The following is a 72,089-nucleotide window of genomic DNA, read 5'->3' on the forward strand; positions in this document are numbered from 1 at the left end:
AGGTAATGCAATGTTCTTCCTATGGTGTTTTCGAGTCGATCGGAATAACGCTCGCGGAGATATTCGCGCATGTTTTTTAAGTGCTGTTTTGCTGCGCAGGGCTAACCGTAAGGCGAAATCTGGCATGTTTGGTATCGTTGGACTCGGCGACTATTCAGGACTCCTAAAAATCAAGTCCCGTCAAAATACGTTGATCACAGCCAAAGTTATAGGTGTAAAAAACATCTGTCTGGCCACTAGGTGGCGCTGCGACGAAACTGTGCATGCACACTCAGTTCCTGACTGGCATCACAAGTACCAAGTGTCGTGTCAATAGGCCTAAGTTTGACGAAGATACAGCCTAAAATCTGTTTTTTTGCGCTCTATGTAAAATTCGTTGACGCGCTATACGAGAACGGATTGGTTTATCGAAATTCTTTTAATAACTTTTTGCCTTGAGTGTCTCTAGATGCTGCATACCGATTTTCGTGGCAATCGGGTAAAAACTCTAGGACGAGTTCGCAAAAGTAGGTTTTACGAATAATTCAAAATGGCGGAAAAATTTTCATGACGGAAAATAACGTCATAGGGTCTAATCGAATCGTCTTGAGCCAAGAATTCAGAGGAGACAAGAATTTGGTTTCTAGGACTTACGGATCAGAAGTTATAAGCAAAAACATAAGTCCAACTTTGGACTGTTGGTGGCGCTAGCGGGCTTGAGATAGAAACTCCAAATTTGCTGTGGATATTATTTGGACTGTCCTCTGTCAGTGTGCCAAATTTCATAACTTTCCTACGTACGGTTCTATGGGCTGCCATAGACCGCAATGGCGGAGGAATAATAATAATTATTATAATAATAAAAAGAAAACTAACGGATACAATAGGGGTCTTCGCCCATTCTGGGCTTGACCCCTAAATATAGCTGCAAGCAGCAATACCGGGGTCAAGCCGAAAAGGGCACAGAAGGATGTAAAGTTGCGTTTGGATAAGCAGACTGAAGAACCTAGGTAAACCTAATGATTTCAGATGAAAAAATGCAAAGGTAATCAACAAAAATAATCTATATTCTTGTCTACTGCAACTGTCCTTCGGTTATTGACAATCATGGAACATTAGAGCACTGAAGGACATGTATGTGATGCTTACAGTGGGCAAACATGGGTCACAACATGTTACAACAAGTTAAAAGAGTCAAAAGAGACCATCCCCATGTCTCTGTGATGTTCTGATACAGAGAAAAAGCTCTTGCAAAAACAGTTGATAACGTATTCTCATTGGTTGCTAGAGAGTAAATGGACATCCTCTAGTGATTATAGTCAAAGCCATGAAAGGAATAATCCATGATGACTCATGGTTTTAGATGTGTTGTTGCAGTAGTATTAGGCAAAAAATGCCATATTCTATCTCAAAACCAGTAGGTGGCGCAATGACAAAATTCGTGCATGCAACCTCAGGTCATAAATGTGTTACATCTAGCTAGTTTTATGACTATACACTTTAGTTTAGTGAAGAAACAGTTGTATGACCATAGGGTGGCTTGATTTCAAAGGTTTTGTTCAATTATAAGGCCAACTAGTGGTGCAAGCATACAATTTTTTTTGTGTAGCCTCAGACTGTGGTCGTACATCAGCGTATCAAATATGGTGAAAAAATCTCTTTGCGTTACAAAGTTATAACCATTTATGTGTAAAAACACAAAATGTAAAGGTAATTTTTCGTTTTTTGCAATTTTCGGCCATTTCTGATGAAAATTTTAATATAGTGCCAATAGAACTTTTTGTTCAGAAGGTAATGCAATATTCTTCCTATGATGTTTTCGAGTCGATCAGAATTACGCTCGCGGAGATATTCGCGCGTGTTTTTTAAGTGCTGTTTTGCTGCGCAGAGCTAACCGTAAGGCGAAATCTGGCATGTTTGGTATCGTTGGACTCGGCGACTATTCAGGACTCCTAAAAATCAAGTCCCGTCAAAATACGTTGATCACAGCCAAAGTTATAGGTGTAAAAAACATCTGTCTGGCCACTAGGTGGCGCTGCGACGAAACTGTGCATGCACACTCAGTTCCTGACTGGCATCACAAGTACCAAGTGTTGTGTCAATAGGCCTAAGTTTGACGAAGATACAGCCTAAAATCTGTTTTTTTGCCCTCTACGAAAATTTTGTTGACGCGCTATACGACAACGGATTGGTTTATCGAAATTCTTTTGATAACTTTTTGCCGTGAGGGTCTCTAGATGCTACATACCAATTTTCGCGGCAATCGGGTAAAAACTCTAGGACGAGTTCGCAAAAGTAGGTTTTACGAAGAATTCAAAATGGCGGAAAAAATTTCATGACGGAAAATGACGTCATAGGGTCTAATCGAATCCGCTTGAGCCAAGGAATCAGAGGAAACAAGAATTTCATTTCTGGGACTTACGGATCAGAAGTTATAAGCAAAAACGTAAGTGCAACTTTGGACTGTTGGTGGCGCTAGGGGGTTAGAGATAGAGACTCCAAATTTGCTGTGGGGACACATTTGACTGTCCTTTATCAGTGTGCCAAATTTCATAACTTTCCTACGTACGATTCTATGGGCTGCCATAGACCGCAATGGCGGAAGAAGAATAACTAATAATAAAAAGAAAACTAACAGATACAATAGGGGTCTTCGCCCATTCTGGGCTTGACCCCTAATTATTATAATAAGAAAACTAACAAATACAATAGGGGTCTCGCCCCTTCGGGGCTTGACCCCTAATAATAATAATAAAAAGAAAACTAACGGATACAATAGGGGTCTTCGCCCCTTCGGGGCTTGACCCCTAATTATTATAAAAAGAAAACTAACGGATACAATAGGGGTCTTCGCCCCTTCGGGGCTTGACCCCTAAATATAGCTGCAAGCAGCAATACCGGGGTCAAGCCGAAAAGGGCACAGAAGGGTGGAAAGTTGAGTTTGGATAAGCAGACTGAAGAACCTAGGTTAACCTAATGATTTCAGATGAAAAAATGCAAAGGTAATCAACAAAAATAATCTATATTCTTGTCTACTGCAACTGTCCTTCGGTTATTGACAATCATGGAACATTAGAGCACTGAAGGACATGTATGTGATGCTTACAGTGGGCAAACATGGGTCACAACATGTTACAACAAGTTAAAAGAGTCAAAAGAGACCATCCCCATGTCTCTGTGATGTTCTGGTACAGAGAAAAAGCTCTTGCAAAAACAGTTGATAACGTATTCTCATTGGTTGCTAGAGAGTAAATGGACATCCTCTAGTGATTATAGTCAAAGCCATGAAAGGAATAATCCATGATGACTCATGGTTTTAGATGTGTTGTTGCAGTAGTTTTAGGCAAAAAATGCCATATTCTATCTCAAAACCAGTAGGTGGCGCAATGACAAAATTCGTGCATGCAACCTCAGGTCATAAATGTGTTACATCTAGCTAGTTTTTATGACTATACACTTTAGTTTAGTGAAGAAACAGTTGTATGACCATAGGGTGGCTTGATTTCAAAGGTTTTGTTCAATTATAAGGCCAACTAGTGGTGCAACCATACAATTTTTTTTGTGTAGCCTCAGACTGTAGTCGTACATCAGCGTATCAAATATGGTGAAAAAATCTCTTTGCGTTACGAAGTTATAACCATTTATGTGTAAAAACACAAAATGTAAAGGTAATTTTTCGTTTTTTGCCATTTTCGGCCATTTCTGATGAAAATTTTAATATAGTGCCAATAGAACTTTTTGTTCAGAAGGTAATGCAATATTCTTCCTATGATGTTTTCGAGTCGATCAGAATTACGCTCGCGGAGATATTCGCGCGTGTTTTTTAAGTGCTGTTTTGCTGCTCAGGGCTAATCGTAAGGCGAAATCTGGCATGTTTGGTATCGCTGGACTCGGCGACTATTCAGGACTCCTAAAAATCAAGTCCCGTCAAAATACGTTGATCACAGCCAAAGTTATAGGTGTAAAAAACATCTGTCTGGCCACTAGGTGGCGCTGCGACGAAACTGTGCATGCACACTCAGTTCCTGACTGGCATCACAAGTACCAAGTGTCGTGTCAATAGGCCTAAGTTTGACGAAGATACAGCCTAAAATCTGTTTTTTTGCACTCTACGAAAATTTTGTTGACGCGCTATACGACAACGGATTGGTTTATCGAAATTCTTTTGATAACTTTTTGCCGTGAGGGTCTCTAGATGCTACATACCAATTTTCGCGGCAATCGGGTAAAAACTCTAGGACGAGTTCGCAAAAGTAGGTTTTACGAATAATTCAAAATGGCGGAAAAAATTTCATGACGGAAAATGACGTCATATGATCCAATCGAATCGGATTGAGCCAAGGAATCAGAGGAAGCAAGAATTTTGTTTGTGGGACTTACGGATCAGAAGTTATAAGCAAACATAAGTGCAACTTTGGACTGTTGGTGGCGCTAGCGGGTTAGACATAGAGACTCCAAATTTGCTGTGGGGACACATTGGACTGTCCTTTATCAGTGTGCCAAATTTCATAACTTTCCTACGTACGGTTCTATGGGCTGCCATAGACCGCAATGGCGGAAGAAGAATAACTAATAATAATAATAATTATTATAAAAAGAAAACTAACGGATACAATAGGGGTCTTCGCCCCTTCGGGGCTTGACCCCTAAATATAGCTGCAAGCAGCAATGCCGGGGTCAAGCCAAAAAGGGCACATAAGAAAGTAAAGTTGAATTCGGATGAGCAGTTTAAAGAACCTGGGAAAATCTCTTGATTTCAGACTAAATAATATAACAGTTATCAGCTAAAAAGCTGTGTTTTCATTCAGTGTCATCTCTCCCTCTCTTTCGTCGAGCATTGATAACTAGAACACTGACGTAAAAATGAGTGGTGCTTCTAGTGGCAATACTCAGCTCACAAAATGTTACAGTGGTGTTAATGAGTCAAAAGAGCCCACCCCCATGTCTCTGCGATGTTCTGATGCAGAGAAAAAGCTCTTGCAAAAACAGTTGATAACGTATTCTCATTGGTTGCTAGAGAGTAAATGGACATCCACTAGTGATTATAGTCAAAGCCATGAAAGGAATAATCCATGATGACTCATGGTTTTAGATGTGTTGTTGCAGTAGTTTTAGGCAAAAAAATGCGTTATTCTATCTCAAAACCAGTAGGTGGCGCAATGACAAAATTGTGCATGCAACCTCAGGTCATAACTGTGTTACATCTAGCTAGTTTTATGACTATACACTTTAGATTAGTGAAGAAACAGTTGTATGACCATAGGGTGGCTTGATTTCAAAGGTTTTGTTAAATTATAAGGCCAACTAGTGGTGCAACCATACAATTTTTTTTGTGTAGCCTCAGACTGTGGTCGTACATCAGCGTATCAAATATGGTGAAAAAATCTCTTTGCGTTACGAAGTTATAGCCATTTATGTGTAAAAACACAAAATTTAAAGGTAATTTTTCGTTTTTTGCAATTTTCAGCCATTTCTGATGAAAATTTTAATACAATGCCAATAGAACTTTTTGTTCAGAAGGTAATGCAATATTCTTCCTATGATGTTTTCGAGTCGATCAGAATTACGCTCGCGGAGATATTCGCGCGTGTTTTTTAAGTGCTATTTTGCCGCGCAGGGTTAACCGTAAGGCCAATTCTGGCATGTTTGGTATCGTTGGACTCGGCAACTATTCAGGACTCCAAGGAAACAAGTCCCATGAAAATACGTCGATCACAGCCAAAGTTATAGGTGTGTAAAACATTCGTCTTACCACTAGGTGGCGCTGCGACGAAACTGGGCATGCACCCTCAGTTCCTGACTGGCATCACAAGTACCAAGTTTCGTTTCAATAGGCTTAAGTTTGGCGAAGATACAGCCTCAAATCCGTTTTTTTGCACTCTACGTAAAATTTGTTGACGCGGTTTACGCAAACAGATTGGCGAATCGACATGAATTCCATAACTTTTTGCCGTGAGGGTCTGTAGATGCTACATACCAATTTTTGCGGCAATCGGGTAAAAACTCTAGGACGAGTTCGCAAAAGTAGGTTTTACGAATAATTCAAAATGGCGGAAAAATTTTCATGACGGAAAATGACGTCATAGGGTCCAATCGAATTGTCTTGAGCCAAGGAATCAGAGGAAGCAAGAATTTTGTTTCTAGGACTTACGGATCAGAAGTTATAAGCAAGAACATAAGTGCAACTTTGGACTGTTGGTGGCGCTAGCGGGTTAGACATAGAGACTCCAAATTTGCTATGGGGACACATTGGAGTGTCCTTTATCAGTGTGCCAAATTTCATAACTTTCCTACGTACGGTTCTATGGGCTGCCATAGACCGCAATGGCGGAGGAATAATAATTATTATAAAAAGAAAACTAACGGATACAATAGGGGTCTTCGCCCATTCTGGGCTTGACCCCTAATAATAATAATAAGAAAACTAACAATCCCAATAGGGGTCTCGCCCATTCTGGGCTTGACCCCTAATTATTAAAATATAACATTGCAATCAGTTATTTAAAATTACTAATTAGTAAATGAAAGACTTATTATTTCATTGTGTTGATTCATCATGTTCAGACTTCTAATATGACAAAATTATTTGTAGACTCTCTGTATCATCTATATTGTTAGATCACACAGTTTCACAGATCCATTATAAACCCAAAACCCAGGATAGAGAGGTTTAGTGAATGTGGTGTTGACTCTGTGGATGAGGGTCATTGTGTCAGAGACGCTGTAGAAGGACAGAGATCCTGAACTGTGATCCACATAAACTCCTATTCTAGAAGATCTGAGCACTACAGGCAGTTCAGTTTCAATCTTATTGTGCCAGAATGAACAACTGCAGTCAGAGCAGAACAAACTCCAGGATTGATCATTATATCCAAACAAACACTTAAGACCTCTCTTCCTGCTGATGCTCTTATATGACACTGAGATATAAACCAAACCACTCCACTCAACCTCCCAGTAACAGCGTCCACTCAAACTCTCACTACACAACACCTGAAGATAACAACCATCAAATCTGTCTTGATGATCAGGATACGGCTCTGTCTCTAAGCCAACGTCAGTAATCACTGTGTTCCCCTCAGAAAGACGGAGATCATTATGTGCTGTGTTTGGATCTGCAGTGAAGTGATGATAATCTGATGGAGACAAATCAAAAACATCATTAAAATGTAAAATTGTACATTTCAATAATTAAAATAAAACTTCAAGTCTTATTTATTTTAGTTTTTGAGGACTGTCAATGAGTTAAAAAGTTAACAGAGATCATTTACAGTATAGACAGAATCTAATCTGATTGTTTTTCTGTTATATTCATCATAATCCTGTGTGTGTAAAAGGTTTGTGAATGTGTGAACATTGTCAAAGTCCCTCTGTTCTGTAGATGTACACTTTAAAATATATTTTGTTATCATTTTATTTAAGTGTGCATCATTTTTGTTTATTGAAAAACTAAATACCTTATGAAGTTTAAATATGAGAAACGTCTCGGTTACGTATGTAACCCTCGTTCCATGCCAGATGCGTATATAAGCCGCAGGTGCACAATACCAAATCAGCTATATTATTGCTGAGAAGCCGAGCAACAGTGACGGGACGTGACGTCTCCGTTCCCTTCCTTCAGGGAACGAGGGTTACATACGTAACCGAGACGTTCCCTGAAGGAAGGGAACGGAGACGTCACGTTGTGACCGACGAATTGGGAATCCCTACCAAAACGCCACTGCAGCTGAACCCTTCCAGTGCCTGCAAAAGCCCTCCGCCCTCCACATAAGGGGCGGAACCTAAGGCGAAATGCAGAAGGCCGGTCACTACCTGTTCCCTAACCCACGATAGTGAACCAGCAAACTGGGGAAGCGTCTAAACTGAGCGGAGCTAGAACACTGCGGAAGCCATCCCCTAAGAAGGTTGAATGGATGACATAAAAAATATGAAACAACCGACAGGTTGCTCAAAGAAGTCTCTGAACAATACATGGTATGCAGAGAGATGCAGAGCAGGCTTTGCTAAGGAAAAATGTGGAGGATTAAACCCCACGGACTATACACACAAATGAACCCCATGTAGGGGACAAATGTGGGCGCCTAGCCTACACAGGTTTACAAAGAATACATCAGTGATAGGCTGACAGCGGATGCTCTGCAACATCGGCTATCAGGGCGGTGGAGAAGAGCCAAAAACAGTTTTTGTGACGTTTTTGCCTCGACGGCCTTCCATAATAGAGGCTCCAAGCCGACACACGAGCCAACCCTCTGCGTTCTTAACTAGTTAACAGAAAGAACCTGAGTGGATACCGGCTCGACACGAACACTATAGAATCTTGTGAAACGTATTAGGTGTCGCCCAGCCTGCAGCTCTACAAATATCCGTTAGCGATGTATCTTGAATGAATTCAGGCAAGTCAGAATTGACTGTACACGCGCTTCTGTTAGACGAGCTGTCAAATCGACCAAGTCCAGTTCCATCCCGAGAAAAGAGATTCTCTGCACGGGGCAAAGATTGCTCTTTTCCCAGTTGACCGGAAGACCCAGACGAGCGAGGTCTTTTAGAGTTAAATCTCTGTGATCGCACAGCGTCTGACGTGTTTGAGCTATTATGAGCCAATCGTCTAGATACGCGAGAATGCGCACACCTTTCTCTCTCAGGGGTTTTAAAGCCCCCTCCACTACTTTGGTGAATACACGAGGTGACAGAGAGAGCCCAAATGGGAGGACTTTGTACTGGTATGCTCGCCCCTCGAACGCAAAGCGGAGAAACGGCCTGTGCCGGGGGAGAATCGATACGTGGAAGTACGCGTCCTTCAAGTCGATAGAAGCGAACCAATCGTTTGGACGAATGCATGGAAATATGCGCTTGGATGTCAGCATCTTGAACGGCATTCTGTGAAGTGCACGGTTCAGCAAACGCAGGTCCAGGATCGGTCGCAAGCCGCCGCTTTTCTTGGGTACAATAAAGTAAGGGCTGTAAAACCCCGACCTCATCTCGGCTGGAGGGACCGGCTCAATCGCGTCCTTCGCCAATAGGACAGCGATCTCCGCATGGAGGACGTGCGCATCGGCAGCTCTCATTGCAGTGAGAATTTGGGGGGACTCCGGGCAAATTGGATCGCATAGCCGAGACGAATCATGCGTAAAAGCCAACGCGACGGGCTGGGAAGCTGTTCCCACGCCCCCAGATACCGTGCGAGAGGGACTAAAGACACGATCGATGTACCCGCGGCGGGCGCAATGGAGGTGATCGCCGGTGTGTGCGTATTGGCCGCACCGACAGCAGTGTTGTGTATGGTAACACTCACCTGAGTCCGCTGCTGGGTGGGTGAGTAATGGCGGGCGTACACGGTGCGATTTTTGCTGTCGTAGGGGCTTGCATGCGATTTTTTTTCCTCGGGAGCAAATCGTTCATGCTCGTATGGTCACGGCTCGCACCGTGTGAGAGGAATTACGAGCCGAGCCGAGCAGGTTATGAGCACCTTACGACCTTACGATAATTTTTAAACATGTCAAAAAAGTTCGGGAGCTGTGTGTATAAATTCGTAGTGTTGGTGCGGGTGTACGAGACGATCTGGCAAAGCACTTGAAGTTGACCAATCAGAATGTACAAAACGCAGAAGAAGAAAGACAAATGTAGCACTGCTACCTCAAATCTTGATGATTACTCTATAGCTGGCTATGTTTCGCGCACACACACACTCCGGTGACCGGACATCATGACAAATATGTACAGTAGAGGTCTACACGGAAGACCCGAGACTCGAAGACCCGGGACCCGTACGGGTTCGGGTCTATATTTTAAATGATCAGCCGGGTCCGGGTCGGGTCTCAATCTATTACTTCGGGTCCCGGGTCTGTTTAACATTGTGGTAATACCCGAGGTCAATCGGACTCGGAGAACACACACTCACATTTAAATAAAATATTTCAAAATCAGCAACAAAAACTTAGATGAACTGTCGCATAATTTTTTTCTATGACGCTAAAATTGCGTTAAAAAGTTTATATTTGGTTGCTCCAACCAGGCAGCTAACGCGCATGTGCTCTTTTAATGTGTCTCTGGCTACCAGTCAGGAGCTTCTGCAGTGAGACGCAATGACTTTACCTTTGACAATTGGCTCTTTTATTTAGAAGGCGGGACCTATTCCGCCGTACCGCGCATTTTGCACTGACTTCTCTAATTTTTATAATAATATTATAAATTGACCGTCTTGCTGTTATATCTAAAGTTTTTGCGACTCAAAGAGCACAGAGATGATAGCAAAGAAGCAAAGCTAACGAAAGCAGCCATGGCACTGAACGAGCAATCGTTATTATAATCCAAATGGGCAAACATTATTAAGCAAGTTGACCCGATGTAAAACTGCGTTATTAATCACCATGACTGTAAAGTGGACTTTAAAAGCTGAAATAAGCATTAAACATTTCAATCGTCAAGAGAGGAATAACATGGATGGAACTTTCTTGGAAATAAGGATTGTGCATCACACAGACAGGTACAAGGAGGGAGAAGACTAACTTCTATGGGTAAGACAAAAAGTTTAATTTTCGCTACTTGTTTATTGACTTATTAATAACATTTAGCTAAGAATATTTGCCGGTCGGGTCTGTGTCTTCCCGGACGGGTTCGGGTCCAGATTTTAAATAATAGACGGGTCTTCGTCGGATCCGGGTCCAGCTTTTAAATAATAGACGGGTCCGGGTCGGGTCCGGGTCCAGCTTTCAAAACAACAGACGGGTCCAGGTCGGTTCAGTGTAGCACATTTGCGGGTCTGATCGGGTTCGGGTAGGAATTTTTGGACCCGTGTAGACCTCTAATGTACAGGTCCTTTCAGTGACGACCTCTTGATCAGCTTATTTGCCTGAAAAAACCTGTCATACGTGTTTTTTTGATGTCGGGTCACAGCTTTGGATGTGTGCGGAAACAGGAGAGAGTGTAGTTGTTGTTTTAGGCTATACCGCTGTTCTGATAAGTGCTACCACAATGCATTAAACGAGGCTTTTTGATTTTAAAACTTTTTTGTTTTACTTGTTGATTTTTCTTTACTTGTTAATATGTTTTATCATTAATTACAATCTAAACATAAAATAAGCCAACTAAATTATGTAATTAGTAAATATAAAAATTCTGACTCCGTGCAGAGACCACTGGTTTAAACAGTACAGGATGTACAAAGAATGTCGCAATTTTTGTGTAATCCAAGCTGTGCCAAAGTTGCTGTAGTTTCATAAATGATTGGATATTAAAAGGGCTGTCGCGACAGAAAAAAGCTACGGAATGTCCATGTTTAATAGGCTAAGATATGCATTTATTGAGAGAGTACATAAACATGATGATCATACACTCTAAAAAACGTTGGGTTGTTTTTTCAACCCAACTGCTGGGTTGAGCCAGTTGGGTTATTTTGTTGGGTTGTTTTATCAGTGTTGGGTAGTTTTTGTGTAACCCAACTTGTTGGGTTATATGTTGGGTAATTTTGAAGCAGAGCCAACTTAATAGATACATATAGCTGTTTCTCAATATTACTTTCTCTAGTCCACAAAATGTATTTTAAACATAAGTTCAGGCGAGAATATATATGTATTATGTTCAAATTTGCAGTCGGTTTGTAAAGTGAACGCCAATTTTAAAGTTTAATTTCAAAAAGTCGGAATGTTACCGGCGCGACCACCGGGTGTCAGTGTTGTTCTTCCCCAGAGAGAACTTCTCCCTTCCCCCACACAGACACGTCAGACTCCTCCTGCCACAGCACGCTACCTGACGCGGGAATTTAAGATCACTTCAGGATTCATAAACGGTTTTTCATCGACTTATCTTTGATTTATTTGAAGGAAAAGGTTTGTGTCATTGTTTTTAATCATTTAAACTATTTCTGAATGCAAAAGTATGCAAAATGATGGTTCACAAGACATAACTCTTATTAAAAGTTTTATTAGCATCCGTTGGCTAGTCTGTAATGCTCAGTAAATCTATATGCTTGCTTTTAAATGATGTAAATATTTCGTTTGATCAAACGTTTTATGAAATATGTCTAAAATGGCTTGTTTTAATAATTTTAGAAACGTTAGAATGTAACGTATTCTAATGGTTTAGAAATTCAGTTTAAAACAGATAACGTTAATATGAGGAAGAAACGTGTACGTTTTAAATAAATAATCGTTTGTTGTAAAAGTTGAAATCAAACTGATGCTTTTAATATCATGTTTAGATCATGAAACTTTAGCCTTGAGTTCACAGACAGGGTGTGAACTCTCATTTGGTCTGTAAGTTACAGACATTTTTATCTTTTTCAAATGTTTTTGATGATGCCCACTTAAATCACAGTTTTGACTCTTTTCCTCAGACCCTGATGGATAAAAGATGGATATTTTTTTCCTGGAGAAGCTAAAACAATGTCACTTTGAGGTTCTGATACCAGCTTTTACAAAGTTATTTACAGGTAACATGAAAATGCACTTGTTTTTTATTATTTAAAGTGATATGTTTATAATACAATGAGGCATATCAAAGCATTTCTTTATTAAGAGTCCCTGCTTATTTTGCTGTGAGTATGTCATTTTCAAAAGTAGTAAGGTTGCACGATTAAAGGAATAGTTCACCCAAAAGTTATATTAAACTCATGATTTACTCACCCCCAAGCCATTCGAGATGCATATGTCCATCATTTTTTAGACAAACACATTTTGAGATATTTTAGAAAATGTCTTAGATCTTTCAGTTAATCAATTGTAATGCTACAGGGTCCACTCCTTCACGTCCAAAAATGTGCATCCATCCTTCACAAAAGAAATCCAAATGGCTCCACGATGATAAACAAAGGTCTTCTGAGGGTAATCCGTGCCGTTTTTTTGTAGAAATATCTATATTTAAACTTTATAAACAAAAATAACTAGCTTCCAGTAATACCGCCATCTTAGACTCCTCTGTATTCAGGACAGCTTTCATCTTAAATGCGGACGCGACCAAGATGGCGGCATTAGCAGAAGCTAGTTATTTTTGTTATGTTTCTACAACAACACTGCATGGATTACCCTCAAAAGGTATTTGTTTATTATCGTGGAGCCATATGGATTTATTTTGTGAAGGATGGATGCAAATATTTTTGGACTTGAAGGAGTGGATCCCATAACTTTACATTTGATTAACTGAAAGATCTAAAACATTTTCTAAAATAACTGAAAATGTGTTAGTCTGAAAAATGATGGACGTATGCATCTTGGATGGCTTGGAGGTGAGTAATCATGGGTTTAATATCATTTTTGGCCCAACTATCTCTTTAATTGTATACAATTGTCAAGCCCATCTCATCGGTAAAGCCGGTTCTGTGATTAGAAGTAAATTGCCATCATCTGAAAACAGGTGAAGCACCATTTACTACACGCAGCCGTAGTTCACTGACAAGCTAGCCCATATAGCATTCATTATCGCATAAATTTACATTAAAGTTTTATTGAAAATGAATGCATGATTTGTCATTTTCAGAGTTCACAAGACTTCTCTGTGTTATTCCCTGACCATGCCGAAAAGCTATTTGAAACTTGGGCACTGCATTTTACAGACAGAATCCTGCAACTTCCCAGCCAAGAACCAGGAGCATCAACAAATCACCTACAGGTACACTTGGGAATACAATTGTTGTTTGCTGAGTATTATGACAGTAAAGTTACTAATTTAACCTAAACATTTTTCTCTACAGAACCCCATGATGATATTCCAACTCCTGTCTACAAAAGTGGGAAGAAATTCTTAAGTTTATGTAAGTAATGGAAGTATTGCACACTTTGCTTTGCAAGCAACCTAAAACATTTAATATTTTGTTTGTGAACTAGCAAGAAGACATGTTTACAAGTAGGAATAGAGTTAAAACTCGGCCAAGAAAAATGTTCTTTTACTCGCAACTCTAAAACATTAACTTTAGGGACAAACGTTAAAGGAATAGTCTACTCATTTTCAATATTAAAATGTTATTACCTTAACTAAGAATTGTTGATACATCCCTCTATCATCTGTGTGCGTGCATGTAAGCACTGGAGCGCGCTGCGGCGCTTCGATGGCATTTAGCTTAGCCCCATTCATTCAATGGTACCACTCAGAGATAAAGTTAGAAGTGACCAAACACATCAACGTTTTTCCTATTTAAGACGAGTAGTTATACGAGCAAGTTTGGTGGTACAAAATAAAACGTAGCACTTTTCTAAGCGGATTTAAATGAGTAACTATATTTTATGGCGTAATATCACTTTTGGGAGTACTTCGACTCGGCGCAGTAACACCCTCCCTCTCCCATTATGAGAGGGAGAAGGGGAGCGGACTTTTCAGGCGAGTCGAAGTACTCCCAAAAGCGCTATTACGCCATAAAATATAGTTCCTCTTTTAAATCCGCTTAGAAAAGCGCTACGTTTTATTTTGTACCACCAAACTTGCTCGTATAGCTACTCATCTTAAATAGGAAAAACGTTGATGTGTTTGGTCACTTCTAACTTTATCTCTGAGTGGTACCATTGAATGAATGGGGCTAAGCTAAATGCTATCGAAGTGTCGCAGCGCGCTCCAGCGCTTATGTGCATGCACACAGATGATAGAGGGTATCAACTTTTCTTAGTTAAGGTAATAACATAGTTTAATATTGAAAATGAGTAGACTATTCCTTTAATGTCCAGCCCTGTATTCATTACATAATATATGCTAATAAAGTGTTGGCTATATTAAGTAATAAGGGCAAGTATGCAGGTTGTTGCAAAATCTAAAAAATCGGGCTTACTGCCAGGTAAAGTGACGTGGCAGAATCTGAAATTACTGTGAATCTGAGTTATTGGCATGAGTTATTGGCATGAACAAAGGTTATTGAAATAAAACAGAAATGTATACATTTCATTACAATTAAACTAGATACTACATTTGTGTGTATGAAATATGAATTGTTTGGTTTTGTATAATAATGCTGCATCATGCATTTAGCGTCTTTGCCTGCATTCTAACAAGTGTTTGTCTGTTTTCAACAGGTTGGGACCAACATGGTTGCATTCTTCTGAGAGGCTGAGGTGACAAAACCATTCCCATTTGTCCTTGGATTGGAAGATGACGATCTCTGCCATCAAGCCTTCGTTGTTTTTGACAGACAGTCACTCCAGCAATACACCCTCCTTGGTGATGTTGACATGTTTTAAACTTTTTTTTATGTTTTGGACATTAATTTTACTAAGCAGTGCACATCAATGTGGGTGTTTTTGAAGACTGTTGTTTACAAACTCCCAAGAACGGAATCCCTTTCTATAAGAAGTCTGTGTAGTTATTTGTCATGCTAAGGTGATAACTCATGTTGATCATATATTGACTGTTTGTGCAACTTAGTGTTGATCTTATGTGTTACATTAACCATTTCTTATTACACGGTTCTCTAAAATGCTAGTTTCTGATTGGCCAGTCGTGACATTCTACTACTGCTCAAAACTAAAAACTCCAATGCTGCAAATCATTTTGACAGGTACAGTTTTATATTACACAAAAATTAAATATCAATGTCTATTAATAACATATCCGACATTAAATTTACAAATGATTAAACCAATGTGTTTGTGACATTTGTCCTGAAGAAACTGTTGGGGCTTTTTTCTGTGATGACATGCTGCCAATACATTATCCCTTACTTGTACAACTTTTTACTTGATCTAATTGTAATGTTAACCGGGTATCTGTCATTTTAGATTGTGAGATATAATACTAATATATTTTTTTATTAGAAAGTTGATTGTTTGTGTAGGGCTATGTACTCTTTTATTGTTCATGTGCAATAAATATGCTTTTTCAATTAAATCTATGCTTTGTTATTTATAGACACCACAATGAAAGGTATGAAAGCAATTTAAACCACAAAATTTCAGCTTTAAACACATTAACCAAACGTTGGGTTGTTTCAACCCAACAAAAAGTTATTTCTACCCAACAGATGGGTTAAAAAATCAACCCAACTGGTTGGGTTGATTGTACAACCCAACTTGTTGGGTTAAAATAACCCAGTGTTGGGTTGGTCCATATTTAACCCAACGTTGGGTTGCAAAACAACCCAAGTTGGGTTAATTTTAACCCAACGTTTTTTAGAGTGTATGCGGAGACGATGTTTCCCATCTTATTATGGAGCTTCTGCTTTAACAAGTGAGCTTGTTCGGTATTTTTACCCACATATATATTTTTTTACATATTTTCGACCAAAGGAACAAATGATATAGCCCAGTGTAAGTTATATGGTAGCCTTAGCTTGTTTTGAAATGATGAGAACATTTAACTTTATTTAAATAATGATTAATTTGTTTTCATACTATATTTGTATTGCTATGTATTAATTTACATAGGCCTACTGTGAAAATGCCCTATATTAATATGCAATGCCTTCTGTATGGCATTTATTTTGTGCAGTTACAGGAGCATAAATGCTGCAGTCTCACTTTTACTTCAAGACATCGCATTGACCGAACATTTGCACATAACAAGCCTAGACAATGTGCTTTATATTAAATTAAATTATTTTCGTTTTACAAATTAATATTTGGCTATAGATGTGTTGTCTTAATAATTTAATTATAAAGGGAAAGACGTGTAATGTTAGCTTGCGTTTTACCTCATTGCTCCTCATTCTGCATTTACAAATAAATAAATAGGCCCACTGAATGTGTTTTTTGAACGGTCATATTTATAAAAAGCAACAATATATGTAACATTAATAATAGCAATATAGATATTTACTTGGCACTACAAACATGATATATTAAGACGGTAAAACTGCATATGCGCTAGCACGAACAATCACTGCCAGAGAAATTCCTTCACCGCCATAGCACTAGACCTATATTGCAATTTCGGAATGCATAAACAGAAATACAAAAGAACAGAAATTCCAGGCTGTTTCATATACTAAGCCAATATCTTTACCCTATTCTTTTTGTTTTATTTTTTGTACATTCTGCCACAACGAAAGGTAGCCTACTTCATCCTCACAGGTGTGAAAATGCTTACGTCAGAATTCGTCAAGTCGTACAGTAAAATCTTGTCGTGTGTGACTGCGTCCGAATTATTTTCGTATAAACTCACTCGTGTCGTGTGCGAGAGCTCACGACGTTCCGACCATCAGAATTCGCACCGTGTACGCCCAGCTTAAGGGAGGCCCTGCTGAAGACACCTCACGCTAGAGGTCTACACGGAAGACCCGAGACCCGAAGACCCGGGACCCGACCCGGGACCCGTACGGGTTCGGGTCTATATTTTAAATGATCAGCCGGGTCCGGGTCGGGTCTCAATCTATTACTTCGGGTCCCGGGTCTGTTTAACATTGTGGGTAATACCCGAGGTCAATCGGACTCGGAGAACACACACTCACATTTAAATAAAATATTTCAAAGTCAGCAACAAAAACTTAGATGAACTGTCGCATAAATTTTTTCTATGACGCTAAAATTGCGTTAAAAAGTTTATATTTGGTTGCTCCAACCAGGCAGCTAATGCGCATGTGCTCTTTTAATGTGTCTCTGGCTACCAGTCAGGAGCTTCTGCAGTGAGACGCAATGACTTTACCTTTGACAATTGGCTCTTTTATTTAGAAGGCGGGACCTATTCCGCCGTACCGCGCATTTTGCACTGACTTCTCTTATAATAATATTATAAATTGACCGTCTTGCTGTTATATCTAAAGTTTTCGCGACTCAAAGTGCACAGAGATGATAGCAAAGAAGCAACGAAAGCAGCCATGGCACTGAACGATCAATCGTTATTATAATCCAAATGGGCAAACATTATTAAGCAAGTTGACCCGATGTAAAACTGCGTCGTTTAATACATCACCATGACTGTAAAGTGGACTTTAAAAGCTGGAATACGCATTAAACATTTCAATCGTCAAGAGAGGAATAACATGGATGGAACTTTCTTGGAAATAAGGATTGTGCATCGCACAGACAGGTACAAGGAGGGAGAAGACTAACTTCTATAGGTAAGACAAAAAGTTTAATTTTCGCTACTTGTTTATTGACTTATTAATAACATTTAGCTAAGAATATTTGCCGGTCGGGTCTGTGTCTTCCCGGACGGGTTCGGGTCCAGATTTTAAATAATAGACGGGTCTTCGTCGGATCCGGGTCCAGCTTTTAAATAATAGACGGGTCCGGGTCGGGTCCGGGTCCAGCTTTCCAAACAACAGACGGGTCCGGGTCGGTTCAGTGTAGCACATTTGCGGGTCTGATCGGGTTCGGGTAGGAATTTTTGGACCCGTGTAGACCTCTACCTCACGCCACACGATGCACCCTCTGGCGAAGGAGGAGGAAGACGATGGGTTATGAGCCCGTAATTGTCTCCTACCACCAGAGAAGTTGTAGGGCGCGGAGGGGTTATGAGCCCGTGCGTCGCTCTCATACTCCTCTGATGAGTCGGAGAACGAGGGGGGGTTATGAGCCCGCTCGTGCCTCCGACACTCATCTGAAGACCTAGAGATGAAAGTGGAATTCGCTCTTTCTGTGTCTGTGTGGGTGCCGACCAGTGATGCGCGGGTCAATGTATAAACAACCCGCACCCGACCGACGTTTTCATCTAACCCGCCCGCAACTCGGGCCGCAAAGAAAAAAAAATCTTATACCCGACCCGCTTCCTGGCCCGCATTTCTTAAATAGTAATTTGTTTAATAATTGCAGGGTCCGGGACTTCTCAGGTTTTGACTGTTTCAGTACCTATTTGCGCGGATCCCCCACCTCACGTATAAAAACAACAAACCATAATATACTATATAGCAGGGGTTCTCAAAGTCCGGACTCCGGTCCGGATCCGGACCCGACGGGAACTTAATCCGGACCCGCGTCCACTTCATATTACAAGTGCATTAATTTATATGTGATTGATTAAATCTGTGCATTTGCTACTTTACAAATGCATATTAAACTTGTAAATCTTTCGTTTAGTTTTTTTTTTCTTTTTAGATTTTAGAATATTCCTGTTCCGAAAATAAAAAGAGTTATTTAAAAATTTCGCTGTAGCCATCACACCCATATTAAGCACAGCTACTTCATGTACTACGGCTTTTGATCAGTAAGTCCTTATCAATCTGAAATCACTGTTGGTTTGAGTCGTTTAAAACATGCATTTAAAAAAGCAACACTCGTCAAACATAATCTTTATACATATTCTTTATTATCATGAAAGTACCTGAAGAGGTTTGAAGAACAGCAATATAAATATATCCTTAAGACATTTCCTGGAGCTGCGTGTGTCTGGTTCTTCGTCTGCCGCGCATATTGAGTTTCTGCCCGAGAGCGCCCCCTGGCTTTTGGATGTAGTTGCATTTCACCGTAATTCATTGAGAAGCATAGCAAGAATCATAAGCCAATTTAGAGGTGCACCCCTAATTTTGGTCAGTGTCTCTGCCTACCAACCACACTTTTTTGCCATGGTTTATGCATCTGATGGAGAGCAAATTGTGCCATTTCTCTAATTAGGTTGCTCTGTATTTTGCACCTGGTTACTTTTGGCATATTTCTTGTGTCTATGTTTTAAAAAAAAATTTTACTTTAAATGCAAAATACACTTATGTTTTTCCCAAACTATTTGTGTTGATTTGTTATATAAACAAATGATTTACATAAAGTTTTTCCGGACCTATGAAAATTATGAGAATTCAGATTTGGACCTTTGAATGTAAACTTTGAGAACCCCTGCTATATAGCCTATATTAAAATTAAAATATATAAAAAATATTTTATGCACATCTTTAAGTTGCACATCGTTTATAGTTTTCTTAAGTGGGATTTGGATGTGAAAAGCGCTGCATAATGTACGCGCCTTTAGTCGTACAATTAAAACTTAACTAAATTAAAAAAATAAGAGGTGATATATAGCTTTAGCCTACATAAATGCTTATTGCTTTAATGTTGCGAGTTTCTCTTCAGCTTTTCTTGCTGTTATGTTTATAATAGTTCATTGTTCAGAGATCATACTGATGATCTATAGTCCATTTAAAAATTTTCTTACTAATTTACTCTATTCGTCAGAAAAACACCATTTAACTTTTTCCTTTACCTGCCGTTGCTGTTCTCTGTGCGTGTCCTCCGTCAAAGTAGCCTATTAAAATTAATATGAAGTTGATTTTTAAAAGTCGTAAGCAAGCCGCAAATCAAACGTGCTGCTACATTATGCTATAAATGTGCATGTAAATTTAATTTCTGGGGACTGCCAGGCTGATTTTTTGAAAAGTAAGTGATATAGGCTACTCACTGCATGTTTTGGCATTCGGTAGCATATGCATCATTGAGATGCATGGTGTTGCTTTTAATGTTCTTTTTAATTTATATTCACAAAACCTAACAACAAAACATTGATTATAATTACGAGACAAATTATTTGAAACGAAATTCGTTTTAAAGTAGCAAACAAAACTTAAATTAAACTCGTAATAAGCTATTTAAATTGAAACAAAACAACATTACAACAATATTTAAACCCAACAATACTCAAACATTAACATAAAACAGACATTAGGATACATGTTAAAATAATCTGTAGTTTGTTTAGATGTTTATTGGGCAAAACCTCCGTTGCAAACCTCCATTTACCAGAATAAATCATTTTTACTTTGAAATTGATGCGTTGTCACATTAAAATCAGCTGTTCGTTTAGGTTCCGTCTACGTTTATTTACACTGCAGCACAACCCCGGAGTTCTCAAACTAAAACAGGGTCTGCAGCGTTTAAGAATGACTCCGTTTATAAGGGTCGAAAACGGTGGAGTAATCTAACTGAAAGCCGCAAAAGTGGCAAAAGTAATGCGTAAAGGTAAATGCATAAATGTAAACATAGCATACTCCGTGTAAATCTTTGGCCGTTTTCAGCACCGTTTTTTGAGCATTCCGAGACCTAACACCTCTTGCTCTAATGGGCCTTTTGCGTTCTGGCACCTTTTGTTTTAAAAATTAAGCACTGGTTAATTGGCATCTTTATTTCAAACGACCTGACCGACCGCAACCCGAATATCATAAAAAATATTTTGGGATGATTCATAACTGCGGGTAACCGCGGGTGACTGCAGGCACCAGCTCATTTTGGATCAACCCGTGCATCACTGGTGCCCACTGAAAAGTCGGCGGAACAGAAAATTGAAACAAAGGATTCCCCAACCGGCCCTCCTCTGGTGGGGGGAGTGGTGCCTTCACCATCTCCCGAAGAGCGATCCCCTCCATCTCTAGGTCGCCCGTCTCAGGGCTGCTTCAATCTTCTTTTTCCACCCTTTGAAGCGGGCGGGGCGGGCTGCTGACAACCGGTTCCTCGCTTCTTAGAAGAGCCCCGGGGAGGAACGGGGGCGGCCGCCGCAGGACCCCTCGGCAAGGAGCAGGCTGAGGTGCCGATGTGGACGGGGCAGGTGCAGGACGCTTCCGACGTGGCATGATCTGAGCGATGGCCTCAGTCTGCTTCTTGGCCGCAGAGAATTGCTGCGCAAACTCCTCGACCGTCTCGCCGAACAGGCCGGCCTGGGAAACCAGAGCATTCAGGAGCCGGGTCTTATCAGCCTCCTTCATGTCTGCCAGGCACAGCCAGAGATGGCGTTCCTGGACTACCAGGGTAGACATCGCACACCTGACGGCCCGTGCGGTGACTTTGGTCACATGAAGCACCAGATCACTAGCCACACGAAGATCAGAGAACTCCTCCGAGTCGTGACCTCCCGCATGGCTGCCATCTCGGGATCGAACGCAGGTCCTGCAACCCTACCCGAAAGCGGGAGCAGGTCTGGATGGACGTCTGAGGCTGACAACCCCCCCTCCGACGTTACGGGAGACATCGTGTCCAGTGGAGGTTCGACAGAGCGCGAGGACACCGTAGAACACGGACAACTCGTCTCCATCGGCACCTCAGCTGGCAACGGATCAGGGTGCTGGGAGCTACTGGACGAACCAGCAGACCGACCCAGCACCGTTATACGGAGGTCATCCTTCGCAAGTCTAGTAGCTGCGCCCTTAGCAGCACCAGACTTGGAAGGCGGGGGCCGTTGCCGGAGGAACGACACCCATCTTCGCAAATCCGCCATATTCATGCCCTCGCAGACAGAGCATGAACTATCATGCAAAGCTGCCTCTGCGTGCTGGAGCCCCAGACACGAAAGACAACGCTCGTGGCCATCCCGGGGGGCGATGAACACACCGCATACAGAAACGGAGCACGAACGGAAATCCATCTTTAAAAAGACGACCCCGACTGTGACACGAATGAGTGGCTGTCTTTAAAAAGACACAAAGCTCAAACGTGTTGCTCTTTCAGGGAAATCACTCTTTTGTGCAAGCTGGTGAAACACACAGGGAGAGGCAACGCACTCACTCAAACTCAAGTCCTAAATTAAAGAGACAGACAGAGAGAAAAAGGGTGGAGAAAACACTGCGAGCCTCCGCTGAGGTGTCTTCGCCCAACCAACTTCAGCAAGCTGAGATATTTTCCCACAGTAAAGGATCTACAAAGATCAGTTTGCAGCTTCTCGTGAGCAGATGTCTGCCGGCTTCGAAGCAATAAAAGCTGATTTGGTATTGTGCACCTGCGGCTTATATACGCACCTGGCGGGGTTTATTTTCTGTTTATTCTGCACATTCAGTTTGATTCATGAGTATCATTATAGAGGAGTTTAAAATTACTGAAATGCAGATTATCACTGTTCATGTCTTTATCAGCATCAGTGTGTTTATTTGTTGTTTATTGAGACTCACATTTTAGGAACTGCTCCCTGGTCTCAGGTTCAGGTGCTTTACTTTTATCAAATATCTTCTCTATCTCTTCTCTACAGAAATCCTCCAGTTTCTCTCTCAGATGAGACACAGATTTTCCTACATCATCAAAAGAGATGAGAGAGCTGACAGTGATGCTGAGTGAGTCTGTAGATCCAGGAGGAACAGAGAGAGACTGGAAACTCTACGCAAACACAAACATAAACTCATGACACTGAAACATTTCATAGAAAATATCATCTGAGTAAAACATGCTCTTCACTTTCTAAAGATCACTGATCTCTGTTACCTGGAGGAAATGGATGTGATCATCTGTGTGTAAAAGCTGCTCCAGCTCAGCGTCTCTCCTCCTCAGATCATCAATCTCCTGCTCCAGTCTTTTCAAGAGTCCTTCAGCTCGACTTACTGCAGCCTTTTCCTGATCTCTGATCAGTTGTATCACCTCAGATTGTCTTCTCTCAATGGATCGGATCAGTTGAGTAAAGATCCTCTCAGTGTCATACACTGCTATCTGTGCAGAGCACTGTTAGGACACACAGAGAGAGGAGCATTAATTCAATTCAATTTTATTTATATAGCGCTTTTCACAATTGTTAATTGTTTCAAAGCAGCTTTACATGAGTAGAAGTAGAGGAGAACACAGAAAATCAATAGATAATATAAGAAGAAGAATACAGCGGCTAAGAATAAACCGTACAAGCAAGCGTAGTAATAATGTAATGCATACAGGAAAGTGCTAAGTTAAGCCAATGTTGGCTGACTCTCCTGGGGATGAAAAAAACCCTAGGATAAAAACCCTGTGGGAAAACTCCTAGAAGGACAAAAACCCTTGAGAGAGATACATATATATATTTATATATATAAACACGGTAGGGATATGAAACGGGTAAGCGGATTTAACTGGTTCAGCCGGTGGTCGTTGGTTGCGTATCGGCTGGGCATCACGTTGAAGGACAGCCAGTAGATCATTGGTGTGATGACCCTCACAGCAACAGGAACTGGGTCTGTTTGTCTCATTGCCCTCGGAGTCGAGGATGAGACAGGGAGAGAAAAACAGAGTTCTATTAGCGTAGGGGCCGTTCGCATGTAATGCAAGTGTAATACAGTATTGTGGTTTAAAATTCGCTCGGTTCCAGACAGGCTACCTATTGTGGCATAAGTATCTTACCCAGATAAGTTATTTGAAATCTTTGTTCTGGACAAACTAGCTATTGCGGGATAAGTACATTTACTGGACATTTTATGTGAATGCCTTGTTAAAGAAGAATGTCTTAAGTTTAGACTTAAAGTGTTCAAATTGTGTCTGATTCTCGACATTATTTGGTAAATAATTCCAGAGCTTAGGGGCTAAGCAGGAAAAGGATCTACCACCTTTAGACACTTTTGATATTCTAGGGATAATTAAGTGGCCAGAATTTTGTGATCACAGTGTACGTGATGGATTGTATTCTCATAGTAATTCTTTAATATATGAGGGTGCTAGGCCATTTAAGGCTTTGTAGGTGTTTAGTAATATTTTAAATTGTATGCGATATTTAACTGGTAGCCAACGTACCGATGCCAAAATTGGACTTATGTGGTCATACTTTTTAGGGCGAGAAAGCACTCTTGCGGCGGCGTTTTGAACCAGCTGTACCTTGTTTACCTGATTTGCGTGACATCTCCCGAGTAACGAGTTACAATTGTCTATTCTAGAGTTCATAGAAGCATGGATAAGCTTTTCTGCATCTGATGCAGACAGCATATGGCATTTTTTTGAGATATTTCTAAGATGGAAGAATGCTGTGCGGCAGACGTTGGAGATATGACTATCGAAAGATAGATTGCTGTCGAACATCACGCCTACGTTCTTAACTGTGGAGGATGGCACCACAGTGCAGCCATCTATGGGCAACTTCTAATCTGACATATTATTTTTGGAGCGATTCGGTTCAATAATAAGTATCTCTGTCTTATTGGAGTGTAGCATAAGGAAGTTATGTGCCATCCAGTCCCTAATATCATTAATGCAGTCTGTTAGCTTTGAAAACTGGTGAGTTTCGCTAGGATGTGACGAGATGTAAAGCTGGGTATCATCCGCATAGCAGTGAAAACTTATGTTATGTTTCCTGATAATGTCTCATAGTGGTAACATGGTGAACGTGATTTCACCAAGTAAGATGTGATCCTGGATCAACACCATTGTTGGTCCTGGATAAACATTTTCATTAACCAATCAGATTGCAGGATTAGGGTTAGTGTGTATGTTAGATTTAGGTTTAGGATTGGGTTAGGGGCTTTTAAGAAATACTCCTCAAACTGTATTATTTCACACTAATTTGAGAGTTTAAAAATGGTTAGGGTTTGAGTTAAGGGTAGGTTGGGGTATCTTTGATTAAAATGTTGATCCAGGATCAACAAAAGATGTTGATCCAGGATCACATCTTACTTGGTGAAATAAGCGACCGTGGTAACATATATAACGAGAACAGGATAGGACCTAAAACTGATCCCTGCGGTACACCATATTTAACCAGGGAGTGATATGACTCTTCCTCATTTACATAAACAAATTGATAGCGATTGGTTAGATATCTAAACCAGGCTAACGCCTGACCATTGATACCAACATAGTTTTCTAGTCTATTGAGTAAGATTGTGTGATCTAATGTGTCAAAGGCTGCACTAAGGTCTAGTAATATAAGAATTGAAATTTCACCACGATCGGATGGAGGAGGTCATTTGTAACTCTAAGTAGTGCTGTCTCTGTGCTACGGTGGTGCCTGAATCATGATTGGAACTTTTCATACGTACTATTATTCACTAAGAATGTGTATACCTGGCTTGTCACTACCTTTTCTAATATCTTAAAAAGAAAAGGGAGATTTGAGATTGGTCTAAAGTTATTAAGATCTCCCTTGTCAAGGTGTGGTTTTTTAATGAGCGGTCTAATAACTGCTAGTTTGAAAGCTGTTGGAACGTATCCTAATTCTACCAATGAGTTAACCCCCAGGGGTCCAAAAACGCTGCGCTGCGTTTTGACGTGTTTTCTCCTTATCATAGCAGAATCAACTTAAAATACTCCATCATTAATAATCATACACTTAAGTGTTTGACATCAAAACTGTGAAGGGTCCTCTTTAATTTATGTACATTCACAATAACAAGAGATCTTTGTGTTTTTGTTAAATAAAGAAAATAAGCAGGGTGTGCATTCTGACATTTGTGTCTCCGCCAGCTGTCTCTTAAAACACGTTACAAAAATCAGTTGAAACTCCGCGAATACTCGTCACACAAACATGATACAAATATCCAAAGAAAGCCTGAAATGTCTACTTTTAAACAAGCTAATTATAATTGAATATAATCTGTTTATATAATCTGCATTGAAGCAAAGAGAGTACTGTTTTTCCTGGGTGACTTCATTATCTTTAATGCGGACATGCCCACAAGGCGGTACTGCTGCTGACATGGTAATGAAGACACGAGCTGTTCAAACCATAACAAGCAAAGGGTAAAGTTTTATCAGAATTAAAGACTTTACCGCATGTTTGGATGATAAACTTTACACACATGTGGGGAATATCTTCATTTATGTCTGGACATTGAGGAAGAGAAGCGTTTATCTTTAACGTTACCTAAGAAGAAAGATCAATGGAAGACGCAATGGAGGAGGATATATTCCTGAAGAAACTGTAAGTAATTTATCTTCATTTATATTTGCTATATGGCTTGTGCAGTTCAGCCTACACAAGCGACCTCAGCAGACTGCACGCTTCTGATTGAAAACTTTCGCATTGTGTACAAACGAGGTGATCGTCAATCAGTAAAGAAGAATATGTGATCGTCACGTAATGGCGGATCTGCATGCTGTGTTAGACACAGTTATTCACTTTTGTTTTCTTCATGGAAACTTTCAGTGAGCCTGCAATGCAAGATCTTTAAAGTGTGTGCTGTAATATGATTCCATATATTGTTTACAATTCCATCCATTGCGCTTTACACGCGACACCGTTTTCATGAACGCCGCGTCGCGGCACATGGACGCCATATGCGATGTGTTTTTAAACTTCATACACGCTTACAGAAACGCGTCATAAACAGAAGCTAGGCGATCGATGGGCATCTGTCATCTGAAAACAGGTTTTTATAAAACTAATCACTGCAGATGTTTATCTGAGATGTTCTGAATTTAGTCCAAATGTACATGATAATTTATCTGAATGTAGTGCTATCAGTGAAATGTACCCATCAGCAGGGCCGGATTAACCATACGGGCAACTGGGCAATTGCCCAGGGGCCCAAGACCTCCAAAGGGCCCAGGGCAGCAAGGGCACGAGCAAAATACTGTATCTGGTAATCTCCCGCTGGCCGCTTTATATTAAACAAACTGACAACACGGGCTTTGCGCTCAATGCGCTGCAAAGAGAGACGCTGCGCTGCCTAACTTGAGTTGAGAGCGGTTGAGTCTCATGCGGACTGACCAATGAAGAGAGGGCCTCAGGTTAAGACCCTCTCCTCATTGGTCAGTCCGCATGAGGTGGGTCAAAGGTTCGCCGAGCATTACGTGACGCAAGGCATTGGTACAACAGAAAAAAAAGGAGACACGGAGAAGTTAAGTGGGAGCGCGAAGCGGAAATTAAAAAAGGAAAATGACATCAGAAACGCAGAAAATGTAAAGTATAAACAGTGGTGTAGTCTACGTGATACGCGGGTATCTGCGAAATCCGATCGTCGTATGAAATCAAATAACTATAGCGGCGCGAAAGTGACTGGGGAGCAGAGAACCCACGGGCGAGTGACAGCTAAGTAGCGCGAGAGCGATTCCAGTTATCATATGGAGAAATCTGCTTTGAATCGCTCTCGCGGTACTTTGACATCACCAAGCAACCCAGTCTCACCCCATTTCGTCAATATTTGACGACACTTGACCATTCGTCAATATGTGACGCGGAGGGTATACCTTTCGCGTCATTTTTTGACGAACTAGGGACTTCAATACTATTACGTCCGTTGCATTCTCTTCTCCTATTTTCTTACCAATTTCGCGTCGGTTTAGGGTTAGATTTACATAATGACATCCCTACCCAAACCTAACTCTAACCCCAACGCCAGGTGACAACTGTTTCTAACCCCAACGCCAGGTGACAACTGTTTAATTTCGCGTACACTGTTTAATTTCGCGTACACGGTTTAATTTTGCGTAATCTAACCCTAAACCGACGCGAAAACGTAAAACCTATTGGAAACTATTTTTCGTTATTATATAATTATTATTCGTTATTTTACTTTATTACTTCCACTTTAGAAGAGTTCTGCACTTTTTATTTCAATATTTCTCTTTATATAAATACTATTTTGTACTTAAATCTATAATTTCATTATTTTACTAACCCAACTAACTCATCTGGGCTTTCCGATAGGTTGCACGTAAGGGGAAAAGTATAGCTTTCTTCCCCTTGAGAAGAGTTCTGCACTTTTAAACTTAAAAAAATATCTCTTTACAAAAAAACTTTCCTAATCTTCTATTTAAAAGCTGTAATTTCGTTATTTTACTAACCCAACTAATGACTCCTCCACTTTCCAATAGATTGCATCTGTGTATATGTGCCATCACGCGTCTTCAGCACCGCGGGGAGCAGCCAGCACTCAAATGTGCAGCTTATTAATACCAGACAAAGTTGGTATTTCTGTCCAGAAACATTGAAATTTATACATGGTCCGTGTAACGTAATTTAAATCCCGCGTCTTGGCCTTATTGTTTTTTTCTTGTTCTTGACGTTCGCTGAATTCTGGGTTTATATTTTAAACTGCTGCTCCAGTGCAGTATAGCCACAAAGCTATTTAACAATGAGCACAATCTCCAGAGACACTACAACATGCTACTAATAATTCATTAATAAGAGCTGTTTTCTTGTACACAATTAAATATTTTAAGTTAAATGTACAGTGTTAAAACATGTAAAAAAGACAAGATTTTAACAATGTCAAGATCAAATGTCTGAGTAACAGGGTATTGTGTGTATGTGTTCGTGTGTTTGTGTGTGTTTCCAAAATATTTTCAAAATACAGGCAACATAAAAGTAACGTAAAAGTAACGAGTAACGTAAAAAGTTACTTTCCAAAGGCGGTAACTAAGTAAAGTAATGGATTACTTTTTTAAAAAGTAACGAGTAACAAGCAAACACTACTTTTTTAAAGTAACTTCCCCAACACTGATAATACAGTAGTATATTCTGTATATGACCTTATTATGGTGATCCTGGGGTCGTGATGATGGGGCCCTTGAATATTGTTGCCCAGGGTATAACAAAGTGTTAATCTGGCCCTGCCCATCAGTTATGTGTATGTAAGGGTATTTCTGTGGACAATTTATGCTAACAGCTGTTTATAACTCTCTTACAGGTCTGCATCCCTCTCATCAGTACAAAACTATGAAGTGGAAAAACATATTCACACTTTTTGGACATAAAGTTATATGGTAACATGAGCCACATGAAGTTTACTGCTCTGTTGTGTATCAGTTTCTTAGTTTATACAAGTTTTTGAATAGGGTTTGTTTCCAAATAAACTGAAAATGTCCTACTGACTATCGTTTCTATTTTGATTATATTGTTAACTTCTTAATAAACCTGTGATGACTGGAGGTGAAAATCAGGAAGCAAATGCAGATTAAAGTGAACACAGTTTATTAACTCTTTCACCGCCAGCGTTTTTAAAAAAAGTTGCCAGCCAGCGCCAGCGTTTTTCATGATTTTCACCAAAGTTTAATGCCTTCCAGAAAATGTTCTTCTTTAAATATATAAACATACAATATACCAAATGAAAGAACAGACCCTCTGCTTTCAAACAAAAAAAAACCGTTTCATCCTACCTTTAGTGGTTCTTTTGCAATCAGCTTTTGAATATGGGTAGGTTTTTGCAAAAACACCATATTTTGAGCAAAAAGCAGAAATAATTCCATTTTTATGACGGACTTTTCATAGAGATCCCATCCAGAGCGATCTTTAAAACAGACACGGACATGCAGCAGCTTGGCATAGGGAAATACTTCCGGTTTTAAAAAGTTGCGGAAGGGCGCCACCTGGTGGATAATAGCGGTATTGCGGAAAGACGGAATATCTTGTCATTGGCGGGGAAGCGTTTTCTCTTAATTGACGAGAAATCTCGTCAATGGCGGGGAAAGAGTTAAGGAGATGACACAGATGATATGATGGGTAGTACAAGACAGGCTGCGGTGACTGTTCCTGGTGCTCGTGGGTGAATACAGAGTGTCGGATGAAACCGGATACACAAACAGGCAGAACTCCACGCGAAGACGAGACCACAGGAACACACGAAGACGACAAGACTGGTAAGACACGTAGCATAATCATCTGGCAGTGAGAGGAGAGAATGAGTGAGTATATATGCCGTCTGGGTAACTACCGCCAGCTGGAGTAAAGCAATCACGCACACCTGCTCTACTCCAAGTGCGACGGCACCTCTGGACGAAAGCGTGCGCGGAGGGGACCGCGACCTCGGATTCCAGACTGGGAAATAAAGGGGGTTGGTACCCTAAGCTACACTTAAACGGAGATAGGCCCGTGGCTGACATTGGTAATGAATTGTGCGTGTACTCCACCATAGAGAGTTGTTGGCTCCAGGAGGAAGGATTTTTGGAAGCCAAACATCGCAACACTCTTTCCACGTCCTGATTGGCTCGTTCGGTTTGACCATTGGTTTGAGGATGAAACCCCGAAGACAGACTAACCGTAGCCCCTAGCAACCTGCAGAACTCTCGCCAAAATTTAGATATAAATTGAGGACCTCTATCGAAGACCACGTCTGTCGGGAGGCCATGTAACTGGAATACGTGGTCTACGATAACGACCGCTGTCTCCTTGGCAGAAGGCAATTTGGGCAAGGGAATAAAATGAGCCGCCTTCGAGAATCGGTCCACTACGGTTAAAATCACCGTATTGCCCTGGGAGGGTGGGAGGGCGGTAATAAAATCGAGCGAAATATGGGACCAGGGTCTCGAAAGGACAGGCAGCGGTCTAAGTAATCCGTCAGGAGGACGATTAGACGACTTAACCACAGCACAAACTCTGATCTCAGTCCCTCTGGCACAAATAAGCGGTTCGGTGGGCAACGGGCCGGGGGCGTTAACCCTTCTAAGGCTTTGGTTACCTTCGATTCAATCTCCCATGAGAGCGCGGAGATGAATAGAGTCTCCAGTAAAATGGGCTCGGGAGAGGAAACACGATCGGAACGCTCAAAAATGCGGGACAAAGCATCAGGTTTGGTGTTTATAGAACCTGGACGGTAGGACAATGTGAAATCGAAACGACCGAAAAATAAAGCCCACCGAGCCTGCCTAGAGTTCAAACGTTTAGCAGATTTAATGTATTCTAAGTTCTTGTGATCAGTGTAAACTATGAAGGGCACACCCGACCCCTCAAGCCAATGACGCCATTCTTCCAGTGCTAGTTTAACAGCCAACAACTCCCGATTACCAATGTCATAATTACGTTCAGCAGGCGATAAACGATGGGAGTAAAACGCGCAGGGATGCACCTTTCCGTCTGAAGATGTGCGTTGGGATAACACGGCTCCTACCCCCACATCTGACGCATCGACCTCCACTATGAACTGGCGTTTACAATCAGGGGCCACGAGAATCGGGGCTGAAACGAAGCAGCCTTTCAGTTTGGCAAATGCAGTCTGTGCTGCATCCGACCACCTGAACGCCGTACTAGGGGAGGTCAAGGCGGTCAGAGGTGCGGCTAGTTGGCTGAAATTGCGAATAAAATGCCGGTAAAAATTGGCGAACCCCAGAAATCTCTGCAGGGCCTTGCGAGACTCTGGGGATGGCCAATCAACCACAGCCTTAACCTTCTCCGGATCCATACGGACACCCTCAGTCGAAATGATGTGCCCTAGAAAGGAAACAGACTGTGCATGAAATTCGCATTTCTCCGCCTTGACAAAAAGCCCATTCTCTAGCAACCTGAGAAGCACTCGTTGTACGTGTTGCACATGTTCCTGGAGAGACGTAGAAAAAATCAGTATGTCATCCAGGTAGACATACAGAAACTGGTCGACCATGTCTCGCAACACGTCGTTAACGAGTGCTTGGAAAACTGCTGGTGAATTAGATAATCCGAAAGGCATTACGCAGTACTCAAAATGGCCTCTAGGGGTGTTAAAAGCAGTTTTCCATTCATCCCCCTTCCTTATGCGGACCAAATTGTAAGCATTGCGTAAATCCAATTTTGTGAAGACGGAGGCTCCTTGCAACCTCTCGAAGGCTGAAGACATTAACGGCAAAGGATAAGTATTCTTTACCGTAATGTTATTCAACCCTCGGTAATCAATACAAGGACGCAAGGACCCATCCTTCTTACCAACAAAAAAGAACCCCGCCCCCGCTGGAGATGAGGAAGGGCGGATGAACCCCGTTGCCAGAGAATCAGAAATGTATTTCTCCATGGCCTCCATCTCAGGAACAGAAAGAGAGTAAAGTTTGCCTTTAGGCGGAGACGTACCTGGCAGTAACTCTATGGCACAGTCATAGGGACGGTGTGGAGGTAGAGAAGCGGCTCGGGACTTACTGACCACTCCCTTCAGGTCATGGTACTCAGCGGGCACGTTAGTTAAGTCCATCGTCTCCTCCTGAAACACAGACGCAGAGACAGGTACACAAGCAGAGACAAGACAAGACTTATGACAAGCTTCACTCCAACCGGTGATAGTACCCAACTTCCAGTTGACAGACGGGTTGTGTTTAAGCAGCCAAGGATGTCCAAGTACAATGGGAGCCAGAGGGGAAACCGTGACAAAAAACTGCTAAGACTCAGAATGGTTGCCAGAAATACAGATGGTGACAGGGTCCGTGATGTGAGTGATGACAGATAATTCACTTCCATTGAGTGCGAAGGGTGATATGGGTTTGGAAAGAGTTGAAAACGGAACCTTGAGCTTACGTGCAAAGTGATGGTCGATTAAATTCCCCTTGGCTCCCGAGTCCAGTAGTACGTCACAGGTGAGATGTGTATTACGCCACCGCAGCTTCGCCGGGAGGAGGGTAGATGTTAAAGGGGTCTTTGCCGAAGAGATCCCGCCCGAAAGTAACCCCAGATTTACTCCCGGGCGCTGCCTTTAACCGGACACCGATGGAGTAGGTGTCCGGCCTCCCCGCAATAAAGGCAAAGCCCCAGTGATCGGCGACGAATCCTCTCCTCCCGGGAAAGCCGAGCTCGACCCACCTGCATGGGCTCTGAATCGGACAGGGAAGAACCGGCCGCAGTCTCTCTCGACGGGGGCGATCTCTCCAGAACGGCGTGAGACAAAACTTCATTGTCGTAAGCTGGAATAGTTCTCAATCGAATGTCAGCTCGGATGGCAGCATCAATCAGACCATTAAGAGAGGCTGGAACCTCCCCATGTTGAAGCTCACGTTGAATGCGGCCGGTTAACCCATGCAGGAAAATATCCCACTGCGCCTCTTCATTCCAGTGCGTATCCACAGCAAGTGTGCGAAAATCAATGGCATAATCAGAGACAGAACGGTTACCCTGTCGCAGATCGGCCAACTTCTTGGCTGCGTCTCTTCCTACTGCGGATCGGTCGAACACTTTCCTCATCATCGCAGAGAGAGCCTCGAAGTCTTGGGTACACGGATCGTGGTTTTCCCACACCGCTGTTCCCCAACGCGCCGCCTTTCCTGTCAGCAGAGACAGCACGAATCCCACCTTGCTCTCCTCTGAAGTGTAGGTCTGGGGCTGGAGAAAGAAATGGAGAGAGCATTGTGATAGAAATGGTCCACAGCACTCGGGATCACCTGCATATTTCTCGGCGTGGATAATTTCGGCTCCTGGCGGGAAACGCTCGCTGGTGGTGTGGGAGGAACAGACGCTGTGGGTGGTGCAGTGGGTAGCTGCAGCTGTTGGATCGCCTGGGTGAGCTCGGACACTTTTTCTGTCATGTCCTTCATCGCCCGGCTCAGTTCCTCAATCCAGTTATCCTGGGTGGTGAAACGGTGTATGGCTGGAGTGATAAACTCTTCGAACCGAGCCGGGGATCCTTTACCTGCTGCTTCCATGGTGGCCAGATGATTCTGTGATGACTGGAGGTGAAAATCAGGAAGCAAATGCAGATTAAAGTGAACACAGTTTATTAAGGAGATGACACAGATGATATGATGGGTAGTACAAGACAGACAAAGGCTGCGGTGACTGTTCCTGGTGCTCGTGGGTGAATACAGAGTGTCGGATGAAACCGGATACACAAACAGGCAGAACTCCACGCGAAGACGAGACCACAGGAACACACGAAGACGACAAGACTGGTAAGACACGTAGCATAATCATCTGGCAGTGAGAGGAGAGAATGAGTGAGTATATATGCCGTCTGGGTAACTACCGCCAGCTGGAGTAAAGCAATCACGCACACCTGCACTCACTCAGATCGTTAGTGATCAGACACGCGCACACACACACTTCAGTCATACAGACAAACACAACACAGAAAGTCACGATGAACTTATCCTACCGTGACAAAACCTCAAACAAACATGTATACATTTTTCCTCACATTCTTCACTGTAGTTCATTCTCACATTCCTGCCTCATTATGCAGCTCATTATGCAAGTCTTTTGTTGCTCAGCTGTCAATAAATCCTTCTTGCATACGGCCCCTCTAAACAAAAAGTGTCTTACAATTTCTAAATCAATATATTGGTTTATTTGAATCAGTAGGCAGAATGATTTTCACATCATTTTAAAGAAAAAACTCTAGACTACTAGATTCTGTTTAGGAAAGTCTTGTTAAAACATGTTTAGTATGTGTTTTGTGGACTTATATCAGTGACTTAAAAATGTTGCTTTTTTAAAAACCATGCATAAACATTATTCTCTCAAAAATACAAACATGTACATACATGTAGCTCATATAATATTTTAGCCCAGTTTGTGCTGAACACAGTGTTATGAGACACTTGCCATTATTATGTTTTAAAGCAACTGAAAAAAAGACTAAATGTAAGAGCATGTCACAAAATCTGACAGTGTCCCAAAATGGTTGGACCCCAGAGGGTTAAAGATATTTAGTACTGGGTCTGACACTACAGGGAATACTGCTTTAGGTAGTTTTTTGGGAAACGGGGTCTAATATACAGGACAATGATTTGGATGATGTTACTAATTTAGAGAGCTCTTCTGTTGTAGTAGCTTTAAATGACTCAAGATGTTTGTATGGTAATCTAGTATAAAATGAACTAATGGGTAGAGTGGTGGCTCCTTGCATAGCTTCAATGTTTTCCCTAATAACCATAATTTTGTTAGTAAAGAAGTTCATGAAGTCGTTACTATTGTGTTGGAGTTTACTATTGTGTTGGAGTTTACTATTGGTTTCTGTATGTTTTTTGTTTCTAGTCAGTTTTGCAGATTTTTTTTAATAAGCGTACTGAGATCTGGCGGTTTTTATAGCCTGTCTGTAGTGTAGAACACTCTCTTTCCATGCTGAACGTGTTAGGGCGTTGGTTTGATTGGTTGCTTTGTTTCTGTGTTTTCATTGTCTGTGTTTGTTTTACAGCTCTGCTCATGCGTGTCTGTCATTTAGGTTCTTCATCTTCGTGATTTCTTACACCTGCGTCAACGCACCTTTTAATTATTTACCCCTCGTTTGGTTGCTATATTAGTGCCCTTAGCCTTTTGTTCTCTGCGAGTTCGTCATTGTATGTGCCTTGCCATATCTCCTGTCTTGTCTAGTCGATCTAGTTCCCAGTATAGTGATAACTCTAGTTATCCGTTTATTTTGTTATTTTATTCACTTCAAAGTCTAGTTATTATTCAGTTCAAGTTTATTTCTTTAGTTATTTTTCCGTATTTTACCTGTGCTCTCTGCTGTCACCATCCGCCAGGTTACCCACTGCTCTGCCATCTCTGAGTGGTTGTCATCTCACTCTCCGCTGCAGCTTCGGCTGTTGTGCTGCCAGAGGCGCTGTCCAGCGTACCCACGCAGGGTCTGTAGCCGCGGTCCGGCTCGTCCGGTTAAATTCTCCGTGGAAGTTATATTATTCACCCTGTCATCGCGCAGTGGATTACTCACCCTGACATCGTTCAGTGGATCTGTCACCCTGTCTCCAAGCAGTGGGTTTCTCACTTGGCCTTCGCTCATTGGTACTCTCACCCTGTCTACGCACAGCGGAAAACCTCACCCTGTCAACCCACAGCGGATCTTTCTCTCTCTTATTCATTTCCCATATTATTCACCCAAGCTCAGCCTTGTGGACACTGACTGTATTTAATAAATTAATTTTCTGCAATTGGATCCTGTCTCAGTCTCCCTCTCTAAGTCCCGCCAGAACGCTATACCTCTAACTTTGTGCTTCAGTAGTTTGGTTCCATTTTTCTAGTTACTTTTTAAAGGGCTGCAGTATGATGGTCAAACCATGGAGCTGGCGTTTTGTCTTTGATTCTCTTTTTTTGAATGGGAGCAACGGCATCCAGCGTGCTAGAACAAACGTTGTTCAGGTTTTCTATTACAATATCCAGATCTTCACGGTTATCTGCTACATGTTTCATTTGGGACAGGTCTGGAAGAGTGCTAATAAAGCTAAAGTACCATGTATGAGACAAGGCAATGGTCTGAAACTGCATCGCTCTGGGGTGATTTTCGATGTGATTAATATCAAGTACGAATGATAGAATTAAGTCTAATGTGTGTTTACGGGTATGTGTGGGCCCCGACACATTTTGTTTAATACAGAGAGAATTAAGAACATCCATAAACGCTAGTCCTAATGCATCTTTTGGGTTATCAACGTGAATATTAAAGTCACCAACAATAAGAGCTTTATCTGCAGTGACTGTAAGCTCAGATAGGAAGTCTGCTATTTCTTTAAGAAAATCTGTGTGGTGGCCCGGAGGTCTATAGATTGTAGCTAAGTCAAACGAGAGATGTTTGTTGTTACGATCATTTATTTCCATTTTTAACAACATTATTTTGAATGAATTAAATTTTTGTACAGATTTATGGTTTACTTTAAATATTTTACTTTAAATATTTAAAGATGAATTTTAACATTTGAGTTTCATCTGTTAATGTATTGTTTTCTAATTTTATGTTAATAAGATTTGTACAAGATGAGGGTAAACGGTGCTCTGTATTTGTTTGTTCAAGGAACAGACACAGTCGAAATGTGTTGATACTCTGGTAAAATAGACTCTTCGTGCTGGGATATACACTCACCAGCCACTTTATTAGGTACACCTGTCCAACTGTGCGTTAATGCAAATTTCTAATCAGCTAATCACATGGCAGCAACTCAAAGCATTTAGTCAAGTAGACATGGTCAAGACGATCTGCTGCAATTCAAACCGAGCATCAGAATGGGGAAGAAAGGTGATTTAAGTGACTTTGAAAGTGGCATGGTTGTTGGTGGAGACGGGCTGGTCTGAGTATTTCAGAAACTGCTGATCTACTGGGATTTTCACACACAACCATCTCAAGGGTTTACAGAAAATGGTCAGAAAAAGAGAAAATATCAAGTGAGTTGCAGTTCTGTGGACGCAATTGCCATGTTGATGCCAAAGGTCAGAGGAGAATGGCCAGCCTGGTTCGAGCAGATAGAAAGGCAACAGTATCTCAAATAACCACTCGTTACAACCAAGATATACAGAAGAGCATCTCTGAACGCACAACACGCACCAGTGATGCGCGGGTCAATGTATAAACAACCCGCACCCGACCGACGTTTTCATCTAACCCGCCCGCAACTTGGAACGCAAAGAAAAAAAATATATATCTTATACCTGACCCGCTTCCTGGCCCGCATTTATTAAAGTACTAATTTGTTTTATAATTGCAGGGTCCGGGACTTCTAAGGTTTTTACTGTTCCGGTACCTATTTGCGCGGATCCCCCACCTCACGTATAAAAACAACAAAACACATAATATACTATATAGCCTATATTAAAATTAAAATATATAAAAAATATATTATGAACATTTTTAAGTTGCACATCGTTTATAGTTTTCTTAAGTGGGATTCGGATGTGAAAAGCGCTGCATAATGTATGCGCCTTTAGTCTTACCATTAAAACTTAACTAAATTAAAAAATAAGAGGTGATGTATAGCTTTAGTCTACATAAATGCTTATTGCTTTAATGTTGAGAGTTCCTTTTTCAGCTTTTCTTGCTGTTATGTTTATAATAGTTCATTGTTCAGAGATCATATTGATGATCTTATAGTCCATTTAAAAATTTTCTTACAAACTGACTCTATTCGTCAGAAAAACACCATTTAATGGTGTTCTCTGTGCGTGTCCTCCGTCAAAGTAGCTTATTAAAATTAATATGAAGTTGATTTTTAAAAGTCGTAAGCACACTGCAAATCAAACGTGCTGCTACATTATGCTCTAAATGCGCGTGTAAATTTAATTTCTGGGCACTGCCAGGCTGATTTTTTTGAAAAGTAAGTGATATAGGCTACTCACTGCATGTTTTGGCATTCGGTGGCATATGCATCATTGAGATGCACGGTGTTGCTTTTAATGTTCTTTTTAATTTATATTCACAAAACCTAACAACAAAACATTGATTATAATTACGAGACATATTATTTGAAACGAAATTCGTTTTAAAGTAGCAAACAAAACTTAAATTAAACTCGTAATAAGCTATATAAATTGAAACAAAACAACATTACAACAATATTTAAACCCAACAATACTCAAACATTAACATAAAACAGACATTAGGATACATGTTAAAATAATCTGTAGTTTGTTGGTAGATGTTTATTGGACAAAACCTCCGTTGCAAACCTCCATTTACCAGAATAAATCATTTTTACTTTGAAATTGATGTGTTGTCACATTAAAATCAGCTGTTCGTTTAGGTTCCGTCTACGTTTATTTACACTGCAGCACAACCCCGGAGTTCTCAAACATAAACATTGTCTGCAGCGTTTACAAATGACTCTGTTTATTAGTGATGAGCGAGTCACCCGAAACTCGGATCATTTAACCCGATCCCTAAAATGACTCGAGAACCATGAGTCCTTAGTGACCATTAACCCGAGTCAGTTGAGTCCTCTCAGATTTTGCATTAAAAATGAGAAATTGTATCAAACACAAAGGGCTTCAAATGTTTACAACAGAATTACAACAAATAACTCTACATAAGCTGCCATAGGTTCTATAACTTGCAACAACGAGTTAATTTACATCACCAAATGTCGACTGGGGGTACCGAGTGAACCAAAAGCTGCTATTCCGGATCATTATTTCTTGCAGCTCCGAGTCCGAGTACAAAGGGATGCGTGCGCGCGACAATGAGTTGGTCGGCGGCTCGGGGATTCACACAGAGAGTGACTCAACTCATGGAGCTTGAATCCTGGGCTAGGAGAAACAAGCCTTGCTCGTGTTGTTAACCCACTGACTCATGTAGGCTAATCTGTTGAAATATTTGACTGGCACAATGTTTTGGGTAGAAGCTGCAAATGTTTAACATTTTTAAATACGAGGACTGCTGCAGCAGTGCTGCTGGAAAGATCCGCCACCGACGGACGTACACGGCTCCTCTTGTTGACTGAGTCACTCAGAGTGACGTGAGTGGTTCACTCACAGGACCCGTGCAGGAGCGGGCGAGCGGCTCTGTCTGGGACTCACTCACAAGATTAACCGAAGCCTATCGTGGATCTTTTAAGTCAATCTGAAACAGGACATGTTCCTCTCACGTTCTAGTCAACCAAGCCTGACATCTTCTAAATGTGGTGTTGATATATTTGTCGTTATGAAATGAAACTAAACACACCAAACTTTTACAATTATGTTATTGATAATGTTACCACAGGCATGCATGTTTTTACGACTTCCTCAGGTCACATAAGCCCTTTTTTGTGAGCAGAGGAGTCATAAACTCGTAGCTGCACGCGTGATCCGAGTTGCTTGGTTGGCATTAGTATGACTTAGCGATTGGAATTGGGAGATTTTGACCAAGTGACTCAAGTGACTCGAGTGACTCGCACAACCCGGATCATATTAGTGAGTGACTCAGAATAACCCGAATCCTTAAAAAGATCCGGGTTGACCATCAATACTGTTTATAAGGGTCGAAAACGGTGGAGTAATCTAACTGAAAGCCGCAAACGTGGCAAAAGTAATGCATAAAGGTAAATGCATAAATGTAAACATAGCATACTCCGTGTAAATCTTTGGCCGTTTTCAGCACCATTTTTTGAGCATTCCGAGAACTAACCCCTCTTGCTCTAATGGGCCTTTTGCGTTCTGGCACCTTTTGTTTTAAAAATTAAGCACTGGTTAATTGGCATCTTTATTTCAAACGACCCGACCGACCGACCGACCGTGTCATAAAGCGCAAATCATCTCAGACTGGTTTCTTGAACATGACAACAATGAGTTCACTGTACTCAAATGGCCTCCACAGTCACCAGATCTCAACCCAATAGAGCATCTTTGGGATGTGGTGGAACGGGAGCTTCGTGCCCTGGATGTGCAGCCGACAAAACTGCAGCATCTGCGAGATGTTATCATGTCAATATGGACCAAAATCTCTGAGGAATGTTTCCAGTATCTTGTTGAATCGGTGCCGTGAAGGATTAAGGCAGTTCTGAAGGCAAAAGGGGGTCCAACCCGGTACTACAGATCTGAAACAGCAGACAGCAGTTGTTCTTCTGATCAAAACTCACCTTATGAGTCTCCACAGCATCTCTCAGCTCCTGAAGCTTCTTCTGACTCTCCTGGATTCTCTGATGGTATTTTCTTTGTGTCTCCTTCAGTTCTTTCTGTTGGATGTGGAAATAACAATTAAACAGATTAAATGTAGAGAAAAGTTACAAGTTAAACTCTGCAATTCCAGCCCTGGGCGATACCGTAGGTCCAAAATGATATCTTCACAATGTCCTTAACTTTATAAATCAAAGGAACATGTGTTACATTAAGATATAAAGATCTTAAGTTATGTAGCTTTGGTGTCATAATAATGAAACATTTATCACAGATCAAATCTCTTACCTGTTTCTCAGTCCTCTCTGCTGCAGCTGGTATAGTATCATGATTTTTGTGCTTCCCCACCATACACAGATAACATATACAGAGCTGATCAGTTTTACAGTAAATCTCTAAAAGTTTCTCATGTTGAGGGCAGATCATCTGCTGAAGTCGTCTAGTGGCGTCTATCACTTTGTGTCTCTTTACTGAGTAAAGTTCTTCATGAAGTTTAAAATGAGTTTGACAGTAAGAGTTCAGACACACCAGACAGGACTTGACAGCTTTGTGTTTTCTCTCAGTACAGACGTCACACTCCACATCTCCAGCTTCAGCATAACAGTGATCAGGACGAGCAGCTTGTAGTTTTTTCTTCTTTAGCATCCCCACCACTTCAGCCAGCATGGTGTTTTTATATAAAACAGGTCTTGTATTGAAGGTCTGTCTGCACTGAGGGCAGCTGTAGTTTCTCTTCTGATCATCTTGATCCCAGCAGTTTGTAATACAGCTTATACAGTAACTGTGTCCACATGGAATGATCACTGGATGCTTCAGTAAATCCAGACAGATTGAACAGATGAACTGATCCTGAACCACTGAAATACTCGCTTCTGCCATTTTACCGTATTTACTTACAAACAATAAAACTAAACACACAACAGCCCAACAGTTTCAGTTTCTCTGAACTCAAGAATTTCCTGGTTGTGTTTATGAAACGTGTGCAAACAGGTGTGTCAGTCATATAATAAACAAGTCCACTAGATGGCAGTCTCATACAGAAAGTCACAGTTTGAAAAACTGTATGAAAAGGAGCATGATCATTTCTAGTCAGTGGCAGGTATATTTAGCAATCGTCTGCATAAAAATGATAAGAGATACCATGTCTTTTAAAAATCACACTGAGAGGGAGAAAATATAAGGCAAAAAGAATGGGCCCAAGAATTGATCCCTGGGGGACTCCACAATTTAAAGGAGCTGTAAGGGTGGATTCACTACAGTGGTTCAGTCTGTAGGAATGCCAAAATGACTGAGAAATGTTAACAGCAAGATATTATAAAACTGTATATTTCTGGTCAATTATCACCCTTCTGCAACCTATACCAACGACGGAAATAAGTGCAGTTATAATAGCAAAATATGTGGGAGAGCATTGCTAGAATATAAATATATTGAATTGCAATATGTAGCGTTTAAGTATTAACACTAAATCAAAACTACACAACAGATTTGTAAATGAAAAGGTTTAATAACAGCACTGACTTATTAAAATGGTTACACTATAAATGCATGAAATGGTACTTAATACAAACAATTAACTGTTTCCAATGTATGTGAGATATTAACTGATAAGATAAAGAACAGAGAAAGAAAGAAAGTTTAGAAGAAAGAGAATGACCATTAAGAACTGGAATCTAGGCCTAATGGCCTAAACCCAAGAACTCAGGTAAAGAAGAAAAGCAGAGGGCAGAAAGCAAAAGGCAAATGTCAAAAGGCAAAAGCCCTGAGTTCATGAAAACCAAGACCTTTATTCTCTATCCCTTGACCATGTGACTAAACCTAACATGATACATTCAAACTGACCAATCAGAAGAGCACACCTTTAACTCCCACTGTATTGAACAAACAGCTGTAACAATAGTCTTTGTAAGCACAGGAATGCAGATGGTACAGTAGGGATATGGGGGTTGTGACAAGTTGTGACGAAGTAATAAATTCCTATATTTTTTATATTACAAATCTCTATATTTTCAATCCTACAGAGCAGTGGACGAAGTGGAGTCCCCCAGTCTAACAGTAAAACATCTCCCAGACAGGTATGACCTGAACCACTCTAACGCTGTTCCCCTGACACGCACACAATTTTCCAAATGAGATAAAAGTATTATGTGGTCAACTATGTCAAAAGCAGCCGTCAGGTCTAAAAGTACTAAAACAGCAGAATCACCCGTATCAGTTATTAAAAATAAATCATAAAAAATCCTTTAAAAGTGCAGACTCAGTGCTATGGAAGGTTCTGTAACCTGACTGGAAAGTGTCAAGAATGCAATTTGCATCTAAAAAAGGCTGTAACTGTGCAAATACACTCTTCTCTAAAATCTTTGACAGGAATGGTAATTTAGAAAGTGGCCGATAATTTGATAAAGTTGTAGGGTCAAGACCACTTTTTTTAATCAAAGGTTCAACAACAGCTTTTTTACAAAAAGATGGCACAGTACCAGAGGACAAACTGCCATTAATAATTTCTCTGACATAGGGGCCAATAGTCAACCAAACCTCTTTAAAAAAGCGAGGAGGAACTGTATCAGTGGGAGAAGAGGAGGATTTAGTGTATTGACAATTTCTGTAAGGAATGACGATGACACAGGCTTAAACTGATTAAAAATATTGGAGCATTGTGTCATTATAGGAAGTCATTTCTTTCTTTATTTCTTTATAAAGCACTTTCACACAACGGTTAGGTTAAGACAAAGTGCTGTACATTATAACAAGAAAACAGCATTAATAAAACACAGTCACAATAAAAAAAATAACAAGCAGTAATATAACAAGACATAAGACAGTTACATGAAACAACATTAAAAGTCTTACACCATTAGATGTTTTTTGAGTCTGCATTTAAAACTGGTAAGGAGGATGCAGCTTTAATAGACACAGGGAGCTTATTCCACAAAGTAGGGCCAGAGATCGCAAATGCTCGATCGTCTCTGCGACTGAGTCTGGTTCTCTGGACTGAAAGGAGACCGAGATCAGCAGACTTCCGATGTTTGTTTGGCCTATGAACACTAATTAGCTCAGAAAGGTACGATGGTGCTTGGTTGTGAAGGGCTTTATAAACAAAAATAATGATTTTATAACTAATTCGTGAAATAATTGGTAGCCAATTTAAAGAGATTAATATTGGAGAAATGTGATCAAATTTACGTCTACCTGACAATACTCTTGCGGCTGCATTCTGTACCATCTGGAGGCGCATTAAAGATGACTGACTGATGCCATAATACGGAGAATTACAGTAATCTAATCGTGTGAGAACAAACAAATGAATAACCTGTTCAAATTGTTTTTTTTTTTTTGATAACAGAGTTTTAAGTTTGGAAATGCGCCTTAGATGGTAGAAACAGGATTTCACAACTACACTGATTTGTTTATCAAAGTCAAGGTTTTTATCAATGTAGACACTCAAATTCTTTAATTCTTTAATTGTGGGGCGAATAGCCTTCATTTGGGCTACAATTTCCAAAACATCAGTACAGGTGGAAGTAAAAGCTTCCATGAGTTTTTCCGTGTCTAAAGAAGAGGCTTGGCTTATTTGAGCTTGCGCTGACGTGAACAAAGAGGAGAAATCAGCGGCAGCGGAAGGCTTAATAAAACGGCCAAAATGCACGGGAATGGGCCGTTTTGTATAATAGTTTACATTAAAATCAAACATGACAGGACAATGCAGTGCCGGCCTGAGCCTCTTGGGGGCCCTAAGCAGAATGTGTTTGGGGGCCCCCCTCCCACCACGCGGACACAAATGTCACGCTCTAATGTTACATTATAAATGAATAATAATTTAAATAATGAAAAAAATCTATACTTAAATAAAATACTTTATTCTTCAATGTGTCATGTCATATTAACAGGCTATGGAATGTTAACATTGGCCAACAAGAAAAACCTCATCTGCTGCATCATCAGCTGTGGAGACACTGACACTTCATGAAACATCAGGGGCGGGTGGAGTTGGTTGTGCTCCAAAGTACTTCAACAGTGTTCCTGAAAAAAAATAGCATTGGATAAGTGCATAGTTGATCGAGCAGAATGAGTTTATTTTGCTTATTTTTCATTACTTACACAACAAGCAATAAATAAATAAATATAGGATAGCACTGTTACATCTCTACCCACCATATAAATAAGATTGAAGTCCATTTTCATCACAGAAATCTACCTACCCAACATGGTATTGGTATATATTCTCATAAAGTCCAATACCATCTCTTACCAAAGATCTTGGACAGAGAGCGCATGTGCTTTGCCTATGAAGCTGGAACGTTACCGATGTTGGAACGTTCACTTCAACACATACAGCAATGCTAGCTTGGGGTGTGATATATCACAAAACTCACGGTTCGGATCACATTATGGTTTTTGAGGCACAGATCTGATCATTTTTCGGATCAGCAGAATAAGGGGTTGGAAAAACTAATAAAAAAATGAAGAAATTACTTACAAACATTTATAAAAAGAACAAAGTTGCACATTAAGTAAGGGCTAAAATTAGCATTAGGAACAGAAATCAAATCAAATGAATCATAACACTTTATTGTATGAATTAAATATAATTATTCTTTTTTAGAGCTACAGAAGTGATTTTCTCTTTGTCTTGGAAGGTTTGATTAACATTAATGACACAGACTTAAGTAGGTTAATTAAGGTTACTGTCTCTTTAAGAGAAGCACGGACCTGGTTTCTGCCTAATCTATACATAAACCGTCTAAAGACAAACAACTGTTTTTATTGGAAAAGAGTACTGTGGAGATCATTTTGTTTGTATGTGCCCTGTCAAGAACAGAAAGATTTTATGTGTGCCCTACTAAGTGCACTTATACGCGGCGCGCTCACACAGACGGAAATACAGACGGCGGAGCATAAAAACGTTATGTTCTTTTCAGTGCTCTATTCCTCAAATATATGTTAATGGACTACAGTATGACACAAAATAGCGTAACTCTCTCTAAAGTTTAAACATCAAGTGTTAGTGTTCTGATATCTGAAGGGAGCTGGGCTGGACAATTTAAACCGCATGGGCTTGCAGAATACTGCTCACTTTAGCGCCTTTTTGCGGGATAAAATGTTTAAAATCACTTGAAATGTTAACTTTTGCAAGCCTTTGAAACACGTGCAAATGATAAACTTTCACTATTTAAGCGCATGCGAGCCGAACCGTGGGTCGATCACGGTCACGGATCTGTCACACCACTAACACAAATTAAACATACTGTATATAATCATGCAAACATACCTTTATCTTGCTCTTTTTTCTCATCCTCTGTCCTTTTCTTTGTTCTCTTTTCGGCCCCAGAGGGATATATCCTTTTTTTTGACATGTCAAATGGCTCATCATTGTTTACAGTGAGTGACGACGTTGTGCACTTGCGCGCCGACGCGCAGGTGTCTATGTTGCGCCTGACTAAAACGCTAGCACTGCAGACACATAGTTGTCTGCAAATCAAAATTTTCTTGTCTTTAATTATTCATTTATAAATTCGTATTCATTCATTCATCCATTTATATTACCTGTGTAAGTTATTTAATTGTATAAAAAATAAAAATAAAAAAAACGATTGGGGCGGGGGCCCCCTGGTGGCCAGCGGGGCCCTAAGCAGCCGCTTGGTTCGCTTATGCCTCGGGCCGGCCCTGGGACAATGGTCAGAAAATACTGCATCGCCCAAAAAGACATTATCTACAGAAAAACCGTATGACAGTACAAGATCTATAGTGTGTCCGTGCATATGAGTTGGACCAAAGACCTTTTGTACCAGACTAAAGGCATGAACCAAATCTAAAAAGTCTTTAGCCATTGGCTTGGTTGGACAACAAACATGTACATTAAAATCACCAACGATTAAAATCCTGTCATAGTTAATCCTTATAGCAGCAATGAAATCAGAAAATTCTTTTATAAAGTCTTTGTTGTGTTTGGGAGGCCTATAAATGACCGCACACAACACTGGCACAGTCTGTCTTAATTCAAAACAGCTCAGTTCAAACGAGGAAAATGACTCAATCGATAACGGTTTGTGAGATAAACAAGTCTTTAAAACAGTAGCTATACCTCCTCCACGACCAGTAGTTCTTGGAGTGTTTAAGAAAGTACAGTCCGGAGGTAAAAGCTCTGAAAAGGCTGTAGACTCATCAGCATTTATCCAAGTTTCAGTTACGAACAATATATCCAGAGAATGCGATTTGAAGAAGTCTTGTAAGATGAATGTCTTATTCATCAACAATCTCACGTTAACAAGTGCACATTTTGTTGAAGCCTGAGTATCATCAGGTTCGGTACATTCATCCATGCGCACACCTATTGATATGTTAAAGAGGATGACTGTGATGACTCTTCCTGCTCTTGCTGGTTTTAGACGTAGCTCCCTGTGAAGACAGTGAAATCTCATTTTAAGCTGAACAATCGTTCTTTCAATGATTACTCTAGTTTTTGGTTTTTGTTAGAGCAGTGTTGTATCTTTCCTGGAATAGGAAAAATAATTTGTTTTACTAATTGTAGGCTTCTTTATTTATCCAAAAACAACTAAACTGATTTAAATTTAATTTTGCCTGTCCATCTCCTACTGGATTCCTGAAAGGTGTCATCAGCCATGAACGACAGGGATAACCACAGTCCCTCAAAAGTAAGACCCATGTGTAATCCATTCTCAAAACTGTGATAAATGTTATTATCTGATAACACGCATGCGTCTCAGCGGTAACATTTGTTATTTTGCAGTCTATATCTGGCCATCTGCTAACATTGTCATGGGCTTGCCAGACCTTTGTACTAAATTCAGGTCTGAGTACATTTGGCAAGACCATGACAGTATTATGTTCTGTGTGGGTGTCACAAGCCAGGGGCTGGCTGCTAGTGGTTAAGCCACGCCCCTTCTCAACTTCCACCTCGTCCCCAAAACCAACCCAATGACCAGACATGAAATGTACTGGGAATTTGGGGAAAGGGAAATTAAAACTAATGTCAGGCTCTGCCCTCCAGGGGGCCACGGCCGAATGAGTGACAGAGGGTGGGGGGTTGCGTCGAGGAACAGGCTCCCGCCTCTGGTTCCTTCTGCCCGTGGCGCACTCCTCTTCCTTCCTGGAGGCAGAACAAATTACAATCAGTGTTGGTATTGACTTTTTCCTGTCCGTGTACCTGGATGTAGCTCACGGCGCTTCGCCGCCTATCTCACACAGCTCCTTGTTTGTCGACTCACTCTCCCTTCCTGTTCTCTCTCTTCCTCCACAGACGACAGCTGGGACACACAGGCACAGTGAATCGACTTCAATGGTTCTCTCACCTCTTCGCTGACTACAGCTTGTTGGTAAGTATGGCTTTCCTCCACAGCTCGACTCCTCAGCGCTCACGCTTGTACTCTCTCTTCCTCCACAGACGACAGCTGGGACACACAGGGACACAGTGAATCGATTTCAATTGGTGCTCTCACCTCTTCGCTGACTACAGCTTCTGGGTAGGTATGGTTCTCTTCACAGCTCGGTATCTTAGCGTTCACGCTGGCTCTCTCTCTCTCCACAGACGACAGCGGGGACACAGGGACACAGTGAATCGATTTCAATTGGTTCTCTCACCTCCTCCACAGACGACAGCGGGGACACAGGGACACAGTAAATCGATTTCAATTGGTTCTCTCACCTCCTCGCTGACTACAGCTTCTGGGTAGGTATGGTTCCCTTTCAGTCGGTCACTACGACGTCACGTCGTGACCGACGAATTGGGAACTCGCTTAGAGAGACCAATCTGCTTCGAATACTACTAAAACGCCAATGAACTTGGCATTGAGATATTTGCATAATGCTGGCGCCGCCCCGCCAGGTGCGTATATAAGCAGCAGGTGCAAATAGGGAAATTGGCTTTTTATCGCTTCGAAAGCCGGCAGTATCTGCTACTGAGAAGCTACTTTACTCTGTTGGGATTCGATTGCTGAAGTTGGTTGGACTAGCAGTACCACAGCGGACGCTTCGCTTAATTCCACGACTCTTCATCTGTTTATTGTTTTGAGTTTAGTGTGTGCGTTGCCTTCCTGTGCGCTCATCAACTAAGCATCTGAGTGAATTTCCCTAAAAGAGTGATACGAGAGAGCTTTGTGCCTTGTTAAAGGCAGCCACTCTCTCGTATATCCGGACATCAGCGTCCTTTTCAGGATGGCTTTTCGTCCGTGCGATCTTGGGTGCGGCAAATATATGGGTCCGAAGGACGGTCACGAGCGTTGTCTTTCGTGTTTGGGCATCGAGCACGCAGAGGCAGCGTTCGCTGGGGGTAAGTGTTCTCACTGCGAGAACATGTCCCTTGTGGATTTGCGGAGACGGTTGTCTTTCCTCCGGGAAAAGCGCAACCCTCGTCATGCGAGTGCTGAACGCCGCCACAGTGCGGCCGTAAAGCTCTCTAAGGACGACCTCCGCATCACTGTGCTGAGCCGGTCGGGGGATTCGTCCTCCAGCTCTCAGCCTCCTCATCCACAGCCGGTTGATGTGCCGATGGAGACTTCAGCGTCGTGTTCTACGATGACTCTAGAATCCATCGTGCCGCCCTCCGGGTCCACCGACGCCGCAGCATCCGAGGGTGGGCCTCCTCCCCCTGACGTGGACCCCGACGCCCTTCCTCCCTCTGGTCGGGTTGGGACGCCGGAGTTCGATCCAGAGATGGTGGCCGTGCTCGCTCGAGCGGCGGAGACCGTCGGGTTAGAGTGGGTTCCCCCCCCTCAGCCCGAGCCGTCCCGCCTGGATGATTGGTTCTTTGGAGCTGCCCGGGTTTCACAACCCTCTCCACCGGTGCCTTTCTTCCCCGAGGTGCACGAGGAGCTGACTAGAACCTGGAAGTCGCCGTTTTCTACGAGATTACGGCCGTTTCAGCCCTCCCCCCTCACCTCCCTCACCAGCGGAGCCGCTAAGGGTTATACGGGGATCCCTCCTGTGGAGCGCGCGGTCGCGATGCAGCTGTGTCCGGCTAACGCTCCCCCTTGGAAGGACCGCCCAACCCTCCCCTCTCGTGCCTGCAGACAGTCCTCCGGTTTAACAGGCGCTGCCCACCAGGCATGTGGAGAGGCGGCTTCAGCCCTGCACGCTATGGCGTTGCTGCAGGTTCACCAAGCGAAGGCCTTCAGGGATCTGCACGAGGGAGGACACGACTCGCCTGTCCTTTCGGAGCTCCGGGCTGCCACTGATCTGGCTCTTTGCGCTACGAAGGTGACAGCGCAGGCAATTGGTCGTGCCATGTCCACGATGGTGGTCCAGGAACGCCACTTATGGCTATGTCTGGCGGACATGTCGGATGCGGAGAAGAACAAGTTCTTGGACGCTCCAGTGTCCCAGGCTGGTCTTTTCGGTGAGTCGGTGGAGTCCTTTGCCCAGCAGTTCTCCGCCGCCCAGAAGCAGACAGAGGCGATCGCTCAGATCATGCCCCGGCGCAAGCGACCTGCATCTCGCCCTCCAGCGCCGGCGGGCCCGTCTGCTCCTCGCCGAGGGCGCCCTGCGGCGGCTGCCTCCACCCCCCCCACTAGAACATCTTCCAGGCCACGGAGGGGGAACAGCCGTCGACAGACCGCCCCGCCCGCCCCACCCGCTTCCCGTGGTAAACGGAAATCGAAGCGGCCCTGAGACGGGCGACCTGGATTCGGATGGGATCACTCTACGGGAGACGGTGATGGCATCGCTCCCTCCACCGGTAGAGGGCCGGGTGGAGAATCTTTGGTTTCGTTTTGTTTCTGTTCCGCCGGCTTCTCAGCCGGCACCCACAAAACCACAAAAAGAGTGCATTCCTATTCCTTCTCCAGGTCTCCAGAGGATCGAGAGAGATGTGAGCGGGCATTTACATGCTCTTCCTCCCTCTCCTCTATCGCCAGCGGGTGTCCTGAGGAGTTCCAGCTCTCCGCTGAGGAGACGGGACAACCAGCACCCTCCTCGGAGTCTGTGCTCTCCGCTGAGGAGACCAGACGACCGTCACCCTCAGCGGGCTCAGGTCAGTGTCACACACACACATACTGTAGATACTTATGCTGTCTCAGCAGACGTACCGGCAGTACCACCTGTCCCGCCCAACCGCGGGTACCCGGGTAGTGCCGTTAATTCCCCTCGTACGGTCCCTGGGGGCTTGGCTTCAGCTTCCCAGCCCGTCTCGTTGGGTTTTACGCACTGTCCGCCTCGGTTACGAAATTCAATTCATCCGGCACACACCCAAATTCTCGGGCATTCGTTTCACCACGGTGAAAGCGTCCGACGCACACGTACTGCGTGCAGAGGTCGAAGTCCTGCTGGCGAAGGACGCGATCGAGCCGGTCCCTCTAACCGAGATGAGGTCGGGTTTCTACAGCCCGTATTTTATAGTACCCAAAAAAGGCGGTGGGTTGCGACCGATCTTGGATTTGCGCGTTCTGAACAAATCTCTGCAGAGGAGGTCTTTCAGGATGATAACACCGAAGCAAATATTCAATTCAATTCGCCCCCAAGATTGGTTTGCGGCAATAGACCTGAAAGACGCGTACTTTCATGTGTCCATTCTCCCTCGTCACAGACCGTTTCTCCGGTTTGCATTCGAGGGACGGGCATACCAGTACAAAGTTTTACCGTTCGGGCTTTCCCTCTCTCCCCGTGTGTTCACGAAAGTAGTGGAGGCGGCGTTAAAACCCCTCAGAGAGAGCGGCGTGCCCATATTGGCTTACCTCGACGATTGGCTTATAATAGCGCATTCTCGACGGACGCTTTGCGAGCACAGAGATTTAACGCTTCGGCATCTCGCCCGTTTGGGTCTTCGGGTCAACTGGGAAAAGAGCAAACTCTGCCCCACGCAGAGGATCTCTTTTCTCGGCATGGAACTGGACTCGATCGATTTATCGGCGCGTTCAACAGAAGAGCGCGTCCAGTCAATTCTGACTTGCCTCGGTTCATTTCGAGGGAAGAATGCGGTCCCCGCTGAAACAATTTCAGAAGCTCCTGGGGCATATGGCAGCAGCAGCGGCCGTGACACCGCTCGGACTGCTCCATATGAGACCGCTTCAGCGTTGGCTTCACGATCGAGTCCCGAGGAGAGCGTGGCGCGTCGGCATCCACCGTGTAGCTATTACACCTGCGTGTCGCCTAACATTCCCCCCGTGGTCGGACCCCGCGTTTCTCAGGTCCGGTGTGTCCATGAGACAAATCGCTCACCATGCTGTTGTACATACAGATGCGTCCGACACGGGCTGGGGTGCCACGTACGACGAGCTTACAGCTTCAGGGGTGTGGACAGCACCCCAGTTGCACTGGCACATCAATTGCCGAGAGTTGTGGGCAGTATATCTGGGACTTGTACGCTTCGCTACGGAGCTGCGAGGGAAGGATGTACTAGTACGCACCGACAACACTGCGACCGTTGCGTATATCAACCGTCAAGGCGGTTTGCGCTCCCTTCACCTGTCGCATCTCGCTCGTCATCTCCTCCTTTGGAGTCAGAAGCATCTGAGGTCCCTTCGTGCCATTCACATTCCGGGCTCGCTCAATACAGCGGCGGACGCGCTTTCTCGAGCTGCGCGCCCCGGCGAATGGCGACTCCACCCCCAGACGGTCCAGCTAATTTGGCTAAGTTCGGTCGTGCGCAGATAGACCTGTTTGCGTCGCCGGACGATACCCACTGTCGCCTATTTTATTCACTAACCGAGGGCAGCCTCGGCGTGGACGCTTTGGCACACAGCTGGCCTCGGGGGATGCGCAAATACGCATTCCCCCCAGTGAGCTTAATCGCACAGACATTGTGCAAAGTCAGGCAGGACGAGGAGAGCCTTTTACTGATCGCCCCATATTGGACGAGCAAGAATTGGTTTCCAGAGCTAATGCTCCTCGCGACAGCCCCTCCCTGGCGGATTCCCCTGAGGAAGGACCTTCTTTCTCAAGGAGGGGGCACATTATGGCACCCGCGCCCCGACCTGTGGGATCTCCATGTGTGGTCGTTGAGCGCGCGCAAGGTTTAGGTGATTTACCACAAGCGGTATCTAACACAATCGACGCGGCTCGAGCTCCGTCCACAAGACGGGCTTACGCGTTTAAATGGAACCTTTTCGTCACTTGGTGCTCTTCGCAACGTGAGGACCCCAGAGAATGCCCTATTAACATCGTGCTTTTATATCTTCAACATAGGTTAGACGGTAGGCTGTCACCCTCCACCATTAAAGTTGATATCGCTGCTATTTTAGTCCAGGCAAACTAACTCATTTTGAAGCAAAAAATAGAAGTAATTGTAAAAGAATTTTTTTCAGCATAGATCATTTCTATGAGGTGTCCAGAACAACATACTAAAAGTCCTAAGAAATCCTAGTTGAGGAAATATGTTAATTTCTCATCAATCCGAAATGTGTGCCAATAAGGCCAGACTACAATACACCCCAATGGGGCTATTTTTTCCTTTACTCCTATCAAAATGAAACTTTGCACAATGAAAGTACCCATGAAAAGTAAATTTTTTTGTATTACAAGTTGCTTTGAAAATTAAATTTAATATGCATATGAGCTATACACTAATCGAATATGCCCAAAATACACCCAAAAGTAACTTTTTGGTATTACAAGTTTCTTTTGAAATGAATTTGAATATCCACATGAGCTTTACACTTATTTAATATGTCCTAATTTGCATAGGCAGAAACATCATTCATATGTTTGATAAATATATCAGCCCAATGTTCATCCAATCATCCTGCTGCTTTTAGACTGGCCTCTAACCTGAAAACTGCCTGGCTTGGTAAGTCCTGCCAGCTGTATAACCCCCACCGGTATAATCTTCAGGGTCACGGAGTAACACAAGCCTGAACAGAAGGGGAGAGTTGTGTTTTTTGTGTGTGTTTTTGTTATTACATTTTTTTATGTTTTTTATCCAGCCTGGATCCTCAACCCCTTCTCTGTGGCTTTTGGTTCGGGCACCCCCATATCATTTCCTGGTTTGTTCTTTACTTGGTTCTTCCACTCTGGGTTATATTCATCTGATAAAATTGCCTCACTAAAGCAATCTGAATTAGAGCTGAAGATCTTTGCCCGAACCCGACGGGACCCGTCGGGACCCGACGGGCTCGGGCTTCATTTCTAACATTTTACACGGGCTCGGGGCGGGCTCGGGCTTCCGCTCCGGCTTTGTGAGGTAAATGAGCGGTCAAGTTCAAATCAGTAGCGCAGGATCGCGCTGAATTCATTTACAGTGGATTTAATGATTTTCCTCATCAAAAACATGTAGCCTAATCTTGGTGAGTAGGTTTTTCAATGTATAACTAAATATGAATCGAGTCTTACATAATTTAGACAGAGGATATAGACTAATGTTGGCAGTAATGGAGAGAAGTGCCGACGCAAATCCCGCGGAGCCTGCCTCTTAATTTCGTTATTGCCAAATACCCATCTTAATTCAGAATGTATTATCTTAATTTAATTCGTTAAGAAATAATAATTTTATTGGCATATTTATAGTGTATTGCATAAGCCTATTTAGAATGAGATGTTACAATGTTACAGATTACTTATTTCTTTGTTTTAACTTCCAAGTGGCGTGAAGATTATTAGTCATGAATAAATAATGTTAAAACCTGTGTAAATTTCTCATTCTTGACAAAAGCTGTGTGTGTGCGCACATTTAAATAATGTCGGGCTGTAAACGGGTTCGGGCTTTTAAAAAGCTGTCAATCTAAATGTACGTTCGGGTTCGGGCTGCATTCTGTCGGGCTCCGGACATTTCGGGCCTAACTTTTAAGGCCCGATTACAGCTCTAATCTGAATTGCAGCACTAGCAAAATCTGTACAATTTAAATGCATGTTAAGCTAAAAAATAGATCAATACAGTAAATTTATTAACAAAACACAAGAAAGACTGATTCCTTTTTTCTTAAGGTCACTAGTATAACAGCATAAATGTACCTGAGGTTTCCTTGCAGCATTGATATGGGTAAAAAAAAATTGCATTACAAAATACATTCATTACAATGCAGTGCAATTGGCCATTTATTTTGTTGGGGCACTATTATGAGTCAGTGCTGAAACAATTTATATAAAATCCTCTTATGTTTCAGAATTTAAATGACATTTTTATTAAGAATGTGTAATTGATTGTTTTCCATACTTACATTTTAATTAGGGAACGAAAACCTATACCATATTATAGATTTTTATTTAAAAGCAACTAAATGATTTCAGACTTTTTCCATTCAAGATGACACATCGAGCTCTTCAAACAATCCAACCACAATCATTTTGAGGCTGTAATTCTACATCTCGTCTATTTGGCATAGGAAAGGGATGGCACTGAAAAAAGTAAAGAATGACACGAGCTTTCTCAAACAAGCTAAGGTGTTTAGCCAGTCACAGGAAAATGTGGGAAAAGGCATCATCATTGCAGGTGAAAAAGCTCTAGTATCACTGTATGGGGGCAAAAGGATGAATCACTGGACATGCTGAGATAACAGGCAATTCTTTATTAAAGTAACCCAGAACTCATCTCCAGTGGAAGCTCAATCTCTTCCTCCAACATCAGCAGCTGCAAAGTTCCATAGTCGTTGGGTCTTTTACCAAATGATGAAGTGGAAAGGGGGAAGTGAACCTATGGACCCAAAACCTTGGGGGTGCCATGTTTTGGATGGGAGATTAATGCCAATAATGACTGATCAGCCAAGCAGCGTAACGAGCCAACACCATGTCAATTTTTTCCCAGGCTGGGAGGACCAGCTTAAACCAGCTACTGCCACCTTAAATCAGCAAAAACCAGTTACCAGCTTATGCTGGTCTTAGCCGAATTTTTGTTAATCACTGCTGTGACTAAACCAATACGCATAGGTCTAAAAGGTACCAAATTGTGAAAAGCGCTATATAAATAAAATTGAATCGAAAAAAATTAAATACATAAATAAGATGCTCACTTACATTTTAGGCTATAGCGTTACATTATAACCACATTATACTTTATAGCGGCATTTTCCGGGCTTCAGATCTGGATGGCATGATGCACACAGCAGCTCTAAACTTCAGCTCAATCATTACATTTGCAGAAAGATTGATCCATACCATTTAAAATCATGTTTACTTACTGCTGCACTTTTGGAGTTGATAGTTACGTCCACTGTAGTTGCAAGAAAGACTGCAGCACAAAGAGATGCACATGCAAAAAACATGGACCCCCTTGCACTAACATTTGTGGAAAATGTTGTGGTAATAGCTGTACAAACATACAGTTGCCTGATTTATCAGATGAATATGACCCAGAGGGGAAGAACTAAGCAAAGAACAAACCAGGAACTGATATAGGAGGTGCCAGAACCATGAGCCACAGAGAAGGGGTCGAGGATCCAGGCTGGATTTAAAAAAAGATGTAAAAACAAAATCACCAAAAAACAAAAACACGAAAAAGGCCTCCCCTTCTGTTGCTACCTTGTTGTGGTGGGGAGGCTTGTGTTCCTCCGTGACCCTGAAGATTATACCGGTGGGGGTTATACAGCTGGCAGGAACTACCAAGCCAGGCAGTTTTCAGGTTAGAGGCCAGTCTAAAAGCAGCAGGATGATTGGATGAACATTGGGCCGATATATTTATCATATGAATGATGTTTCTGCCTATGCAAATTAGGACATATTAAATAAGTGTAAAGCTCATGTGGATATTCAAATTCATTTCAAAAGAAACTTGTAATACCAAAAAGTTACTTTTGGGTGTATTTTGGGCATATTCGATTAGTGTATAGCTCATTTGCATATAAAATTTAATTTTCAAAGCAACTTGTAATACAAAAAAATTTACTTTTCATGGGTACTTTCATTGTGTAAAGTTTCATTTTGATAGGAGTAAAGGAAAAAAATATCCCAATTGGGTTGTACTGTAGTATGGCCTTATTGACACACATTTCGGATTGATGAGAAATTAACATATTTCCTCAACTAGGATTTCTTAGGACTTTTAGTATGTTGTTCTGGACACCTCATAGAAATGATCTATGGTGAAAAAAATTCTTTTACAATTAGTCTGTCGTAAAACGCTATTTTGCCTGGACTATTTCTGCTCATCACTCACTTATCAACGGCAGAACAGTTGGCCAGCATGATTTGGTTATTAGATTTTTAAGAGGCGCTCGCAGGCTAAACCCCTCGCGCTCTCCTTCTATTCCTCCCTGGGACCTGTCCATGGTGCTGAAAGCCCTTCAGGCCCCCCCGTTCGAGCCTTTGCAGTCTGCGAGTCTGAAGCTTTTGTCAATGAAAGCTCTGACCCTGCTAGCATTGGCCTCAGTGAAGAGAGTAGGGGATTTACATGCATTCTCTGTTGACGACTCGTGCCTTCAGTTTGGTCCTGCTGCCTCGAGTGTAACATTGAGGCCCAGACCAGGCTACGTGCCCAAAGTTCCCACCACTCCTTTCAGAGACCAGGTGGTGAGCTTGCAAGCGCTGCCTCCGGAGGACGCAGACCCAACCATGGCTTTGTTGTGCCCCGTACGCGCACTGCGACTCTACGTGGATCGCACGCAAAGCCTCAGGACCATAGACCAGCTCTTTGTTTGTTATGGTGGCCAGCAGAAAGGGAAAGCTGTCACTAGCAGAGGATGTCTCTTTGGATAGTTGATACTATCGCCCTGGCTTATATCTTCAGGGTATTCCTTGCCCCTTTAATTTGAGATCGCACTCTTCACGGAGCGTTGCCTCATCTTGGGCTTTAGCTCGTGGTTCCTCGCTAACAGACATCTGTAGAGCTGCTGGTTGGGCGACACCTAATACGTTCATTAGATTTTACAGTGTTCGTATCGAGCCTGTATCCTCTCGTGTTCTTTCCTCACCAGGGAGGGCACGGAGAGCAGACTCGCAGGTCGGCTTGCAGCCTCCAACTGATGCTTCATAACTGTGTCAGTATGGAAGGCCTTCAGAACAAAAATGCGTAATGGTTTGAATTGTTCTTCCTCCGCTGCCTTGGCAGCCTTTGTTGCGGAGCATTGGCTGTCAGCCTTCACTAGCTGTATCCTCGCGAACCTACGTGTTGGCTCGGGCTCCACATTGTGTCCCACCGGGTTCCTTTGTGAGTATTTTTCCGTGGGGTTAATCCTACCAGCCCACGTTTCCCTTAGCAGAGCACTGCTTTGCTTACACAGCCATGGCTGTCTTTATTTCTATCGTCCACCATTAGCCCTTAAGAGGGGCGGTGGCTTCCGCAGCGTTCCTATCCCGCTCAGGTAGGGCGCTTCCCAGTCGCTGGCACTTCTGTGGGTTAAAGGAACATCTCGTGCCCGGCCTTTCTGCCCTATCCTATTTCTCCATTTTCCCCGAGGGGATTTTGGAGGATTTTCTGCAGACACTGGAAGAGGTCAGCCCCTAGTGGCGTTTTGGTAGGGATTCCCAATTCGTCGGTCACGACGTGACGTCGTAGTGACCGACTGAAAGGGAACGTCTCGGTTACGGATGTAACCCTCGTTCCCTGAAGGAGGGAACGGAGACGTCACGTCCCGTCGCCACAGGTGCTGCCACCTGCTGTTACGGCCGGTCACACTTTCCGGCTTTCTCAGCGAAAAAGAAGCTAATTTCCCTATTTGCACCTGCTGCTTATATACGCACCTGGCGGGGCGGCGCCAGCATTATGCAAATATCTCAATGCCAAGTTCATTGGCGTTTTAGTAGTATTCGAAGCAGATTGGTCTCTCTAAGCGAGTTCCCAATTCGTCGGTCACGACATGACGTCTCCGTTCCCTCCTTCAGGGAACGAGGGTTACATCCGTAACCGAGACGTTCTCTTCACAGCTCTCACAACACACTCCTCGTCCCTGCTGATCGGCAGACTTAACAGGTTATGCTGTACTTTACAGGGTGGCGGACTTACGATAGCTGGTTTACACAATGCGTCAACTGGACAGTGGTTTTCTATATGACGCCGGGGACGAAACCCTCTCGGCGAGCTCGTTGGTCTACAGAGGGGCGAGAACGTCACGCCGTCACACCTGGTCGAGCGCTGCCCTTTCCTCGATACCCGTTGGGCAATCGAAAACTGGACCGGGGCGCCCCTTCGTAGAGACCTCGGGGCGGCGGATCTCCTTCGCCTCTAGCTCTGCGATGATGAAAATACACAGGTAAGGTAGCAATATTATCTGTAATACTCACACACCGCCAATTGCACAGTTCTTCACCGCCACTCCTAAACACAAATCCGCCAAGCGTTTGGCTGCGAAAATACTTCAGGATGCCACTCCGTGATTTTAAGGCTGAAACACACTCACAGCATAATCATATACAGGTTTACTCTAGAACCGTTTTCCTCTTCAGCGCCCCGGGACGAGTGACTGGAGGCGGGGGTACGTCTGACAAGACACAGCAATCTCACTGCAATACACAGCATTACACAGCAGCTCTTCAAAGTGAAAATTTCTACATCCAAAGACTCACCCACCACGCTCAGTGCACACAATAGACGCCCGTCTTCCTTCACTTTGCTCTGGGCGAGAATACGGAGATGGTTACACGGCCTAGTGTTTGTTTTTGTCACTGTAGCTGTTTCAACACAAGGACCCTTCGGCTCACCCACCACGCTGACTCAGGGGTAGGGCCACCCACTCTCTAATGGTACGTTTCTTCTTCCTTTGTTCCTCTCATCCAATGTCAACATCCGTTCACTCTTCAACCTATAAGGTCTTCGGTACCTCCATCAACATAAGTCCACGATACAAGACGAGAGAGAGAGAGCAAGTACAGCGATCCAATAAGCGTAACAGGCGAGCCCAACTCAGCGCTACGATACACTCCAACAACAGGAACAACAAATGAACTCGGTGCAGTGCTCCTTTAACTCTCTCACAGCCCCGTCCTCTTTCGCCTCTCTCGGCTGCCGTACTCTCTCCTCTCGCTCCAAGCGCTCTGTGGATCAACGGCGCCCTCCGGCTCCTCCGAGGACGGAGCGTGTGGTTTGGGTCTGCCCTAGGCAGTAGGAGAGCTCGTGCCCGAAACAACAACTTCTCGTTTGGGCTTTCCTTGGACCTTTTATGGGTCTGTCCCTCTTCTCTCCTCCAATCGCGAGTTGCCAGCTTAATTTGTACCACCTGTTGCTCATCTGCCCGTGATCTGTGTTGCCAGGGAGACCAGGAAGTGAAGGGTGCATTTAAAAAATCTGCCCGGGCGGAACCTGTGTGTGTGGCTTCCACGTGTTCCCAGTGTCTTGTTGCTGTCATGGTCTTGCCAGACCTTTGTGTAAGATTCAGGTCTGATTTCAGAGGGCAAGATCATGGCAGCATTGTGTTTTGTGTGGGGACACGTGTAGTCACATCCAGGGTTCTAAATTAACACCCGCCAACCCGCCAAATGCGGGTTAAAATTAATTTTGGCGGGTGTTAATAAAAACTTATTAGCCAGTTTGGCCTGTGATGCATGAGGCATTGCATGCATCATACATAATGCTCTGTTCTCGGACATTTATTCCTCTGGCAGTAATTCCTACATTTCCCATGAACACTGTACCGTAATGCTACGTGATGATGTTTCATACACACCCATTGGCTGCGCGCAGTTTGCAGTGAAACCAGCGCGAGAAACCATGGAAACGAACGGAGTGCATCTACAAGAACACACAAGGAAGGCGGCACATGCCATAGTCTAAATCCGTTGTGCCCCGGTGTAAATCTCAAGTTAAGATTTTAGCAGTTAACTAGTGTATTCCTTTACAAAGATAATAGCGGCAAAAATGGATCTATATGCAATGTAGTTAGCCAACTTACGCTTGTAAAAGCGAATAGGCGATGCAGCAGGCGCACTGACGCATACACGCACAAAGCCATGTCCGCGCGTCATTGCGTTTATCCACGCACAACCGCATTCAACGGCACGCGATTAAGTTAGCTTATAAAAACATGACGAAACTAAAGTAAGTTTCTAAATTATAATGTTAATCTTATTTTGACTCGATTACTAATGGCTTCTGTGGACATCAGAAATGTTTCGTGCAAAGCAGGGAAAGGGAAGCAGAAAGGAGAGATGATGAGTTTTAGGGAGGTAAGAGAAACCACGTCCTCACACCCTGTCAGGTCTCAAACATTAGAGGAAAACATTTCAGGAAAACCTCTGTCAAGTCTATAGAATTGCATTGTTGCTGAGAAAATCAACACATGTATGAAATTAATATTTAGTTTACTAATGTTTAACTAGGACATACATAAACAGTTAGCAGTAACTATGACTGAGATTATTTTAGTATAGCAGTCATAAAATGACTGGTTTCTTAAAATATTGTAAAAATATTCTTGTAAAAATAAGTTAGTAATCATTGCTATCATTGTATAATGTTGAAAATATGCATGTACGTGAAAGAAAAAACGAAACGAACAATTTGTGGTGGGAACAAATAATTTTAAAGTTGAGGCAGTAGGGCTAAAGGACCATGAGAGTGCCCAAAGTCATCAGAGAGTCTAACGTTAACTCTTTCCCCGCCATTGACGAGATATCTTGTCAATCTGCAATACCGCAACTTTTTAAAACCGGAAATATTGCCCTAGGGCAAACAGCTGTATGTCCGTGTATGTTTTAAAGATCGCTCTGCATCTGATCTCTATCAAAAGTCCTTCACAAAAATGGAATTATCTCAGCTTTTTGCTCAAAATTTGCTGTTATTGATGAAACCTACACATATTTGAGAGGTGATAAAAACAGAACACATGAAGGTAGGATGAAACAGATTTTTTTTGTTTGAAAGCAGAGGGTCTGTTTTTTAATTTTATATATTATATGTTTATATATTTAAAAAGGAGCATTTTCTGGAAGGCATTAAACTTTTGTGAAAATCATGAAAAATCCTGGCGGTGAAAGAGTTAATTAAAACTGCCAAGACAGGTCGTATTGAAGAGAGCCTTGCTGGGAGAAGCCTCACTTTATGTGTGTTTTTTATACCAACAATGTTAATAAAATGCATTCATAATTTCTTTTTTTCACTGGAAAAAATTTGGCTAGTGGAAATGCTGATTGGCTGGTAACTTTAGAAAGTTACCAGCCACATTGGCTGGTGATCAAAAAAGTTAATTTAGAACCCTGGTCACATCATGTGTTGGTGTCACGTGTTCCCAGTGTCTTGTCACTTTTACCCTACTCCCTTATGTACTCGTGTCTTGCGTAATTAATTATGTTCACCTGTTCCCCATTTGTGTTGTGTCTTTATAATGCCCTCTCGTTCTCTGTCGTGTGCTCGTTCGTTTGTCTAAGATTCAGTGTGTTATTCATGTTCTCCGTGTTCCTGAATTTTATCATTCGAGTCTGTTATTTTTGTATTCAGTGTTTGTTCCTGGTTCTGTGTTCCATATCATTATTTATCATCTGTTTTACCCCCTCGTGGGTTTTTGTGTTGTTCCGTTTAAATAAACCTTCAGTTTATTTTTACTTTTGTCTGCGTTTGGGTTTCCTACGTTATTTGTGTCGTGACAGAACTAACGAGCCCAACTGAACCCAGCAGACTAGCGATCATGCAATGTGCATCGGACCCAGAGTGGTGGTCGTCCATTTCCGACCAGACGCTCTCTGGCAGTGGTCCATTCCCACCGCAGAGGGGGCTTCCCCTCAGAGACTATGCCCGGGCGGTAGAAAGGAGTAAGGGTTGTTACCCGGAGGTTCTAGCCAGCGCTTACCTGGTGGCTGGGATGAACGACCCTCTACCGATTCGGGAGCGAGGGAAATTACTCCATCTGCCCTATTGAGACTTGGTTGACTGTCTCGCCCGCCGACAGAAATCACAGAAACCAGCCGAGACTGCCGAACCCCGTCCACCCGCCTCTAAGCTGGGGGGTCTTCTCACGGGAGCGATCAAGCTGGGGAAGCCGGCTCTAGTCCCCCCGGCGCTGGAAACTACTTCCGAGGCCAGTCTCCGTCCTGCACTCCCTGCCTCCAGACGGAGGAAGAAGAGGACGAAGGGGGCTTTGAATCAGCTGCCGGCATCCACACATCTCCAGTCGCCGGAGCGTCATCCGGAGCCACGTCAGCCGCCTGCGCAGCCCGAGACATGTCAGGCCACCTGCGCAGCCCGGGACACGTCAGCCGCCTGCGCAGCCCGAGACACGTCAGCCGCTTGCACCGCCCGAGCCACATCAGCCGCCGGCGTGACTTGAACCACGTCACACCTCAGTGCAGCTAGAGTCACGTCAGCCGCCTGCGCAGCTAGAGTCACGTCAGCCGCCGGCGCAGCTAGAGCCACGTCATCCGCCTGCCCGGCCTGAACCACGTCACTCTTCAGCGCAGCCGGAACCACGTCAATCGCCTGCACGGCCTGAACCACGTCAGCCGCCGGCGCAGTCTGGACCACATCATCCGGTTAATCATGGACACAAGACTCATTCCTCTCACCCTGGACAGTATAAACAATCTGTTGTTTTCCCACCCCCCCTCCCTTGTTTGTTATTTTTGTTAAATCACCCTAACCCTTTTGTTTCATATGTTTGTCTTCCATTGATGTTTATTGTAGTGTTGTCATGGGTGTTTTCTGTTGTACAGTCTCTCGTTCCTCGTGTTTAATGTTTTCATTTGTGGCGTCTGGTATCCGCCTTTAAAGGAGGGGGTACTGTCATGGGCTTGCCAGACCTTTGTAATAAATTCAGGTCTGAGTACATTTGGCAAGACCATGACATTACTATGTTCTGTGTGGGGACACGTGGAGTCATATTGTGTGTGTGGCTTCCACGTGTTCCCAGTGTCTTGTTGCTGTCATGGTCTTGCCAGACCTTTGTGTAAGATTCAGGTCTGATTTCAGAGGGCAAGATCATGGCAGCATTGTGTTTTGTGTGGGGACACGTGTAGTCACATCATGTGTTGGTGTCACATGTTCCCAGTGTCTTGTCACTTTTACCCTACTCCCTTATGTACTCGTGTCTTGCGTAATTAATTATGTTCACCTGTTCCCCATTTGTGTTGTGTCTTTATAATGCCCTCTCGTTCTCTGTCGTGTGCTCGTTCGTTTGTCTAAGATTCAGTGTGTTCTCCATGTTCCTGAATCTTATCATCCGAGTCTGTTATTTCTGTATTCAGTGTTTGTTCCTGGTTCTGTGTTCCATATCATTATTTATCATCTGTTTTACCCCCCCCCCCCCGTGGGTTTTTGTGTTGTTCCATTTAAATAAACCTTCAGTTTATTTTTACTTTTGTCTGCGTTTGGGTTCTCTACGTTATTTGTGTCGTGACAAACATCTTCTATTCACTCCATTATAGTACACAGATCTGGTAGCTGTGTTTAAAAAGTTGATAAAGTAAATTTTTTAAAATGACTTTCTCTGTCTGTGTTGCTTCACTGCTGATTCTTGCCATACTTCCGTTGCCAAAATGCGCACGCATATGCTGCCACGTCATCATTGTTTACAAACAGTAAAAGGGTCTACACCTGTATACAGTATCGTTCTTTGTCAGACACATGATTTTGCAGTGTGTGACGTCACCAAAGCACCATTTTGGATAAAAAACATTAAGGGCCCTATCTTGCACCCAGCGCAATTGACTTTGTCAGTGACGCATGTATCCTTCATATTTTGCTCCGGTGCACAGCGGGTTTTTCCCTCCACAGACGTACGTCGGCAAACTAGGGAATTAACTTGCGCTCCCTGGGCGGTTCAGCGCAAAAAAAGGAGGCGTGTTCCGGTGCAAACCATCCCTGATGCTATTTTGCAGTTTCAAAAAACAATTGCGCCACTGACCAGAAAAAACTAGTCTAAAGTCAGTGGCGCGTTGCACATTGTTCATTATGCTATTTTAAGGGCGCATGCTTGACCATAATATAAAGCGTGCACAACACACACACACACTTTGCTTATCTTATCAGATGCAAATCATAAATTGTTACAATAAAAAATATTAACACATGAGATAAGGGTAATCATTGTGGTGAGCATTGTGGTGATAGTTTTTATTTCTTTTATTTATTGTGTGGCTGCGTTAAAAAATTATCATGCAAAAACGATTAAAATATTTTCATAAGTTTGTTGTGTGTATGGTGTACATTTTAGGATGTCCTCAGATGTCAGAGTTAGGTGTCAGACATCAGATGAAAAGGCATCAGGTCTCAGAAAAACCGATGTCAAGTTTACGAAATTCCACAGTCATTTCTCAGACATCAGATGAAAAGGAGTCAGGTATCAGAAAAAACGATATCAGAAAAAACGGAGTCAGACGAAAAGTTCTCAGATGAAAAGTTATCAGAGTCAGGTATCAGACATCAGAAGAAAAGGAGTCAGGTCTCGCACAACAAAGCATCGGACAAAACGGCATCAGAAGATTTTACACGTGGCCCACCCCTTCACATGGCATAACTATCGCAAACTTACCGGAGATCAAAAAAGACTTATGAGGGCACTTTTGTTTCTTTAACTGTGTATTTAATTGTAGCCTTGACATAAATTGTTGTTGTTCCCTTTCTCACTAGCCTCTCTATAACAATGATTTATTTAAACACGATTTTACACATGATCACGGCTTTTCGCGTACCGCCACTATAAAGATATTGATATGTTTTTCTTTATTAATCCCTGTATAACGTGAGGGCCGGCGCCACGGGGGGCACTATCTGGCACTATCCCGCCCCCTCAGATCACCATTAATGTTGAATGGGATTTTAATGATAAAATGTGCTATTTAAAAATCACATTCGCGTAATTTTTTGTCTTCCTATAGTGAATAATAAGCTAAAACAGCAATATTTTAGTTAAGGATGGTATGTGAAAGCAAACATGAAGGCTACGAACATTCCATAATTTCAGAGTTGTATATTGCAATGCCAATCACTAATTTCACCATGGACATTCAAAAATTGATTAAAAAGAAAGAAACTACAGCGACTGCTGTCCGTGTACTTTTGCGTGCATTCATTTTTCCTTTATAAACCATGATATGAAAAATAAAATATAAACGGTTGTTGTATTTTTAAAATGCAATGTTAAATTTCAAAATTTAAATTCAAACTGTATTTAGAACATCATACCCCCCCCCAAAAAAAAACAAATAATGATGTATTTTCATATTTTTTAATGATTTTTCCACCTTTATTATAAATTTAAAACTAAAATAAAAAAATGCGATTATCATCTATTTCACATTCAGACTTCTTTGGCAGTGATCGCAGTGCTTTGCTTCATGCATGTTAACATCATCATTCTACGCATTTTGTAAATTTCTTCAAGTTTTGTCAAATTATGTTAACACAGCAAGCAAAAACCGAGACTCTATTGTCCGGCTATGTGCAATAGGAACACACTTCTACCCTAAATAACCTTGAATTTGGTTACATGCCGCTTTTGCCAAAATAACTTGGAGAAGTATTCCATCATGTAAGCAACAGGTGTTCAAGGTGTTTGTACGGTGGCCTTGAAGTGCAATTTTATTTACAAGATTTAAAACAAATTTACAAGTTTTTTTTAACAAATTTACAAGTTTTTTTTAACAAATTTACAAGTTTTTTAAACACATTTAAAAAAAAAAATTAATAAAAATTTTTTAACAAATGTACAAGTGTTTAAACAAATTTACAATGAGTGAATCATTTTACATTTTTTTTAACAAATTTACAATGAGCAAACAAAATTACAAGTTTTTTTAACATATTTACAATAAGTAAACAAATGTACATGTTTTTTTTTTACAAATTTACAAGTGTTAAACAAATTTACAATGAGAGAACAAAATTACAAGTTGTAAAACAAATTAACGTTTATTACGGAAAGGGTAGGTACAATACGCGCAGGGCCGGATTAACATAAGGGCTAGGTGGGGCTGAAGCCCCAGGGCCCGCGGGATTAGGGGGCCCGTGATTGGCTGGAGGAAATGAGATTGTCAAGTCATAGGTGGTTGATTTGTGTATAATAAAATAACAAGATGTTATTGGAAAATGTGAGTGAATGATATATTTCACCGCCCAATCAAATTAACTCTACAATTTGCGCCATGACATTGGGAAACGCCTCTTTTCGTTATGCGTTCATGTAGAACATTATAGGCATATAAAACGCTCGCTGGAGCAATAGTTACGCCCCTCTCTTGCAGTCCGCAGACAGACCCATCTCCGCTGGAGTTCAAAAATGATGAAAAATCATGATAGAGGTTCACAAAAAAAGGAAAAATGAGCTTAACCCCCTGCGTCTTCCCCGATCCGCGTGTTTTATACATCGAAAAGGGTAAGCAAGCAGCTGAAGTTAATGAGTTAAGTACTATTTGGATGATGATTGCAGTGTTTCCCATACATTATTTGTGGCGCGCCCCCACAGAATCAACACTGGCCGCCACGAATAGATTTATCATGATTACCATTTACATTTTTATTTTAATATTTAAAACGGCTTCATTCACTGTTGCCAGGGCTCAGCGGCGCCTCTCTCGTGTGCGCGCGCTCTCTGCTGTGTGCGGCACCTCGACAGTGCATCTTTCACATGACACTGAGTGAAAGAATTAAAAGTTGGCGGTGTTTTCCATGTGCGTTCCTTCATGTACTTGTATTTTCACGTAAACGTCAACAGATACTCATACTAACAGAGAAGACGGCTGAGTTTATCATTACTTAACGAAAGGTTAGCAGCGTTTTCCCACACACACATCGGTTCTCTGTGTGCGAGCTCTCTCCCTCCCTATGGTGCGGTGCGTAAGGGTTATGGCGCGCGCGTTCTGTTGTTCTGTGTAACAGTGTATTCTCTCATATTTTTGAATTTGCGCTGAATTGTCTGCGCTATACGCGATCTACAATTAAACTATCACTTGCATTTAAAATTAAAAGCGCTCATAAACACAACAAGATGAGAAGAGAATCAGTAAAGCTCTGCACTGCATGAGACACACAGGTAATGTAGCCAAAATCACCTCGTATATCAGCTCTTATTATAAACTCTTCTAAAGTAACAATTATAGCATTTATGTAATTGTAAAATGCAGTGTAAATGAGGGTGATGTTATTGAACTATCACTAAATTATTAATGGTTAAGTACTTATTGAGGAAGTATGACTGAAGTATGAGTAATGTTTTTGCTGATTTTGGCAACCTTTATGTTTTTGAGTTCATATCTGGAGTTAATGTACATGGGGTACAATTTTTTTACCAATAAAATGTTCCCAAAATCTGTGCAGTAGAGGGTTACTGTGTTAAATAGCCTGGACTATTTAGTGTGCAAAAATAATAATAATAAATAATGATAAAGAAAACATTAATTAAATTCATTGATTAATAACAATAAAAAATATGTATTGTAGAAGACTGGCTTGGCAATCAGATGAAAGGGGGCCCTTGGTGTTGCTATAGCCCCAGGGCCCAAAGTCCTCTTAATCCGGGCCTGAATACGCGGACGTCACATATCCAAGCCTCCGGTGGAAAAACCCTGAAGTATCGCCGTGAATCACATGAGAGTTGCGAATGCAATGTTGTGTATTAGGCTGTACATCCTATTAACGAAAAGAGAGTGATAATATATATCCTTTCATCGATTCCCGAGTGACTCAAAGGGATATTGGACCTTATTTTCAGGTAAGTAAAATAGCTTTAGTTAGCTAACGCTAGCTTTCCAAGTTGCACACGTTTCGGATGGCAGTTATGAAAATAATTCACTGACTTTTTCATTAGATTACAGACAACACGAGAGGGTGCTCCAAACTTTATAATCAGGACTGCATTGTTCGTTCGCTCCTGGGGTTATATAGATTGAAATGAAAAATCCACAATAACTGTAACACCTCCTCCTTACAACCCAACTTATCCAACTTTGCCTGAACAATATACAAGTTCTTCTAAACCTCTGATACAGCCTCAGGCTTCAAGATCAAATGAAGGTCCAGTTGACAAAATGTATATTGCATCTGCACAAGCAGCTCCAATAATAATGAGATCTAAATCAGGCCAGCCAAATAGAGACATGCTGCGATGTACACCAGCTCGTGATAATGGATCTGACTGGGGTGATGAGACAAGAGATGATGACATGATCACAATTGATAAAATCGGTCCTGAAAGTTCTTCACCTGCAATTAAAAGAGAAGAATCTGAAATGATGACAGAAGAGAGACCATTCACACCAGGAGAACGTCAAGCCATTCTCACAGCCCTGCCTCCTTTAAAGAGACAAGATCCAAACACAGAGTTTTGGAGAGAATTAGACTCTCTGGTTGAAGCACATCAAATGACATTAAGAGATATACACACTATTGTTAAAGCTAAAATTCCAAGAGACAGATGGGAACGCTTGCCAGCTTCGATAACAACAGCCCAATGGATGGATTTGTGGGTTGATGGCCAGGGACGACCCCTGGGTCTTTGACAAGCATTAGATGGGTTCCGAAAAGAAATCCAAGAAATCTTAGGAAGCGGTAAAATTCCTTTCACGTCAGTGACATTGATAAAGCAAAAGGATGATGAATCCCCAGATGAATAAGTGAAAATATGATATATGGAGGGAAGTTGTGTCCAATTCCTCCTGATCCATTTTGCCTTGAGATTCTCTATCCTCTTCACTTGGGTGGAATTCATGTTCCACATGTGCAATTGTTGCAGTTAGAGCCGCAACGGTGGAATAATGATTTAGTAGAGGAAAGGAATTATGAACTCTTTGAGATGGTTAGAAGAGTTAAAAAAAGTGTTAAAGCAGCTCAAGAGGAGGGAATTCAAGCAATGGGTCATGTAGTCGTAGCAAATGGGGTAGCTAAATTACTGTCTGAAAGGAAATTAACACGAATTCTAGGGAATTTATCTTGGTCAGATTGTATCGTTTTGATTTTGGTGGGAGTTTTTGTGTTAATGTTAGTAATACAACTCATAATATGTGTTACTAGAAGGAAAAGTACCAAACCTGTCAAATTGATTATAACTAATCAAATGGATAGAACTATGAATGGGACATATAGAGTGAAATAGGAGATTTTACACATACTACACAACTACATAACAATGCACACTCGCTTACTGATTTTCAACCCTAAGGAATAGGATCCTTTAACTATATTTATTTTGTTTGTTGTTTTGGCCGGGAACTTGGGGTATTTAGATACTTATTAAAGAATTAAGTATTTAATGAGCGAAGGCACCGGTGAAGATTTATTAGTTTTTTCTTTTCTTAGATGATTGGGGTTCATTTTAAATGCTTACACATAGTCGTTAATTGACACATAGTATACGGGGACATACCATGGGTTGGGGTTCTTTGTTTTTGTTTTGTTTTCCTTTCCTTTCTTTTCCCATTCTTCTGTCCTGTCTGACTATCTCTTGGTCTGCAATTTCTTCTCCTCACTATCACTTCAATAGGTTGGCCACCTGGGAGTAATGGTGTGGAACTGACGGCCGTAGTGGAGGGAGATGAAGACTTAAAATTTAGTCTTTTATTATTAAATGTATTCTTTTATTAAAATGTATTATTTTAATTGATTTCATTATTATATATTATATATTATGTATTATTATTATTTATATTCATAATCAGTTGTGTTAATAATAATAATAATAATAATAATTCCTTACATTTATATAGCGCTTTTCTCAGTACTCAAAGCGCTTTACATATGAACGGGGGAATCTCCTCAACCACCACCAATGTGCAGCATCCACCTGGATGATGCGACGGCAGCCATATTGCGCCAGAACGCTCACCACACACACCAGCTTATTAGTGGAGAGGAGACAGAGTGATATAGACAATTAGTATGAGGGATGATTAGTAGGACAATGGGCATGTTTGGCCAGGATGCCGGGGCACACCCCTACTCTTTTTCGAAGGACATCCTGGGATTTTTAATGACCACAGAGAGTCAGGACCTCGGTTTAACGTCTCATCCAAAGGACGGTGCTTTTTTGACAGTATAGTGTCCCCATCACTATACTGGGGTGTTAGGACCCACACAGACCACAGGGTGAGCACCCCCCGCTGGTCTCACTAACACCACTACCAGCAGCAACCTGGTTTTTCCCAAGTGGTCTCCCATTCAAGTACTGACCAGGCTCAGCCCTGCTTAGCTTCAGCGGGCAAGCTGTCTTGGGCTACAGGGTGATATGGCTGCTGGCATGTTACTCCATGTTATCTTATGGAGTGTTAAATGCATTTGTTTGAATGAACGAGACTATAGATAGTATGGATCACATGTCAGGGGATTGAAAGAGGGTAATACGTTCTGATCATGCATGACATGTCAGATGTGTACAGTTTGCAAAGCACCACAAATGTATACACTAAGAATAGTATCTTAACATAGGAGTGGACTGTGCCATGTGTTAGCATGACATATATGTTCTATATTTGAGATGCTTAAGCAACATGTTTTTCTACCTTACAAGGAAGTCTTTCTGTGATGTATAAAAGCTCAAACCTTACTGTACCACCCCAGAGAAACTACGGGATGATGGGAGAATGAAAGAAATGTATAGGCTGTCATAGATAGAACATCTTTACTGGTTTCTCTCCTGACATATATATATTAAAGATTTTTTCTTGGCAAGTGTAACAACAGTTTCTAAAACAGGTACAGGTTGCTCTAAATACCTGATATTGGACCAGTGATTAGGCTCGTTACAGGAGTGTAAATAATTAAGGCACACTAGGACACAGATAATAAGTAGAAAACGACTGAATTGTATTTTTGTTAGTGCAAAATAATACCGGAAACAAATGTAACACAATCACAAAAATGATAAAATGAAACAAATAAAACAAATGAAATAATTGTTCGTTGTTCTTTTATCTTTTAGCTCTGTTAACTATTTAAATAGTTTATCTTCTATTTGCTCTTAGTTATTTGATTTATGTATAAGTTGTTTAGTTTCTATTTTGGTTTATAGATATTTAGTTTCACTAACTTTCAGTTTAATAAGAGCTTTTCTTATATTTGGGTTTTAGTGTTTTCCGGTTCAACCTTTTATATTTTACTCATAGAAAAGATTTACCCAAATAAAACAATCAAAATAAAGAAAAGTACATCATTTAAAAGTACATCATCACAATAGTTCAATTAGAACAGTTTAACTCTTTGAACAATCAAGCGATATCAGCCAATATCTTCTCAGTCTGTGTATAAATGAATGTTCTTTTGTCATCCGAATGAAAAGATATGTTAGTGTATGCAAAAGTCCTTCAATGTAGATGAGAACTGTGTTTCAACAGTCAGTAGTGCAAAGAAATCAATGAAGGAAAATCTGATTTCCCTCCGATCAGAATATACACAATGAAATGAATTCCACCTGATCAGTAGTAAACACTAATCCAAGGGTTTGCAAAGGATTTCTCCGTCTGCAGTTCTCTCAAATCAACAGTTCGGTTGGGAGGCTCGCCATCACGATATACGAAGGGTTTGATCCAATCACACAAAAAAAACCTGACCTGTTTATACAAACAGCATCTTAAGTTTCAAAAGCATTTACACCATATCCTTTAGAACATCACAATATACACTACACATTCATCATTCAACTATCATTCTATATGAAAATAGTATTCAAAAACCTTTAACATCTCATTTTCAACATATGTGACCCGTCACGGAAACCAGGGACTCAAGTCGGCAGCACAAGTTTCGAGAAAATGAGAAACAAAGTTTTTTTTTCGAAATTTGTGATTTTCGTTTTATTGCAGAATCTGTTAGTTGAGATCACGAAGAAGCCTCTCCATGTTTGAGATAGCAGTTTTTGTATATTTAAAAGCGTACATTTTGCGGTTAAAATAGGCTTGTTTTTCCGGAGATTCTAGCGTGCAGCGGGGGGCGTCATTGTCTGTGT

At 42.1% G+C, this 72,089-nt stretch overlaps 1 protein-coding gene and 1 long non-coding RNA gene across 2 annotated transcripts; one reads left to right on the plus strand and one right to left on the minus strand.

The window, feature by feature from the left end:
* Nucleotides 1-6,467: 6,467 nt before the first annotated feature.
* Nucleotides 6,468-41,366, minus strand: LOC135744103 (tripartite motif-containing protein 16-like protein). The gene is made up of 5 exons (XM_065262076.2): nt 40,708-41,366; nt 40,383-40,478; nt 22,995-23,228; nt 22,688-22,889; nt 6,468-7,115 (listed from the first exon to the last, which is right to left on the minus strand). The coding sequence occupies exons 1-5, from the start codon at nt 41,296-41,298 to the stop codon at nt 6,586-6,588; spliced, it is 1,653 nt and encodes a 550-aa protein (XP_065118148.1). The 5' UTR covers nt 41,299-41,366; the 3' UTR covers nt 6,468-6,585.
* On the plus strand, nt 11,749-16,051 carry LOC135744110 (uncharacterized). Its single transcript, XR_012336813.1, has 5 exons — nt 11,749-11,804; nt 12,311-12,406; nt 13,450-13,581; nt 13,664-13,723; nt 14,970-16,051. It is a non-coding gene; the product is annotated as an uncharacterized lncRNA (long non-coding RNA).
* Nucleotides 41,367-72,089: the final 30,723 nt, after the last annotated feature.

This window comes from Paramisgurnus dabryanus, chromosome 6 (genome assembly GCF_030506205.2).
Source record: "Paramisgurnus dabryanus chromosome 6, PD_genome_1.1, whole genome shotgun sequence".
NCBI classification, from domain to species: Eukaryota; Metazoa; Chordata; class Actinopteri; order Cypriniformes; family Cobitidae; genus Paramisgurnus; species Paramisgurnus dabryanus.

What these genes read in the sequence shown, in the direction of transcription:
- LOC135744103 (XM_065262076.2), bottom strand. Translation starts at nt 41,298, where the DNA reads ATGGCAGAAGCGAGTATTTCAGTGGTTCAGGATCAGTTCATCTGTTCA. An exon ending in ATCACATCCATTTCCTCCAG is followed by an intron (nt 22,890 to 22,994) that starts GTAACAGAGATC and finishes GTGTTTGCGTAG; the next exon opens with AGTTTCCAGTCTCTCTCTGT. An exon ending in CAGGGAGCAGTTCCTAAAAT is followed by an intron (nt 7,116 to 22,687) that starts GTGAGTCTCAAT and finishes TGTCTCCATCAG; the next exon opens with ATTATCATCACTTCACTGCA.